The 69,249-nt window shown below is 52.5% G+C and overlaps 4 protein-coding genes across 5 annotated transcripts in view; 3 read left to right on the top strand and 1 right to left on the bottom strand.

Annotated features, from left to right (window-relative positions):
- PGF (placental growth factor) overlaps positions 1-5,102 on the top strand; it is a 13,423-nt gene extending 8,321 nt beyond the window's left edge. Inside the window, exons 6-8 of one of the 2 annotated variants that reach the window (XM_045823111.1) lie at positions 744-773; positions 875-937; positions 4,311-5,102. In XM_045823111.1, the coding sequence (XP_045679067.1) occupies positions 744-773; positions 875-937; positions 4,311-4,338 (121 nt within the window). In that variant the 3' untranslated portion in view covers positions 4,339-5,102. The remainder of the gene's footprint in view (positions 1-743; positions 774-874; positions 938-4,310) is intronic. The other variant, XM_045823112.1, reaches the window with a different exon arrangement.
- Positions 5,103-19,460: 14,358 nt separating this feature from the next.
- RPS6KL1 (ribosomal protein S6 kinase like 1) lies at positions 19,461-35,138 on the top strand. Its single transcript, XM_045823004.1, has 11 exons — positions 19,461-19,579; positions 20,909-21,196; positions 22,443-22,567; positions 23,515-23,607; positions 30,397-30,444; positions 30,823-30,955; positions 31,761-32,369; positions 32,802-32,891; positions 33,026-33,108; positions 34,430-34,525; positions 34,829-35,138. Exons 2-11 carry the CDS (start codon positions 20,932-20,934, stop codon positions 34,937-34,939), a joined length of 1,653 nt encoding a protein of 550 aa, XP_045678960.1. The 5' UTR covers positions 19,461-19,579; positions 20,909-20,931; the 3' UTR covers positions 34,940-35,138.
- Positions 35,139-37,609: 2,471 nt separating this feature from the next.
- On the bottom strand, positions 37,610-56,825 carry DLST (dihydrolipoamide S-succinyltransferase). The gene is made up of 15 exons (XM_045822839.1): positions 56,438-56,825; positions 55,832-55,865; positions 53,456-53,504; positions 51,054-51,109; positions 50,833-50,907; positions 50,539-50,594; positions 49,652-49,763; positions 47,646-47,801; positions 47,188-47,264; positions 46,260-46,357; positions 42,505-42,635; positions 41,066-41,139; positions 40,654-40,737; positions 40,101-40,268; positions 37,610-39,147 (listed from the first exon to the last, which is right to left on the bottom strand). Exons 1-15 carry the CDS (start codon positions 56,498-56,500, stop codon positions 39,013-39,015), a joined length of 1,368 nt encoding a protein of 455 aa, XP_045678795.1. The 5' UTR covers positions 56,501-56,825; the 3' UTR covers positions 37,610-39,012.
- An 11,986-nt stretch (positions 56,826-68,811) lies between these two features.
- Positions 68,812-69,249, top strand: part of PROX2 (prospero homeobox 2) — a 12,916-nt gene continuing 12,478 nt past the window's right edge. Inside the window, exon 1 of the mRNA XM_045821956.1 lies at positions 68,812-69,249. This exon is cut by the window's right edge and continues 810 nt beyond it. Coding sequence (XP_045677912.1) covers positions 68,812-69,249 — 438 coding nt within the window.

Below are 69,249 nucleotides of genomic sequence, written 5' to 3'. Positions count from 1 at the left end.
TGCCCGAGACGGCAAAGACATGACCAGGCAGTCCAAGAGGCCCTGGCTCCCAAGGGAGACAGCCAGCCTAGGGCAACATTCCCTGGCCACACTGCCCCGCACCCCCACCCCTGCTCCCCCCGAGAAGACTGAGCCTCTGCCCCCTTCCAACAGGCTGACCAGCGGGGAGACCTTTCTTCTCACTTCTGGGCCAACAGCCACAGCTTCGGGGACAGAGCCAGGACATGCCTGTGACTCTGGGGCTGTGCTCACCGCCCCTCACTCCACCCCTCACCCATTCCTCCTGCCGTTGCCTGCAGCGTCTCTCGTCCCCAGAGCGGGGGTGGCAGCTGTGTCCTGACAGGCAGCCTTAGCTGGCCTCATTCGCTGTCCTTGAGGAAACCCTGAGTGCACCCTGGAACGAAGGGCAGGAACAAGAGAAGAAGTAAACAGAGAAGGCAGGAAAGAACAGGCTCACAAATCCCCAGATTTGATGCCAAGAGGCTGAGAAGTGCAGAAGGTTATGGAAAGGGGCCTCAAGGGGAAATTTGTGTCTCTCTCGGTGGGGTCAGCAGAGTCTGGAGTGGGAGCTGGAGCCCAGAGGCCCCTGGCCATTTTTCCCTCACTAGCTCCATGCCACCCCCTAGTGGCCTCAGCACCAACTGCAGGACCAGGACTCCCAATGTCTGAGGGGAGGGATGGGAGTGGAGGAGCCCCTGCTTACCACCCTCCTGATTCTCCCCTGCCCCTCTCTGTTTCCCCAGGCCTGTATGGGACGTGATAAAGCCAGAAAGGTAAGTGGCTGGGGCTCCAGGCTATTCTCGGGTCTGCCAGCCCCTCTCCTAGCATGGGAAACGCCCAGCCACTCTGTCCTGATGCTTTTGGCTTATTGCAGGAGGAGAAACAAGGGCAGTGGGAAGAGGAAGAAAGAGAAGCAGAGACCCACAGTCTGCCACCTGTGAGTGTGCTGGGGGGCCCAGGGATGACCAGGAGGCTGGGCCAGAGGGGAGCTCCCGCCAGCAGGAGTTAGTGGCCAGGAAGGGCGAAAGCAAGGCCCAGCGCAGTCTTAGGACAGAAGAGGGCGCAGCATCCCTGGAGACCCTAGGGCCCAGGCAGCCTCAGGGGGCCTTGGTTCTCGTCCTGACTTAGTCCGAGTCTTTGTGTGGCCTTCAGCAAGTCATGTTGCCTCTCTAAGCCCAGTTTTTCTTTTCTGTGTAAAATGAGGCATCGGGGCCCACCAAGCGTTTAGTCAGTCCAGAAATATTTACCAAGCACTTACTGCCTGCCAGATGTACAGGTGAACAAACCAGCAAGATGCTTGCTCTGAAGTGCTTACCCTCCAGTGGTGCCAAGTGCAGCAGGCCTGCGTAGGACGACACGCTGGAGCCCAGGCCTGAGTAGTGTGAGGCCTGGGAGAGAAGGATCAGAGCAGGGAAAACCCAAATCTGGGAGAGTAAATCGTAAAAATAAAATACTTCACATCCGCAGTAACTCAGTCACCCACAGCTCCTTTCAGCTCCAAGACACCAGCAAATCATTTCATGCCATGGGACTGGGGCTGGCCTGCGTCTTGCCCATGGCTCCGCCCCTCCCTGAGCAGAGATGTCCACCCCACCCCGGAAGACGGGAATTCTGGGGAAGCTGGTCTCCTTAAGGCACTTGGCCCTCACTCCTACCTCTGGGCCCAAGCAGCAGCGTGGGGAAGGGGCTGGCAGTGTGGTCGGTGCATGGCCCCCGGTCAGGCTGGCCCAGGTGGAGTGCGTCCCATTGCTCCATCTCCCGGGGCAGCAGTCTTCAAGAATCTCGTTCAGGGGCCTCCTGAAACAGTTTCAAAGACTCACATGCTCCCTTGCTCATTTAAAAAAAAAATTTATTCCTCACTGAGAATATGTTTATTGATGTTAGAGAGAAAGGAGAAAGAAAGAGATAAAGAAAAAGAAAAAAATTGATGTAAGAGAGAAACATTGATCGGTTGCGTCCTGCACATGCCCCAGTTGGGGACCAAACCGAGAACCTCAGTATGAGCCCTGGCGGGGAATCGAACCTGTGACCTTTTTGTATACAGGGCAATGCTCTAACCATCTGAGCCACCCGGCTAGGGTCCTTGCTCATTTTTAAGTTAGCATTGAACTTTTCCATCAAAATTATACACGGCTGCAAAGATATAATTTCTGGCATGTTATAAATAGTAATGTTTTAATATAAAGCCACTAAATTCTTCAGATGTATCCTATGGAATAAGACATGCTAATTTAATACTATCATCCACTTTAAAAAGAAATGAACAACAGACACAAAAAATATAAATATTTGCATTGCTTCTTTTTTCCTTGAATTTATATTTCCATTTGATTTCCCCCACAGAATTTCAGTCTAAGTAATTATTTTTTAAATCTTTGAGTCTTTTATATATCACCTCGTCATATATAAAACACACACATATCACCTTGTGCATCTGCTACGATCATGTATATAAGTTTGAATTATTTTAAGTTTCCAACAAACATAAACTCTAATTAAATTTTCTCCTGGAATGAACTGTCACCGTAATTGTTAGTAGTACTAATTGATCAAAACGGCACAAGCGAATTGTACTTTAATCAATGTTAAACATAAAAGTGCAATCCATCTCATCAGGGATGCATCTCAATGAGGTGGGTGTGGCTACCTCTTTCAAGGAGCGAACCAGTTCCGGGTGTTACCCCTTGCCAGATGGAGACAGGGCTTAGCCCTCGTGGCCTCCCTGTTCACCGTTTCACGTGGCTGAAAAGGGTGAGGAACCAGGCTGACGCCAACCCGTAAACGGGATTAGATGTCAGCCACTTGAACTCTTCGGCCTAAGAGCCATCCAAACCTGCAGAGAACTTTTAAACGTTTATTTGAGCCAAACTGACCCTCACACCAGGAAGCAAAACCTCCATGGATTGAGAAAAGGCTCCAGAGAGTGGCGGTTTGCAGCTTATTTTGTACGTAAGAATCACAGGAGGAGATGTGAGGAGACCTAAGGAGGGTGGAATCCGTCGGTGGAAGATTAGGGAGGCAAGAGAAGGCAGCGCGGGGAAATCTCCGGGAATGGATAAAAGTAAAGCAGAGAGGCACGCGCTTGTTTCACACTGGTGGGCGCAGGATGGTCGTGCTCACGGCGCACCGAGGTGGCGTGCGGGGGCCGAGATGACAGGGCAGGGCGGTGGTCTCTGGCTGGAGGCTGTGCTCTGGCGGGTCTGGAAAAGAACATCACTCTGACATTTCAAAGGTATGTTATCTTAGATGCAGGAAGACAGTGAATAGGCTCAGTTACGGTAAAGGCTGACCTTTGTCCAAAAAGCTATTGGCCTAGGATATGACTACTTGCCATGACCCGCTTTGAGTTAGGAACTTGGGTGTTCAAACCCTCCTGTGTGGTGACTCTCCATCTCTGAGTTTGCAGCGCGGGCCTGCAAGGCTGGCCTCCCCTGACCTTATCAGGTTTAGTACGTGGACCCATTTTCATCCACAAACTCCTTGCAAGTTACCTGCCAAAACCTCAGGGGGATCCGCTAACAAAAGTTCCTTCTCATGACCCATCAGCTGACAGTTCAGTCAAGTTCTTTAATTTTGTTTGAAAGCAAAGGCTTGGAAACCACCTGATCTGTAAAAGGCGTGGTTACCCAGTCATTTACTGTATTTTCTTTCTCAACGCCTGCACCAGCATCTCACGTTCTTCTCTGTTCAGTGTCCCCTGGGTACTTTCCCTTGGGGCCCAGCATCTGAAATGGGCAGGATGCTCCCAGCTGGAAAGGCAGTTGACTGTGAACTCTCAGGGTGGTGGGGAGGCAGACCTCTCAGGCAGGCGGTTCTCAGGTGGAACACCAAAACTGGATCCCTTTAAAACCATCAGTACTCGCACACGTCTCCGACAATTTTGACGTGTATCTGGGGGCGCCAGTACCCTCGTTTGAAGACTGCTGTCCCAGAGTGATCAGAAGTGTTAGTGTGGAGCCAGACTGGGTCCATGTCACTGACTAGCTGTGTGGCCTTGAACAGGTTCCTTAACCTCTCTGAGTCTCAGTTTCCTCATCGGCAAAAGGTGGATAACAGAGCCTTCCTCGTGAGATGTGGCTAAGGGTAAATGAGAGAGTGCTTAGCGCAGGGCTGGGCACCGGGGTGCACGCTTGGTGAAGGGTGGCTCATGGCTTGTTTTCGGCCTTGGTGCAAGCAGGGATCCCGGCATGCTGCAATCTCCCTGTGCGCCCTGTCCCAGCTTCCCTTCTGGGTTTGCCCCCCTCCCATAGGAGGGGACCCCCACCCCCACAGTGTGCTGATACCTGCTTTCTGTGCTTGGTCTCTGGCAGGTGCGGCAATACTGCTCCCCTGAGGTAACCGGCCCTTCGGAGGAGAGAGACCCCGCACTGGCTCCTGTATTTATTATCATCACACTCTGTTACCTCCCTGCTGGCACCTGCCCTCTATTTATTAGCCAACTGCATCCCTGCTGAATGACTCGCTCCCTCCAAGATGAGGGACAGGACCCTCAGGAATTCAGTGCCTTAAACAGAACGTGAGAGAAAGAAGGCAGCCATGGATCGAGTATGTGCCAGCTTGGGAAGAAGCGAGACATGCGGCTTTGTCAGGGGCAAGTCAGGACCCAGGGGCACCCGGGGTCTCCGAGGGCCTGGAGAGAGGAGAGAAGAGGGGGAACCCACCGCCTGTCCCTGGGCCTCGGGCTCGGCATGGACCAGCAGCCCTTGCTTTGGAAGCTCCTGGCGAGGATGGGGTGGAGGGGCTTGCTCCGGCGGCTGTGGCCACGGCCTGGCTGAGTGGGGGGGAGGCTGGCAGGGGTGGAGGCATCCTGTGGCTTCCTCCTCTTCCTGGCCAGGGCTCTGCACCCCAGGGAGCAGACCATGCAGCTCTGGAGAACCGTGGGCCCCTGGGGCCTTTGTCACTCCTAGTCCCCTGCGGTCTCTCCTCACATCTGGCCACTGCTTGTTCTTCATGGCCGAGGAAGGCTTCCCACTCTGCCCCTGTCAGGGACGCAGGCAAAGAGTGGGCCCCAGGCTGGACATGGAGCGAGCTGCCCTGCGTGGCTGCCCGACTGCCCGACTGCCAAGCCAGATTCTCTTGAATAAAGTTATTCTAGTCTGGAACCAGCTTCTCCGGGGGAGTGTGTCTGCTGGAGCAGTGCGCAACAGCAGAAAATGGAAGCGGAACAGAAAGTGGGATTACGGGCCCCAAGCCTGCCCCTGCAGCGGCTCCAGCCTCTCCTGCAGCGTCCTGGGGCGCCTTCCTCCCAGCTGCTTTAGGCAAAAAACCCCAGGTTTACTCTTCCCAGAAGAGGGTTCCCTGTGATGTAACCTTGGCCCCAAAGTTGAGGGACCCTGGCCCCAGTCTCCTCTGGATATCTTCAAATTCAAGAGCACAGTCCCCTTCCCCTCCCCCCAGGGCCACCCCACACCCAGCCCAGGACCTGGTCCTCTGGACTCTGACTGAATGGGGGCGCCCTGCTCCTCAGGTCCTGGCCTCCCAGAGGACTGAACTGCACACCCCCAGGCTGCTGAGTGCAGGGGTGGGCTGATGCTGCCCGATTTCCTCTTGCTCTTCCTCCCAGCCTTCCTCTGCCTTCCTCCTGAAGGCCTCAGTGGCATGAAACAAGAGAAAATGCTTTAACAGGTTTCTCAGTGCGAACCACGCCGTGTCAGACTCCCATCTGCCTCTGACCTGAAAGCACACGGTGGAAGCGGAGCTCCCCGTTCTCTCTCACTGCAGGCTGCACAGGACAGGCCCGTGGGGCCAGGGCAGGCCCACCTCGGGCTTTGGAGGTTGAGCCGCGGGCAGCCCAGCGGGGTGAGGTGGGCCAGGGTGGCCTTGCCGAGGCAGCTGCCAAGGTTCCCTGAGGCCTGGGCACCCCGGAGGACACTCCGGTCAGGGTGTGCTTCTGGCCGGCAGTTACACGGCGGGTATGTGCCAGCCGCAGAGGACATGCTCTGCAGAAGAACCCCACTTTCTCTCCTGCTTCTCCCGTCCTGGGTTGCAGCCATTCTGAGCCATTGCCTGTGATGGACCGAGAGCTGAAAATAGCACCCTTCTCCCCCTTCGCTAGGCCCTGGCTCGGCCCCAGGGACCGCAGCCCCTCAGTTCCTGTAGCATAGCCAAGGCTCTAGGCGTCACAGATCACCCATGTGGAACTTGGCCTCCCCACCCAGGCCGCAGGCCCCTGTGGAGAGCTAGACAGCAGTGCAAGCCTCTGCCCCCTCGGCCAGGAGCAGTGGGAGTGAGCAGGAAAGGAACTGGCTGGCCCAGGGGACCCAATGGAATCAGTTAGGCCCTCAGCGGCCCTTCCTGTTCGCCCTCCCTGGGCGTGTGCGGTGCCACCTGCACACAGGACGCTGCCCTGGGCGCCCAGGGCCCAGGGTGAAATGAGGCACACCAAGCTCTGCCCTCACAGATCCTGTGTTTGAGCGGAGAGCCCATAATCGTGTGTCACAGGACAATGGGTGGACTTTTTGTTGCTCAAACTGGTGACAGGACCCAGAACTAAGGAAAAAGGGGCCTTGAGTCCACCACACTCTAGAGCAAACAAACGGTTCGAGGCTGGGCGCATCTGCCTGCAGGGTTTATTGAGAGACGGCTGGAGTAATTCTGCTAGGCCCAAATGTCACCCAGTGCCCCCTTAAGCGCCCTCCATTAGCCAAAGGTCAGGAAGGGTGAAGGGAGGGAGAGGGAGGTGAGGTCGCCAGAGACCCAGGTTGCTGGTCCCTCTGCCTCCTCAGCCTGGAGCTGGATCTGCCCACTGGGGGCTGGATGAGAATTGCGGGGAGCAGATAACTGAGGAGTGACAGGGGACAGAGAGGGGACACTTTGGAGCATCTGGCAGGAGTCTCCCATGGGTCAGGAGATCATGGTGAAAAGTGGGTGGCCGTGAGTATCCTTGCCCACAGTGCCCCAAAAGGTAGGTGCGCGGGTGGGGAGACCCCACAGGCTGTAGGCCGTGGGTGTAGGGTTGGGGCGATGGCTGAGGGGAGGGCGTCAGATGTAGAGCTGGGAAGGAAGCACGTCAGGGAACAGTGCTGGGGGGTGGCCCTGCGGCTACCAACAAGAAAGTCGGTGCCTGGATGCCTGTCATGCCGGGCACGGTCATAGCCTGAGAAGGAAGGACCACAGCTAAGAGGGACTTCCCCCAGTTTCTCCCTCCCAGCCCCGTGAGAAAGAGAGAGGGAAGTGGGGAGGAGTGTAGGGCCGGACCACGTCCCTCTGCGCTCCCCTGAGCCAAATCCGGGCCCTGTCGTGGGTAGAAGGAGGTATTACACTTAAATTGGATGGACCGGTCTAGATGAGGCTGGACCTTTAATAAATTAAAGTGACAGGGACATTAGAAGATTGGCCCAAAATGCTACCAAGAGACAAGAAAAGGAGAATCAACATAGTTCATCTAGAAGCAATGATGAGAGAAAGAAAAAACAGGTTTGTTTGTACTTTCACTGCTCCATAAGCAAGTTACACATGTAAACAAAGAAATTCATCAGGAAACGTCATTGCCCAAATGTGGCTCTGGCGCGTTAGATATGGCCTCGAATCCTCGGCCATCCTCCCCGTGAGGGCAGGTCTCTAGTCCCTCCTTTTCAGTCCGACTTGACTGGGCTCTGCTTCAGTCCCCAGAGTGTAGCAGAAGGGACCCTGAAATACTTCCAAGTTCTTTCAAGAGAACTGGAAGCTCCTGCCTTGGTCTCTTGGGACCCTGAGCTCCCATATAGGAGGTTCAACCATCATGAGGTCCCCGTGTTGGGAGAAAGCCCAAACTAGCCGTGCAGAGGTGTGTGGGGAGAGAGAGGTGCTGGGCCAGCCTCTGGGTGTTCCAGGCTCCCAGCCTGTGCGCTCAATCCGGCAGAAGCCCCAGCCCCGTGGAGCAGAGACAGCTGTGCCCTGACCAACCTGTGGCACCGTGAGATACAGTGATAACAAACTGGGGGCGGTGTGTCAGGCAGCGATAGGGGCTGAATAGAAAGTAAGGAAAGGCGATGAGATAGCGTTTGGGGAAAGGCACTGTTGGCCGGGCAGGCCTCTCTGTGGAGGTGACATTTGTGGTGAAGTCTGAAGGACAGGAAGGAGTTAACTCCAAAACAGAGGACAAGAGTCCAGAGCACTCCACACAGAAGACAACGCCAATGCGACAGCCTTAGCAGGGACCCCGTGTGGCTGGAAGGGGAGGGACAGGAGGTGTGCCATTGGAGGCAGACGGGGCTGGACCCTGGAGGGGTTTGCAGGGTCTGGAGTCTGAATTTCGTTAGAACGTGGAGGGGAACCGTTGGAGGGTTTCAAGCAGGAGAATGGAGTGATTGTTACATATGTTTCTGAAAGACCGCTCTGCCTTCTGTGTGGAGAATGGACCCCCGGCACAAAACCAGAGGACCAGATGCCACTTACAAGGCTGTAGCACGTCCGAGCAACCAGTCATAATGGCTCGGTCTGGGGGGACAGAAGCAGAGAGTTCGGTCTCAATTCTCCGCATGGTCTGGTTTCCCCAATCGTTCATTCACGAACGTTGTTGAGTCTGCTAGGGGCAGGCATGGCACGTCCACGGGGGCAAAACACACTAGCATGTGAAAGTCTCCCCAGCTTCCCACTTACTGAAGAAAATCGCATTCTGTAAAGAACAAGGAGACTAGGAGAGAGGCCTTGGCTGAAGAGCCTGAGCCGACCTACCTAAGGACTAGGAGAAGGCAAGCTGAAGAACGGAAAGAAAAGCCTTCCAGGCTGCATCTAGAGAAAGAGCTTGGGGTCTGGCTGATGTAGAAGCTCCCGATGACTGAGACAGTCTGGGGGGCGAAGGGAGGGTTCTGAAAAGTGCTGCTGCACGTCCTTCACGTCGAAGTTCCTAATGCTCTTGGAGAGATGCTCCCTCAGAAGGCAGAGACCCAGCCCCGTAGGAAGCCTGGATTAGCTGGGGCTAGACAGAGAGGGGTAAGAAGACGCTGTCCCCAACGTTACAGAGTTAGTCCGAAGGGACCAGATCCACACAGGTGACTGTAACAGAAGGCAAGGAGGCCGCATAGCTTAAGCCCATCCCGGCGAAGTTCTGTTGTAGAAGTCGGAGATATCTGAGATGACCTCCGCAGGGGGAAAGCAGGGCTGGCTTTGCATGTGAGCTGTGACTCAAGGAATAGGCCACACTGAGCGTGGGGAGATGCCTGGGGAAGGTGCCCTAGGTCCACGCCACCCGTCAACGGAGACCCAGAGGTGCAAAACCCAGGGCAGTGCAGGGTTTTCACGCGGTTCCGTGTGGATGCGTAAGGTGTGGGAAGCAGATGAGTGAGGGATAAAGCTGGAAGGTGGGCTGGGCCCCGGATACCACCCTGGGTTGTTAGGGATTTGGTAGGCCGTGGGAGGCACTGACGTTTTTAAGCAGGAAAATCTTTTAAGCGGGAGAGTGACATGATCTTGGAATTCAAGGCTGAAAGTAGAGTTACAAAGAATTCATTTCTACTTCCTTATTTTACAAGTGAAGGAGGCAAGGCCCAGACTTGTCCAAAGCCGTGAAAGTTAAGTAAGCCAGAATTTTATTTTATTTATTTTTTAAAAGATGTTATTTATTTATATTTAGAGAGAGGGGAAGGGAAAGAGAGAAACATCAGTGTGTGGTTGCCTCTCATGCACCCCCAACTGGGGACCTGGCCCTAAACCCAGGCATGTGCCCTGGCTGGGAATCGAACCAGTGACCCTTTGGTTTGCTGGATGGCACTCAATCCACTGAACCACACCAGCCAGGGCTAAGTAAGCCAGAATTTTAAAATTTACCAGTCATGGCCCTGGCTAGATAGCTCAGTTAATTAGGGCATCATCCTGATACACCAGGGTGGCGGGTTCCATCCCTGGACAGAGCACATACAAGAATCAACCAATTATTTTATTTTATGAATGCATAAAATAAATGGAACTGTTACCAGTGGCAAACAAGTTCTTGTGGTATCTTGAGGAAAAGAATTTCCTGAGACCTGCATGAGAGGATGAGGCTCCATAAAGAACTTTATTACCTGGCTGGAGTAGCTCAGTGGATTGAGCGCGGGCTGCGAACCAAAGCATCGCAGGTTCGATTCCTAGTCAGGGCACATGCCTGGGTTGCAGGCCACAGCCCCCAGCAACCACACATTGATGTTTCTCTCTCTCTCTCTATCTCCCTCCCTTCCCTCTCTAAAAATAAATAAATAAAATCTTTAAAAAAAAAAAGAACTTTATTAATGATGTAAAATTGGGAGGGGGGTTCCCCTTCTGACTTCCTAATGTCCCGTCTCCGTCCCTGTCGCCATGGAAAAAGTCCAGTCCTGTCTTCAGTGGGGTCGACACAAAGCCAGTGCCCAGAGTTTCTGCTCCACATCAAAGCCCAGCCCAGCCCAGCATCCTGCTGGCTTAGCGTGTGTTTCAGCTGCAGTCCATTGCTGTGCTGCGGGATTCAGTCTCCCCGCCCCCGCCCCCCCCCACCCCGGCACCTGCATGTGGAGTCGGTGCAGCCACGGGCCACGCAGCTGGTGAGGCCACGTGGCTATGGAGAGAGGATGTGCAAGTACGCAATGCGTGTGTGCGTCAGAAGCCAGAGAGAGAGAGAGAGAGAGAGAGAGAGAGAGAGAGAGAGAGCGAGCTTCTTCGGCCCCCTGAGATTATACAAGCTCGGGCTGGGACGAGCCGGGTGCTTTTTCAAAGGGACCAATCGACTTCCCAAGTTTTCTTAGGCTTTTGATAGGTCTGCCCCACATTAGACGGAGAGGCCTCGGTGGTCCATAACCTCCCCTGTGCACCGCAGCAATCAGACTCCTGAGGTGGGGAAAGGAGCGGCCTTAATGGCCGAGCCAGGCTGAGATTCCCTGGGGTGCCACGCTGTAGCTTCCCGGTGATGCAACAGCCTATGCTCCCCAGTGTGTGAAGCTCAGTGTCTAAGTCCCTTTGCTCTTCTTTTCTAGCTAAAGACTGACGGTAACAGAACAACAAATCGGTTTGTTCTCTCTCTCTCAAATCAATCAACAAATAACAAATTTAAAAAACTGCTTTAGCTGGTTAAAATAATAGTATTACTAATAACAATACTACTAATAAAACTTACCAGTAAGTGACTGAAATGGAACTGAACCCAGATCTGCCACCAGATCTACCCCTCACCACACCATCCGCCCCCTGAGGATGAAGAGCAGAGCAGAGCAGAGCAGGGGCGGGGGGGCCTCGTCTGCTCTGAGCCTGAGAAGCCAGCCAGACATTGGCGAGGTGGGGGGACAGAATAGGCCCCTCCTCAAACTCTGGTGGGAAATCGAGGCCCCAGACAGAGCGGTGACAGAACCCTGGTGTGAAAAGGTGGCTGCCTGTCAGCACCAGAGCCCGGCAGCTATGTCCCTGGATAAGGCAAACCCTTCCCCTTCCCAGCGAGGCCTGGAGTGCTCCCCCTCCCCCGACCCAGCTGCAACTGAGGCCCCTGCGGGCCTGGCCCCTGCTAGCACTGGGTGGGCCCCCCCTCAGAGGGCATGGGGCTCTAAGCCAAGAAGAAGGTATGTTTCTAGTCCCTGGGGTGACTTCACTGCCATGGAAAGCACCAGGCAGGACAACCAGTCAGGGAGGAGGTGGACGGCTTCCTCACCGAGTTGGGCCCACTCCCTGTTTCTCCTGCTGAGAGGGTGTGAACGGAGTGACAGGGACAAGGTCCTGCTGCCAGACGGACCTCTCATCCAGCCGCTGTGGACATCAGCCCCTGTCCTCAGGTGGACTCAGAGGAGGAGAGACCCCGACTCACTTGCTGCAAGTCTTCCCTTTCCCTTCTCGCTGCTCTAAGGCCCCTGCCCCCCACCCACCAGCCCTCCGCCAGGACCACCCAGGAGTTCCCCCATGGGCTGCACCGTAATGGGAGCCTCTGCTCACACCGCTCAGGCCCACAGTGCTGGCTGTTTACAGACATATGACCGCCCACCTGTCGCCCCCCGCAGGGGCTGGGGTTTGGAATGTAATGGTGATATCGTTCTCTCCTTGAGCTCTTGATCCCCCTCAGAGCCCTCTCTGCTACAGTCCTCTTTTGAAGCTCATGAAGCCTTCTTACTTGCCAGACAAGTTGGAAGAAAGTACTAAGAGGGTGAGAAATTTACCCAAGGAATTTCAGCCCCAGAGCTCAGGGCGCTGGCAGCCTGCCAGGCTGCTGCACAGCCAGCCAGATGCTGGGGCCTGCGGGGCTGATTCCATTGCAGGCCCAGGGCCAGCCTGTGGGGTCACAGAGGTTATCATGCGGGAGGGAGGGCCCAGCCAGGACCTGGGGCCTTCCTGGATCTGTCCTCCCAAATCAACTGGAATCACTTCTCCCCAGACACAGGTTGCCGGACAGGGACCTGGCCCTGAGCGGGTCTGCCAAGGGTCAGCCAGTAGTGTGTGGATTCCTGGTTTCGTGCAGGAAAGATTTCACAACACGAGTCCAGGTGACGATGAGGGTGTGTTTGCCGGCGCTGTGGCCTAGAGCAGAAGCAGCAGGAGAGAGCCTCGCCTGGGCTGCCTTAACTCACTGGGAAGTCAGAGAAAAGGGGACCATGGGGACAGATTCAGGGGGTTAGCTGGGGACAAGCTGCCACTGCCCATTGCTGCCCTGGTTGCAAGTCTTGCGGGGGCCCTTACAGTTTAGGAGATGCCCGCCTGTGGGGAAAGGGGAGAGGAAGTGGGCTGCTCCCCAGCGGGAGAGGCCATGGGCTAAGTCCTTTGTCTTGAGGCTTTGCTGTCTCTCGGGGCAGGAATCTTAGGGGAGGTGTCAGGGAGAGTCCCAGTAGAACATTCATCAGTTCTCCAGGTGTGCTCCTTCAGGGTCGTGGTCTCTACCGATTGGCCAGTGACAGGGCAGGGGGTCCTTAGTCACTGCCACTGGTCCTGGTGCCGCCCACCTGGCTTCGCTGCTTTCTTGGGCCTGGAGCTGAACTACAGCTGAGGCCTAGATGTCAGTCATCTCTAGGGAGGTGACCTTCTGCATCTGGCTGTAAATTGCCTGGCCAGTTTGTTCAGCCATTTGTCTCAACCTCCCTGTGTCACTAGTCCTGGCTCACTGACCTCTCTCAGAGGGAGTGAGTGAGACTCTTCTCTCACCACCAAGTCCTGAGTCCGGATCCAGGAGACTCTGGGCGTCCTTGGGATCCTTTAGAAGTCAGCCCTGGCCACGCAGGATGAGCTGCGAGGACCTTCGTCTTGTTGTATATATAGACTTCCCTGCCACCCCCCGCCCCGGCCTGAGAAGAAACGCCCCCATCCTCTCAGGAAAAGACTCATTAGCGACCAGTAACTCTTAGAACCAACGAGAAACCGGGTTTACAGCGCCACTTGTCGCAGTAACCCTGCTCCTGAAACCGTGCGCTCCACCGGTAATCACTTACCTTCCGAGACTTACCATCAGCCACAGCCTCACTTGCTTGTCCATGCTTCTAGGTCAACCGACTTCTGAGTGCCCTGAAAGCTGACTCATCTCCGAACTCCATGCTTCCGCACAACCTCTATGAGAATCTCTCCCTCTGGCTCCAAGACGGGGCCTTGCAAGTACAGCCCTCCTGTTGGAGACTGCCCTGCCTGGTCTCAGGAAGCTGTAACCCCCCGTGACTTAGGCTGGGTGAAAGACCTCCGGACCAAGAGCCGCTAAGGAGACAAAACTTATTTCCCTGGCATGAACGCTGACTGTTCTGTGCCTGACCTCCTAAGCTTGATCAGTTAGCCAATGACGGGTAAGATTTCCCAGGGAAAGAATTTCCTAAGACAGGCATGATCACGTGGAGGCCTCTGGGAAGAGACTCGGGGTTGTGGAAAGGAAGGGGTGATCGACATCAACCCCTGCCCCCTCGGCCTTGTCAAAGCCTGAGTCCTTGTCTTAGAAGTGAGAAATCCAAGTCTCCTGGCTGCCTTTGTCTCCTCTGTTGACTCAGGTCTGTGGAAATAACAGGGGCGGTGCAGCCCAGACCAGAAACGGCAGACCCCCGGGGTAATCAGGCCTGGGACATAGAATATGCAAGATCCTGTGAGATCTGTTTGCTGGAGGATGTTATTAGATTAGAATTTGAAGGCACAGACAGGAAACCAAAACTAGCCCTTTGAGCCCTGTTAGATAAAACCCAGAATCACAGCGGGGGTTCTGTCTGCACCTTTGAAAGTCACCTACTTCTTTTGATCTTTTCTGCCAGACTGTGAATCCACAAACTAAGTCTGTATTCTTAGTAAAAATCTGCTTGGGAATGGAGACGGGGCGCTCTCCACTAGAGAGAGTGGCCCTTCTGTCCCTATTTCCCCACAGGACCTGGTTGTCTCTGTGTATGTTTTTCTCGTATTTCAATGAGTATCCGCAGCCGAGATGGATACTGCTGACCGGTATCTGCCACACCCTCCCTTGCTTAAGCAAGCAGTACACTCAGCCTCCTGTTTCGGATATTGAATGGTTAGATCTTTTTTTAATACTTCCTCCCCCAAATCTTCCTTTTGGTCTATAACAAAAATCCAGAGAATGAGCAATACACTTTTTTCTTTCAGCTTTGGTATAAATTTGACCTGTGCTGGGGCCAGAAGCCGCTTCCTTCTTATCCCTCTCCCCTCCCCTAACATCCCAGCCCCATCCTGGGCCCACGTAAAGCATCCACAAGACAAACAAACCTCTCTTTTGGTAAAGTGAATCACTTCTCTTGGCATAACTTTTATGACGCTGTGTTATGTCAAAAGACTGCTTCCTCCCACCGTTGGGCACAAAGGCAGGAAGAACGGAGGAGCTGAAGGAGACAGGCATACTCTTCCCTTCTGACACCACAGTGAGATTATAATATGCTTGTTATTTTACAACTTGCCTTTGAAACCTAATACATTGTACACATTTCCTCCATGACATTAGATATCCTCCTACAATATGACTTTTAAAGTACTGAAATGCATTGCATCATTCGGCTATCCCATAATTTGATATTAGATATGTTGTTGGATATTTAGGTTCTCTTTTTTGGTTATCATTATAATAAACAATGCTACAAGGAACATCCTTGTGGATACGTCTTTGTGTGTAGAAGTCTCTCCCATCATAAAAATAACAACAGAGGAAAAAAATCAAACAATCCCTCAATGGAGCATGTTCCCTCCCGGTGCCCCCCTGTCTTGCTCTTGGGCATTTGAGAGGTGTCTACGCTTGCGGTTTCTTCCTTGGCATTTCTGCTCACTGCCACAACACAGCCCTGCAAAAGTGATCCCAGAGATTTCCATGGTGCCCCTCAGAATTTTTGGTGTTCTTGGAATCAGACTCCCAGTCCTTTCCTCAGCCTGGAAGCTTCCATGAGATCTGCCCACTGCCCACTTCTCCAGTCTTATCTCATGCTCATGTCTCTAAAATCTAACATTTATCTTTTCCTAGTTTCTGAAATTGGTGCTGCCCCTTCGGGACCTTTGCTCATGCTATTTCCTCTGCCAGGAAACCCCTCCCCACCTCCCACGCCCAACCTCTCAACCTTGCTGACTAACAGACTTGCATCATCGGTAACTCAGCTCAAAGGCACTTCCTCAGGAAAGAATCCCAAACATCCCTCTTTATCACACTGGGTCTAGTGCACCTCAGAAGCTCATGAAGCACTGTCTGCTTCCTCATTGCACTGAGCGATATATTCTGAAAAAAATAATCATCTAATTACATGTATATAATTTAACATATAATTTTTAAAAGCAATTTTAACATCACAAATATATATACCAATTCACTCTGTTCTTTAAAAACATAGAAGATTAAGGGGAATTGTGGAGCTTTGTTCAACCACTGCCTGCTCCCTCCCCCAAGTCCAGGCCCCTGCCTCCACTCCCTGGGTAATGCCCGCTGTTGGGAGCACAGTGCCATCAGCCTAGAGGTTCAGAGCTTGGGTTTCAGAGCCACACTGTCAAGGTGTGATTCCTAGTGCTTTTACTTCGCTTAAGCAAATCACTTAACCTTTCTCTGTCTTAGTGTTGTCAAGGATTAATAATAGTAACTAACCCTGGCCCATGTGGCTCAGTGGGTTGGGCATTGTCCTACAAACCAAAAGGTCATGGGTTCGATTCCTGGTCAGGGCACATACCTGGGTTTCGGGCCAGATCCGCCCCCAGTTGGAGGTGTTCAAGAGGCAACTGACCGATGTTTCCCTCATACGTCAATTATCCTCTCCCTCTTTCGTCCTCCTTTCCCTTTCTCTAAAAATAAACTTAAAAAAATTATAATAGTAACTAATAGTGTAGTTTTAAGATTAAAAAAAATTATGTAAGATGTTCCATGGTAAGTGATTAGGCTTTCCTAGGCAGCCGAAAAGCGTTTTTTTGTTGTTGTTGTTTTTCCCAGCTTGTAAAAGGGCAGGTCTTGAGTCTTTTCAGCCTCCATAATTTCACAAGTCTATCTCTTTATTTTTTCTTTAAAGATTTTATTTATTTATTTTTAGAGAGAGGGGAAGGGAGGGAGAAAGAGAGGGAGAGAAACATCAATTGGTTGCCTCTCGCACACACCCTGACCAGGGATTGGCCCACAGCCCAGTCGTGTGCCCCGATGGGAACTGAACCGGCGACCTCTCGCTTCATGGGACAACGCTCAACCTGCTGAGCCACACTGGTCAGGGAGAGCCTTATTTCTTATATAAGAAATCTGTCTGTCTGTCTGTCTGTCTGTCTGGAGAATCCAAATACACTGTAATACATAGATTATATAGAGTATTGTTTTGTGTTTTTAAAAAATATAAATGGCATCATATTGCAGGTAGCATTTGGGAACTGACTGTTTTTACTCAGTGATATGTTTTTGAGATCCTGCATGTTCATACACTTAGGTTTAGTTCTGGCTCATTCTTTCAAAATGCTGCAGATGAATAATTCGCTGTATGAATATATCACATTTTATTAATTAATTTCAATATTCATATTCCATAGATACTACATTTGGAATCCCTTCCAATTTTGATATTATAAGCAATATTGCAATGAATATTTTTATACACCCAAGGTTTGCTGCAATAATTAAAAAAGTGGCTTTATAGATCAAATATCAAGAAGTAAAATTGATAGATCATGCTCCAAAATGCACTGATTTACATATCCCTCCCCATCAGGAATATTAAAAAAGCACTTTCTACCTGAAGATTATGGTGATATTCTTTACTTAAAGTATGCTTCCAAATGCTACCTATAATATGATGCCATTTATATTTTTTAAATGGTGATAGTCTTCTAAAAGTTGTGGTTGTACTCTTTTTTTTAAATTTAGAATTGTAAACCTGAATTTATTTTTACATATGGTATGAAGTAGGGATTAATTTTTCCACAAAAGTTAGGTCAGTTTTCTAATTCTATTCTATCCTTGTCATCTATGTGTGTGCACCAGTGCCGCCTGTTTTAAAGTTGCAGTTTCATAACACGTCTTTTGAACTGGTAAGGCAAGCTTCTGACCTCACTGCTTGTTCTTTCTCAAAGGGCTATTGTTGCACATTCACATACACTATGAAAATCACGAGATAGCACGTATCTATATGTCTGTGTGTTTATTATTGTTTTTTTCTATGAGGATGAAAGCTCCACGAAAGCTTTTTTTCTTTGTGTTACTCACCAGCATAACCTCAATACCTAGCAAAGGGTCAGACCCATAACAGGCCCTCCAAAAGTTTTGTTAAGTGAATAAATAAACATGAACTTTAGAAGCATCCTGTTCTGAGTCCCATGAAGAGTCCCTTGGGTAGTATTTTGATTGGCGTCGCACTGAAGTTTTAAATTACTTCGGGGAGAACTGACATCTTTACAGTGGTAGTCACACCATTGTCGAACACAATACAGCTCTCCATTTATTTGGGTCTTTTTCTGTCTTTCAATACAATTTTTTTGTTTTCTTCACAAAGAAAGATTTTCATGTATTTCTAATTACTGCATTCCTAAATATGTCATAGTTTTTGTGACTATGGTGGGTGGGATTTTAAAAATTGTTATCACATTTTCAAATTGTTATTGCTGATATATAGGAAAGTTCTTTTTAGGATGTTATTTACTTATTTTTAGAGAGAGGGGAAGGGAGGGAGAAAGAGAGGAAGAGAAACATCCATGTGTGAGAGAGACGTCACTTGGTTGCCTCTTGCACTCCCCCAACCTGGCCTGCAACTCAGGCATGTGCCCGGACAGGGAATCAAACCAGCAAATTTCTGGTTTGTGGACAAGCCACTGAGCCACACCAGTCAGGGCTATAGGAAAGTTCTTGATGTGTGAATATTGGTCTAACATCCTGACACTTTGCTGAACTCACCAGTTGTTGCTCTGGGTTTCCCAGGTAGAGAATCACATCATCCCAAATAATGGCAATCTGGCCTCTTCCTTTCCAATTTTTAAACCTTTAGTTTGCTTTTAATGTCTTATTGCACTAAGTGTAACTGCCAGCGTATCGTTGAAGCGTTTATTGATTCATTTCTGGGATGTATCATTCGAGACAGGTCAAGGTGTGCTGCAGTAACAAACAACCCCAAAATCTAGTGGCTTCACCCAATGAAAGTTCGTTACTCACTCACGCCTCCTGCCCAACACAAGCCGTGGAGCAGGGAGGAGTTCTTTACTGTTGTTTCTCAGAGACTCGGCTGACGGAAGCTCTGTGTCTCCATGGACACGTGCTCCCATGAAAACTGTGACAGAAGGAAGGGGCAGGGGAATTACGGACTGGTTTTCAGAGAGTCTGCCCTGAAGTCACTCATGTTTTGCCCACCAGCATTTCAACGCAACTTGCATGGCCAAGCCTAACTTCCACGGGGGCGAGAGCAGGGTGACCCCGCCGCCCAGCAGAAGGACGACAGGACCGGGGATGCTTCCAGCGCTCCACCACCGCACACGCTGTAGGCTTCGCTATGCATGCTCTTTCCAGTGGACCGCCCTTTGTCAAGCTAAGGAGTAAATTCATGAATTCGTTTAGATTTTTTTAAATCCTCACTCAAGGATATGTTCATTGGAGAGAGAGAGAGAGACAGAGAGAGAGAGAGGCAGGCATCGGTCTGTTCCCTCCCTTACACACCCCAACTGGAGACGGAACCTGCAACATTTCGGTGTGTGGGACGACGCCCCAGCCCCAAGCCACTGGGCCAGGGCTGAGTTTGTTTAGATTTTGTTAAGTGAAGAGTTTGTCGGTATCATTCATGAGTGTTAAACTTTATCAAATGATTTTATGTCCTCTGATGCACAGATGTTATTTTTCTCCCTTAGTTTGTTGAGGCACTTATACGTGTTTTTCTGCCCAGAACATTCTCCTCGGGCTGCCCTCTCCAAGTACTTTTCTTAGTCAATTCCTCCTCATTTTTCAGAGCTCATTCATTCATTCAGCAAATACTTATTGCGCAATAGTATGCGCCAGACGCTCTTCTCCCAACCCTGGCCCCTTCCATCACGCCCCGGCTCTGAGCCGCAGACGCTGCGACTTTAAGGGCCGGCAGAAGCCGATCTGGGCACCGATTGGTGGTTTATTCTAACGGAGGATGAGCTCATCTGCAGCCAATGGCTGGCTGCACCGGGCCAGAAGCCTGCACCTGGCTGGAGGGCGCAAAGCCCGGGCCCCGCGGTGCACGGTGCCCCGCGGAGGTGAAGGGTGAGCGGCGGCACCTTGGCCACGCGGTCTGAGTTCTGGCTCCGGCAGGTACTGTGTTTGCCGGGCTCCTCACCTTCCCCGCCCCAGGAGAGGGTGCCCCTCCCCTCATTCCCGTAGCCCACCTCCTTGGCCAGACCCCTGCGGGCGGTGCCCCTGGCGCCCTGGGACTCACGGGCTGGACGTACCACTTTCCGAGTGTGGGGGGGGGGGGGGGGGAGCAGCCATGCGGCTCTCTTCTTGCAGCCCCCGGCCGGGGGGTTGGGGCTGGCCCCTGAAGGCGGGGCCTGACTCTAGCAGCCCAGCCCATCGGCCTTGGCACCCCCAACACCGGGCTCGGGGCGGCATGTCCGGACCAAGTCCCTTCACCTCCTGGCCACATCCTGGCCAGGGTACAGCTCCCCGCTGGCCCTGGGATGTTGGTTTCCCTCCCGCCCCACTCCCCATCCCCTTCTCTCCTCCCGTTCTCTGTAGAGGCAGATGTGGTCTGCGGCTGGAAGTTCGCCCCGCCCCTTCCCAGTGGGGCTTGAGGAGGCAGAGGTGCCCCTGCCTTGAGGGGCCGAGCAGCTCTGCCCGCCTCTCGCTGAGCCCTTTCCTTTGCAGCAGCCACTTCTCAGTCCCTTTGGCCACTTGTGTCACACACGGCTGAGGAAGGAGCTGCTGTCAGGTCTTTGGAGGCCACGTGGCCTCCTGGCCTCAGAGACAAAGCCAGGAGGACAGAACCATCCTCCCCCAAAGGCTGGGGCGGCCCTGCCCTCCTTCTGAGTCTACCCAGAATCTGCCACTCAGTCGTTTCATTTGTCCACAGGCTTTAAGGGCCTGGCCTTGTGCCCAGCTCTCTGCTGGGCTCTGTGGGAGTCCCCCCTCCTGACCACACTGCCCTGGGCACTGGGGGAAACAAAGGGGCCATCCGTCCTGGTTGGAACTGAACCATGAAGGACTGAGGTTCCTGTTGGAGGAGCAGGTTGGGGGGACAGGCAGGGTGGAGGGGACGGTGTGAGGAGTGGCCCCTGAGCCCGGGGCTCCTGCCTCGGACTGCGTGGCTCTGTGTGTTTATATGTTTACCGTGTGCTAGACGCCAATTTGCTCTGTGCCTCGTGAAGGTAACTCTGGGTCTCCCACATCAACACGTAGTAAGTGCCTGAGAAACACTTGCTGAACTGAATTTGAGTCAAAGGAAGGAGCTCCAAGCACGCTGTTATTCTATTACCACCCCTTAGGAAAGACCTGGCTCCGTGAAAGGACTTGACCCATACTAGCTCTGACCCTCCAGTCCTTGGAGGTGAGGGTTAGTCTCTGAATATTTACTGGAGGAAACCAGGCTGCAAGTGGGGTATCGTTCCCAACTGGACCCTCCCTAATGTATTCGTTCACTCCCAGGTCTCACCTGCGGGGCCGCAGCCATGAGCCTGGTGGCCTGCGAGTGCCCGCCCGGCCCTGGGCAGGAGCCCAAGCCCTGCTCACGAGCGCAGTCCCAGGCCCGGGTGTACCTGGAGCAGATTCGCACCCGGGTGGCCCCGGGAGCACCTGACGTGACCAAGCGTGACTACCTGGTGGATGCAGCCACGCAGATCCGGCTGGCCCTGGAACGTGACGTCAGTGAGGACTACGAGGCAGCCTTCAACCACTACCAGAACGGCGTGGACATTCTGCTGCGAGGCATGCCCTGTGAGCGCCGGGCTGGGCGGGGACAGGGGCTGGTGGGAGGGGCCAACCGGGAGCTCCTCCCTTCGTCTGTCCATCCGTGCTGGGTGAACGGCCGACGGAGCCTCTGTGAGAGACGATAATAATAGCCAGTGTTTACTGAGCAGTTCCTGCACGCCAGGCCCTGGTTTACCTGTGTTTACTCATTCACCTGTGTTAGCCCATTTGGGCCTCATGGTAAAAGAAGACAGTAGTACATGTGTTGTTGCATGTCGTTCCAAGTGTGTAGGCACAATTTTTATTCCTATTTTCCAGATGAGGAAACTGAGGCACTGGGCAGTTACATAGCTCGCTTAAGTTTCCCTGGCTACCAAGTGGCAAAGCTGGGCCCCAGAGGCAGTGTGCTTAACCCACGCTGCGGGCCCGGCCCTGGAGCTGGGCTGCACCCTGCCCTCTGCAGGTTTGCACCCACGGGGAGGAGCCCGATGAACTGATGATGGACAGTCATAGTCCCCGGTACGAAGAGCAATGAGGAGGAAGTGAAGGGAGGGAAACTGAGTCCAGGGCAAGCTGGCACAGGGGGTTTTCTAGAAGTCCAACTCTAACCTGAGCACTGAGGAACAGTAGGCACACCGTCCAGCTGAAAGGTTGGGCCATGCTCCAGGGAGACCGGCGAGGGCCTGGAGGTGAGGGGAGAGGCCTGTTCAGGGCAAAGGAAGGCGTTTCCAACCTGGGGGAGAGGCTGGCCCCGAAGCGGCCGCCAGGCTGGGGTGGGAGTGGAGCTCTGAGCCATGCTCCCCGCCCTCCCACTGATGAGACCCCTCAGTGCCTGGGCGTCGGTCGGCCTGTCTTGCGACTTCCTTTGTCTTTTGATTCTGATCCCCACTCCGGCCTTTTCCACACTGGGCTTCAGAGATGAGCTTCCGTCTCCTCCTGTGAAACTGGACGTGGAAATCCCCACACTGTCCCTCCCCAGGGTGTGATGGCTGCCAGCAAGGTGGCGGGTCCCAACTGTAAAGTGCTGTAGGCGCGAGTGACCGTAGCTCCCAGCCTCTCCTGTCAGCCTCCTTCCTCCTTCCCCACTGGTCTCCACCCAGAGGAGGGGCTCAAGAACAGACATGGGGTCAGAATCGCTGACCAGCCTCGGAAATGGGCTCTCTGTCCTATGGAGGGTGGAGGGCGAAGGGCAGGCGACGGCAGCCGCAACCCCAGCCCTACACAGCCAGAGTGGGGGCAGGGGTGGGTCCTGGTAAACCCCTTCCCTCCGCAGTCGACCCCAACAAGGAGCGATGCGAGGCCGTAAAGCTGAAAATCACCAAGTACCTGCGGCGGGCAGAGGAGATCTTCAACTGCCACCTGCAGAGGACACTGGGCTGCGGGGCCAGCCCCGGCACGGTGAGTAGACCCCCCCACCCACCGCAAGGATCTGAGGGCTCTGAGGGGAGAGAGCTGAGTCCCCCACCCCAACGGGCCGGTGGGCTGTGTCATCACATTCTGGGCTGCAGGGCAGGGCTGCAAGGGTGTGTACCGGGGCTGCCTCTCCCCCCTCCTTCTGGCTTCCTCTCCCTCCCACACCCTCCAGAGTTCATTCATTTTCAAACACTTAGTGAATCATCTCCAGTCCAGTCTCACCCACCCACAGAGTCCACACACATCCCCCCGCCCCCACACATGGCTCGTACACAAGCTCTCATGAGTACGTCCTCCAGGGCTCCCAGATCTGTTTGTGTCTGAACGGGCCTCAGCGAGTATGTGGGGCAGACGCAAATACCCCCATGTGCACATGCACACACACGCCTACATAGGCGTGCACATATGCTCTCCCCATATGGCTTTTCCTGACCGGGTGGGCACTCACAGGGGTTGGAAAATGCATGCACGCTTCTCACGCCCACAGGTGTGCACACGCACGCACGCACGCCCCTCCTGGGCTCACCGCATATTGCAAGGCAAGGTCCTTGGTCTCCAAGGCAGGTTCCCTGGAATCCACATGTTCCCCGATTATTTCCCCACCCCTGAGATCATCTGCCTCTTGTAGATGGGGCCTCCACAAGGTAGTTGCTGAAACCTTAAGAACTCCCTGAGCCTTGGTGAGGGGCTGGGTGGGGGCTAAGCAAAAGAGGGCAGTGTGGCCAGCCCGGACCAGTGTGCCCCACCCCCGCCTCGGTCAGGACCAGCTTCTTTGCTCAGCCTGCCCCTGTGAGGTGAGGTTGGACCGTACCCCGTTCTTGCCCACTCCCTGTGCTCTCTGGCTGCTGGAGATCCGCCCACTGCCTGGTGAGAAGCAGGAGCTGAGGAAGGCTGGGCCCTGAGGCTGTGTGGCCTGTCTTCCACCTCCGCAGGGTTTCAGCAGCCTGAGGCTCCGGCCCATCCGCACTCTGAGCTCTGCCCTGGAGCAGCTGAGGGGCTGCAGGGTGATCGGGGTCATCGAGAAGGTGAGTATCAGAGCCTGCCGTGTGGGAGGAAATGGTGTGTGCCACTGGAGGTGACGTGCGGGCAGGGAGAGCAGCTGCCCCCAGTCCTTCAGAGGGGGACGGGAAGGGGTCAGAGAGCCGCTGTGCCCGGTGACTCCCCATCCCTCCCTACCCCAGCATGCGCCAGTCAGGTCCCGGAAAGGAAACCAGAAACGCAGGTGGCAGACAGCCCCTGTCCACAGCTGCCGGGGTCCAGCCTCGGCGGGGTCTCAGGGTCCCCGAAGGATGCATGGCACAGGCGAAGCGACTGAAGCGAGACGCCCGGTGGGGTGCTGGAGGACAGCCAGGCTCTTTGAGCCTGACTGACTCACCGAGAAAAATCAATCTTTATTTTTATAGGGGAGGTTATACAACATTCAATGCATAGTGTGATTATTAAAACAGAAACGGTTACCATAGAAATAATTTCGAAAAACACAGAAGGTTTTACAGATCAATCATGTTAAACAAAGAAATAACCGAAAAGTACAGGAGGTCCCACAGATCAACCATATTAAACAAAGGTTATTTTGACCAAGAGGGTTGTCAATCAGATAGCCAACGAAGCTATATGGGCACAAACTTTCAGGTGCCAATTAGTAACTAGGTATCTATTAAGATTCTAAGGATTGGTCTAAATTAAAAGGGTGCAAGGGGTGATTTATAGGTATATAGAAATCAACTATTGTCTTTTGAGGTTAAATTTGTCTCAGTTAGGTAACTGTTTTTTTGCCTAGGTTTTTTGATTTATACATCTTCGGGGGGGCATGTTTTGTGTTCGTTTCCATGTATTGAGATTATTATTTTCAACTAGAACTCCTTGCTTCTTTACACTCCTGTCCATCGTATGGGAAGGGTAGTGGTTCTAATAAATCTTAAGTTCTCAGGTGGTGACTCCTCAAGAAACATTCCTAGCAACAGCTTCCTTCAGCGCTCTGGCAGTTGGTCTGCTCATAGTTTAATTTTGTCCTTAACTTCCCAGGTGGGGGAAGCAGGCAGTATTAGGGTTGCTAGGGGTCTCTATTCTGTGGTCAGCAAGTCATTTCGCACAGAATCAGAGGCATCGTATAGTTTTTTGTTATAACACACAGGTATCTAAAAATCCCACCACCTATTGTATTGCTAGCAGGGACAGGCATGCAGGAGGAGATAGGCAGGAGATCCGGCCACAGTCACCTCTGCTGTGCAGACGGGTCTCACCCGACCCGACTGTGTCAAAGGTCAGCTGTTGGTCAGCTCCCGACACACAGCCCTCCAGCTCGGGCACAGGAAACTGCTCCCTTGGAGATTCAAGGCAGGAGCCACAGGAGATGCTGCGCCCAGGGCATCCTGCGCAGCATGCTCTGCCTGGTTCACTCCCACTTCCCGCGGGTCCCTCCCCTGCACCCACTCTGCACCCCAGAGCTGCAGCCCAGAGTCCCCCCATTGAGCATTGAGAAGTTCTTATGGCGGGAAGGTGCTCATCTCCAGAAACCTGCCCTGCAGAGTACCCACACTGGCCCGCGCACCATCCCGGGCCTTAGCAGCCGTGCCCCTTCTCTACTGGCCCCACCCTCCTCCCAACCCCATCTGGGGCCCTTTCCCTTCATTTCCCTGCCTTCCCGTCTGACCCCTTCCCAGGGCAGACAGGAAGACAGGAACTGACATCCCAGCCTGCACCCGGGACACTCGTTACAGAGGAGGAATCAGGAGGACAGGCAGTTGGGCCAGATGAGGTTGGAGCCGTCGATGTAAGAATCGTCTGAACCTGTGCGAATTTCTGTGACTTTTATTTGATAATCGCACTGACAATCGCCGGGAAGCAAAGTCTCAACGGACTGAGAAAATGTTCCCCAAAATGACAGTTTTACCACTTATTTTATGCGCCAGATTCAAAAGGGAAAACAAAAAGGTGTCACGTGAAATTCCCTGGTGACGGATGAGGGAGGCGGGAGAGAGCAAAGCGGGGGCGTCTCTGGGAGTGGATAAAAGTAAACCAGAGAGACACCTCCTTGCTTCACACCAGCGGCTGCAGGGCAGTGAAGCAACAGGCGCAGCACACGGAGATGGTGTGCAGGGGCTGAGACAACAACGAGGGCTTCTGTGGTCTCACGCTCTGGTTCGAGGCTGTGCTCTGAGGGGTCTGGACAGGAGGTCGCGCTGACATTTCAAAGGTATGTTATCTTAGAGGCACGAAGACCTGCGGCTCACTTAGGCAGAGACTGACCTTTGCCAAGGAGGCCGTAGGCCCAGGACATGCCCGCCCGCCACGACCCGCTTTCAGTTAGGAGTGTCAGTGGTCAGGCCATCCTCTGTGGTCACTTTGGGCCTCTGAGCTTGTAGGACCCACAAGACTGGCCTCCCCTGAGCTTGTCCAGTTTACCGTGTGGCCCCCTTTTCGTCTACAGAGCCAATATTCAACCGTCCCCTGCCCCAGCCGAGGGCTACCGGAGTACTCACTGAAGCGGTTCTTTCCCAAACTGGCTGTTGATCAGAACCACCTGGGGAGCTTCCCAAAAATACAGATGCCTGGGCCCCACTCCAGGCCCTCGGAGCCAGGAATCTGTAACTGAAACACTCTTGTGGGGATTTCAATGGGCCTGCAGGCCCCAGAGAGAAGGAGGCCAGTGTGCGCGTCCGCACACGCCGGAGGACGAAGTGCCGTCCGAGCAGAGCACATGAGGCCGAGGGCACGTCCTTTCGCCTCTCTGGGTGCTCGTTTCCTCGCCTTTCAGGGGGGTGAGGGCCCTCCCCCCGCGGGTGCTGTGGGAACGAAAATGAAATAATTTTGGGGAAACACTTGGCACACGCTAAGATGTTTGACGGCTCTAAATGCTAGTAACCAATGCTAGTAACCAGGCAGGCCGGCTTCCCATCCCCCGGCTGGCTCCAGCTGCTGCTCCCAGCTCCCTGGAACGGGCCCCATCTGCCAGCAAGGCCCAGCCAGCTTATGTCCATGCCGCCAGCCCTGCCTTCCCACTGCCAGGTCCACGTGGCATGGACAGGCTGGCGAGGTGACCGCCACCACCATTTCCCCACCTGGGGTCCCGCTGAACCAGGGGTGCTGTGGAGAGAGGCCTTCCAGGTGAAACAAGTTTGGGAAATAGTGACTTAAATTAACATTACTTTGTTTTTCTAAATTATAGGAATTTGGGGAGCTTTTAGGATGCAGATGTACACGTTGCATCTTGGAGCGGGAGGTCTGGGACGGAAGGGCCTGCATTGTTTAGTCCCAGGACACGCATGTGCGAAGCGTTTTCAGAACCCAGCACTCTGAGCCCTGTGCAGATGGAAAGCAGCCATCTGTCTTGAGACGGCCTTCCTTTCCTCTCGTACCCTTTCTTGGGCATCCAGTTTACCTGCTCCACCGCCCTCCTGAGACCCTGCTTCCTTCTCCTGCGTCATTCCCAAGCAAGGAGCACCACTTTCCCCAAATTAGGAGAGGTGTTAGGGACACTGGGCCCCGGTCCCAGCAGCCCGGCCTAGGTGTGCAGTCAGCGTCCCATTCCACAGCTCTGCCCAGGCAGATCCAGGTGGGAGGGCAGTGCCAGCCCACGGTGGCGGAGAGCTGGGGAGGGGCGAAGGGAGGGCTGGCTCAGGAAGTCTTGAGTGGCCACCTGAGATGCCCAGTGGTCAGGGGCGACTGGGCTGGGAGAGGGTCTCTAGGGGCCGCAGAGGTACTAGCAAGCAGAGGGGGTGGGTCAGGGACTAGGTAGGCAGCTGGCCAGGGTCAGCCCTCGGGGAACCCAGGGGCCTGGGAGCCTCCTCCGGGAGCCAGACTCTGAGTCAAGGGTGGGGAAGAAAAAGGTCCTCCAAATCGCTTCTCATTTTTTTTTGGCTCAAACACAGGGATGTTGTTGTTTTGTCATTTTTAATTACCAACATTTGAAAGGTGGCAGTTTTCACATATAAGTCCAGATACCCTGCTTCTGCTGAAAAATCAAGAGATCTGGAAATGTTGGCTCAGGCTACCTTGAAGTGGCGGGGAGCGGAGGAGGGCTGCCTGCTGCAGGCGGCTGGCCCTCCCTCGGGTTTGCTCCCGTCCCGCCCTGCCCGCCTGGCTTACGGAGCCGGCCGCCGTGGACCTGGGATTTTGCAAACCTGAACCTTTGGGGCTTGTTTGCTCTGTGACGATACCTCCTGGGATTTCGATACTTTGGGCATTTTTAAAGAAAGGGTTAATGTGTTTCACCAAAGCTTTAATTGTCCTCACCTCCCAGGAACTCAGTGGGCCCTTTAAAAATTTTTTTTTCCCTTTTTTGAGAAGGCGAGAGGCGACACCCAGAACTGCCTTCCACCGGCCCAGTCGCATCATCCGTCAGGCGCCCGCCCGCCTGCACAGGTGCCGCACGGAGCCTCCTCGGGCGCCCTAGGGAGAGGAGCGCTACACTGCGCAGCAGTCCAGTGTGGGAGTCACTAGCCACATGAGACTGCTCTAATGAAAATGAAGTAGAACTAAGCATTATGTTTCTCAGCTGCGCCAGCCACGTTGCAAGGGCCTGACAGCCACCCAGAGCTGACGGCTTCCACACTGGACGGCGCAGCTGCGTGTCCCCTTCAGGTTCCAGAAAGTCCTGCTGGATGGTGCGGGATTTTAATCGTTGTCTTACGGGGAACGAGCGTGAGGTTCACAGAGGTCATGTGGCCAGTTGGTGGTCTGTCCCCCATGGCAATGAGCAAAAGAGGAAGGGGATTTTTGGTTTGCTTGGGTTAGTGGGAAAATGTCCACCCTTTTGAGATGTCATCAAAGAGAAATTTAAAACAGAAAAAAAAGAAATTCCCCACCATCCTCCAAACTCTGAGATAATTACCGTTCATGTTTTGGCTTAATTCTTTCTAGCTAGGTGGGCTTTAATACACACACATAGTTTAACCCGCTCGCTTCAGTGTGCTGGTCAGTGTTCTTTTCTCACTTCCCCTCTCTCCCCTGCCGGCGTTTGGACTCCGAATGGTAGGTCCTTGCCCAGGACGAAGTGATAGGGAATCCCACTTGGCAAGGGGCAGTGGGGAATTATCCATGTATCAGGACTTGTGGGAAACGCTGTTCTCCCAAATGACCCCGGAGGTTCTTTCCCAAGCACTGTGCAGATGTGGGGAAGGAGTGAGGCCGGGCTGGGCTGGCTCTGGCTGCTGGAGGAGAGACATCTGGTGGTCAGAAGGCGCCCCTCACTCCCGCTGCAGGAAGGGCCCTAGGGCCTCGTCTGGTCTTCCGTGTACGGATGATGGGGACACCGAGGCCCAGAGGGGAAGGCACGTGCCAAAGTCAGTGGGCTGTGCCCCCCGTTGCCCCCCATCGCCCCCTGTCAGTTTGCAGGTCTCCCGGATCAGCCCACTGGGACTCAGATCCCGGCCGTGTCACTTTTTAGGAGTAGGGACCGTAGCAACATAACTTCTCTGAAGCTCATCAAGGAAATGAGTCAGCAGTAACACTCACCTAGGAGGTGGGACCAAACTTAAAGAATCTGTGCAGAGCACTTAGCATATAGGAAGTGCTCTCTGGCCAGGGCGAGGTGTCATCGTCACCGTCACCGAAGGTCATCGAGGGTGTACTCCGTTTGCTTTGTCGGCTTTAACCGAGGCCTCCCGGTGACCTCCGCTGGGGGTACCTCTATACCAGACCCCAGCTTGCAGTTCAGAAAATGAGGTTCAGAGAGGTAGTGTGTCTTGGCAGATGTGGTAACGGGCATTCTCACAGCCTTCACACTGACAATGGGCCTTCCCTCTTCAGGCCTCAACAAACCAGTGATGAGGGAAGCGGGGCATTTGTAGCTGCTCTTTGGTAGATGAGGAAATCACTTGCCCGAGATCTCACCCCTGTGCCGACCCAGGGCTGCAGGCTCCACCGCAGCCCAGCGGCCCGACCTCGGCCTGGGCTCCCACCCACCGCCATGGGAAGTGTCTGCAGGGCAGGCCAGCCGCCAGGGGGTCCTCCCCCACACGCCCCACATCTGGGCCGAGTTTTCCGCTTTCCTGCCTTGACGTGCTCAGCATGCCCTCTCCCGTGGCTGCGGTCCGCCCCTGCCCACCACAGGATGAGTCAGTCCAGGGCCCAGCTTCATACGAGGCCCCACCCCATCGATTGGCAGACCGCTGCCTCTAACCAGAACCAACAGCAGCAGGAGCAGGCTGCTCTCCAAAGACGGCCTCCGGAGAAGGACTGTCTAAAAGGAGTGGGTGGCCGGGCAGGCAACGTGAAATGGCACGCCAGGCCCAGGCTCTCTGGGCATGGCTGGGCCCGTGGGTGGCCTGGGGCCACGCTCTCCGAGCCTCAGCGTCTTCACCTGTAAAATAAAAGATCAGAGGAGGCAACTGGCTCGGAGGTCATTCCCATGTGTGACACCCTCAGACCCTGCAGGGTGGACCACTCGCTCTGTGTGTGAAGCGCCTACAACATCCTGTGGTGTGCAGGCTTTGGAAACAGAGCTGGGCCGTGGTTGCTGCCCTCCTGGAGCTCGCAGTGCAGTGGGGAGACGGGGCGTCAGACACAGTGGGATACGGTTCCCCTAGGGGGAGCTGAGATAGCCCTGGAGACAAAGGAGGGACCCCAGCCCAACGTGAGGGTTGGGAAGGCTTCCTGGAGGAGGTGGCATATGAGCTAAACCTGCAGGTTCAAGAAGGGTGAATGAACAGGACAGGATTGATGTCAGTTTGGGGGTCTGGAGTAAGACCCCCAGACCCCCTGCCCTGCCCCTGGAGTAAGTCGGCCTCAGTGGAGGAGCCTGGGGGCGGCTAGGACCACAGAGCCCCGGGAACTGGCATGTGCCTTAACCGATACCTCCTGGACCTTGGCAGGTGCAGCTGGTTCAGGACCCAGCGACTGGAGGGACCTTCGTGGTGAAGGCAGGTGCCGCCCAGCCCCCTGCCATTTTGCATTCCCCTTGGGACTGTCTCAGCTCTTGGAAACTCCTACCCTTTGGGGAACCCCCTGTCCAGAACCTGTATCTAAAGCCCATGGTCCCTCCAAATCCAAGCCACTTGCTTTGCCCCTGAGCATGTGCCCGGCCTCCCAGACACCCCACACTTACTGTCCTCCTCGGCCCGGAACGTGGAGACCTGGGTGCCACGGCAGAGACAGAGGTGAGGGCCAGGGCAGGGCCAGAGGGAGGGCCAGAGCGGAGGCAGCAGCTCCTCACGGGGCTCCCGCCCCTCAACCGGCTGCCCCTGCAGCTGGAGCTCTGACCTCCCCTAACAGCCACCTCTGTCCTGCCCCCTCCTCAGAGCCTGTCCAGGTGTCACCTGGCGAGCCGGGAGCGGCTGACCATCATCCCGCACGGCGTCCCCTACATGACCAAGCTGCTGCGGTACTTCGTGAGTGAGGACTCCATCTTCCTGCACCTGGAGCACATCCAAGGTGGGGCGCCTGTGGGGTGCTGTTCTTTCACCTCCTTTAACGGCCAAGACCTAGGGAGGGGGTGACTGCGCCAGGTGTGCGGCACAGAGCAGGGGCGCAGCCTTGCAGGGGGAGGGGGGGTCGGGGGGGGCGGGCTGCCTGGGGGGCCGGGCGGGCTGCCGGGGGCCTCCGAGGTGCTGAGCGGGCAGGGTGTCCCGGGGAGGAGGCTCACAGCCTGGGCTGGCAGCGCGCATTTATGCGGATGTCCCCTTTGTCACCATGTCCTCCAGGCTGGGCTCTTTTCAGCTTTCTAGTCTGTGCCCGTCCCTCAGAGTGGCCACGTGGGATGGTGGCTCTGAAGCTGTAAGGACAGGAACTGGGTCGCGTAGCGGATATTTATTGACCGCCTCTTACGGTGATGAGTTTTTTTAATGAAGTGTACATCCTTGGTCATGACGTACAGTCATGGCAGGTCCTTGCCTGGCCGCCTTTTCTTTTACTTAAACTTCATTATACGATTCTCTCTTAAAATGTTTTAAAACATATGTGTGGAATCTGTTGAACACTGGTAAAACTACACCCGAACCAAGGACGTAAGCAATACTTCCCTTCTCCCCAGGGGCTAAGCACCTGCCCTGTGCCAGCGGGCAGGCTGGTGCTCTCTGAGTGAGAGGAGAGGAGCGGTCGCTCCTGGTTAAGGCTCAGGGAGGGCAGAGCAGGGCAAGGACCTGGAAGGCAGAGGGTCGCCACAGAGGGAGGGGGACCTGGTGTCCACGCTCTTCTTCTCCCCTGTCCCCACGCTCGCTGCTCCCTCTGCGTGGCCCAGGAGGCACGCTCTGGTCCCACCTGCTCTCCCAGGCACGCCCCCAGCAATCTGGGCTCAGGCCTGACTCCAGCCTGGAGAGGATGAAGGCTCAGCTCAACGCCCACCTCAGCCTCCGGACCCCAGCGTTGCCGCCCCCGGGCCACACCCGCCTGCAGGACAGAGTTCCCCTGGGGCCTCCTTGGACTCGTCAGAGCCTTCCCCCAGCCAGGGAGGCCCCATCCAGCAGACCCCAGAGAGAGGAGAAAGGTGAACCCTCAGCCAGAACCAGCACTTCCTGCTCCTCGGACCTTCCGAAGGCCCCAAGTGGCCGCCTACACCTCCAGTCCCGGCGAGGACCTGGCCAGAACTCAGACACGGGGTCCCCTTGGGGCCTCCCTTGGGTCCGTGAGGGGGCTGGCCGGGTGCTGGGGGGCTGTGGCCGAGGTAGAGGTCAGAGTTGCCCCTCAGTGCACAGGGCCAGCCTGGGGCCTGGCGGGGGCGCCTGGAGTGTGAGGGAAGAGCAGGTCACACAGTGGGCGGCCGAGATGCTGGTGGCACTGGAGGCGCTGCACGAGCAGGGGGTGCTGTGCCGGGACCTCAATCCCCGGAACCTGCTCCTGGACCAGGCAGGTAGGTGTCCAGGCCTGGCGGGAGGGGAGTGGGCTGCCTTCTCCTATCCCACCCCTCAGCTGGGGGCCCCAAAGCCGCAAGACAGAGAAGGAGAGTTCCCCGAAGTCAAGGGCATGGCAGAGGCTACCTGCCTCTTCCCCGCCTCCTGCCAGCCTCTTCCCGCAGGACTCTGCCCAGTCACCAAGGCTGAGTCCGGGAGACAAGCCCCTTCGCCCCCATGAGTCCGGGGCAGCAGCTCCTCTGAGCACCCAGTTGTCCTTGGGCCTCAGGGCTCCGTGCCCCCAGGGGCGCCCTGCTTAGGGAAGCCAATGGCTCCTGCCTTGTGCCTACTGGGGGAAGTCCTGGAGTCCCCTCCCCAGTGCCAGCTGCTCAACGACTGAATGAAGTTTTTGTCCCCACTCCATCCCCCCCGGGCACACACTGGACGAGAAGGTCACATCCGGCTCACATATTTTGGCCAGTGGTCCGAGGTGGAGCCCCAGTGCTGCAGGGAGGCTGTGGACGGCCTCTACAGCGCTCCAGGCAAGTGGGGGCCGGGGGCGGGGTGAGGGGGCAGGACCCTAGAGGCGTTGGCCCGAGGCCGAGTAGAACGAGTGAAGGGAAGACCCTCTTCTCAGGCAAGATTGGGACGTTCGTGCGTGTGCTTGCTCCCGCAGAGGTGGGTGGGATTGCCGAGCTCACCGAAGCCTGTGACTGGTGGAGCTTTGGGTCTCTGCTGTATGAACTGCTGACTGGAACGGTGAGTAGCTGGGCCAGGTGTGGGGCCCTGGTGGGTGTCACTGAGCACAGGGTGGCCTGCGCTTATTAGTGCCACCAGCTGGTGTCCGGGCTGAGGCTGACTGGTTCTCTAAATCCTGGCTATGGGGCTACATGTCCTGCCAGCACAGCTGCCCCCTCCCCAGCTGACCCCCACAGGCCACGAGAGATACAGGGAGCCATTGCCACCCAGGCCGTGACGGCACTTGGTCGCCCCACACCATACTAGTGGCTGTAGCGGGTGGGACAGTCAATGTAAGTGGATGACAGCTGAGTTGAGAGGGTCAGGGGCAGTTTCTAGGGGTAGAATTAGACACAGCCCCTCTCCCCTGAAAGGTGCCTGCATCATCCCCTCAGCTGCTCCCTGCACTGCCCGCTTCCCATTCCCCACAACCTTCTGACTCTGGCAGAGGAACAGGAGAGAGGGCGTCCCTGATCCCGGCCGGCAGCTGTCCTGTCCAGCCTGGGTCAGCCAAGAGCTGAGAGTTTCCCCTGCAGACACTCTTGCTCCAGATGGCGGCCTCTGTGCGCCGTCGGGCCCCACGAGCTCAGCGTGGCCCCTGGGGTTGGTTAGGTCAAGAAGGTCAGGCGGCAAGAAGGCCAAACTGCATTTCAGCAGGAAATGGCCAGAGGGGATGCAGTGTGACCTGAAGTCCAGGTCTCACCAGGCCACCACGGCTCCCTCCTGCTTCGGTCCCCCACCACCTCGCTGGCCCGGAGCTTCTGGCCTTCCTCCTGGAGGGTGGCTCCCTGCAGCTCACCCGGACCTCCAGACAGACGTCCCTGCTTCCAAAGCCGCACGCTTCTGGAGGGCAGAGGCCCTGCCGCCCTCCCTCACCGCGGCCCTGCCTTGGCCCCGGCGGCAGCAGGCCATGCCTGCTGCCAAATGAGGGGCCCCTGATGATGCTTTTTTCTCTAAGGAGACAAGTTCCAACACTCTCCCTGAAGTGCCTGCCCCTGAATGCAACCCAAGAGCAATGCTTCCAGCGAGCTCGGAGCCAGAGGGACCTGGGTTCCAACCCTGATCTCGGCATCGGTCCCTTTGTCTCTCTCAGCGGCTTCCCGTCTTCCAAATGCAGATGCTTGTGTTTGCTCAGAGGGTTGTGGGCAAGTCTGGAGGATGGCTGTCAGGCCCCTAGAGTGGTCTGGCGCACAGGAGAGCCAAAGTGCAGGGCAGCGATGAGGCTCAGTATCACCGCCCCCTCGGGATGCGACACAGGGACAAATAAAGTCCCGGCTGGCGCTGGGGTGTGCAGACTTTCTGGGGGTTGCCTCCTGAGAGGCCCCTCCCTGTGTCTTCCCAGGCCCTGTCCCAGAGCCACCCCTCAGGGATCCAGCCCCACACCCAGCTCCAGCTGCCCGAGGGGCTCAGTGGCCCCGCAGCCTCCCTGCTGACTGAGGTGAGGTTGGCAGCTAGAGGCACGCTCGGCTGGGTGGCCTTAGGGTGGGCACCGGGAGGGCAGAGCCCGTGTGTGCTCGAACGCACTGCGACTAGGTGGCTAATGAGGGTGCGGGAGGTTCCCAGTGTCTCCATGTTGGTGGCCAAACACCAATGGTCCCCAGGGTAACACGGGGATGCTGTGGCAGGGCTGGCCGGGGGGTGAGTCCCCAGGGCCACGGTGACAAGTCCCCCGAGGGCAGCCCGTGCCTCGGCAGTGGGGCTGGGCAGGCCTGCCGGGCGCCGACTGGGCCTTTCTCCGCAGCTCCTGCGGTTCGACCCCAGCCAGCGCCTGGGCACTGGCAAAGGCGGTGTCAGCAGACTCAAGGCCCACCCCTTTTTCAGTCCTGTCCAGTGGAGCACACTGGTGGGGTAAGAGGGAGCGGAGTGGGCGATGGAAGTGGCTGCACTGGTCTGGATCTCCTCTCTTGGCCCCCAGAGCCGGCCCCTCCCATCAGTGGCCCTCTGCGGAGAATGCAGGGCAGCTGCGCCTCCTGCTCCGACCCCTCCCTTGGGCCGCTTAAGTGATCATCGCCCTGGCCCAGGAGGGGCGAAGGGGTCTCCCCACCAGCTTTTGGAGAAACCCTTTCTAGTCACTGCTGAGGGGAGGGACAGGACCCGTCTCTCACCCTACGGGGCAGCTCGGACCCCTCCACCAGTCCATCCTCCAGCCACCGGCCAGCGGCGACCTGTCGAGTACACACTCAAACTCGAATGCAGACCCCGCCCCAGGTGGGTTCAAGGGCGCCTGCTGTCACAGTAGCCCTGGACTGCTGGCCACCTGCTGAGCCGACCTTGAAGTTTTGCGACTCATGACCTGCCATGCTGTGCCCCACTTGGGGCATCTCTGGAGACAAACCTCAGGATACTGGTCCGCTGGCTTAGTGGACTCCAACCAGGGTTGCCTGGCTGGCATCTTAGCCGTGTAACTGGTGGGCCTCTTGTACCAGAGGCCGCTCCTGCGGGGGCTGTGGAGAGGGGCAGGGCGGCAGTCTGCAGTGGGCCTGAGGCCGGGGACCCGGTGACCCACTCCCCCTCTGGACCATGCCCGCTACCTTGTGATTTCAGACTTTGAAGAGCAGAGAAGGGGGTGGGGAGAGGGTGGAATGCACACCCTTGCCAATTAGGGCAATTTGGAAACAGCATGGAGAACCCCCCTCCCCAGCTAGCCCGGGAGGGCGCAGAGACCGGGGAGCCTGCCCCATGGGTCAGAGAGGAGACCCCAATTCCGCCTTCAGGCGGAGCTGCTAACTTGAACCCATTAGAATTCCCTCCTGGGGCATTCTTCCACTTACTATTTGGCATTTTAGTCTTGAGGGTCCACTTGGTTCACTGCCTACTGTGACTTCATTCCCTTTTAAAATGAACCACCACACACACAGAATGATCGCCCAAGCTTTTAGCCAGAAACAAGGTGTTTCTGGCCTCTGAAAAGCTGGGGGTAAGTAGCTGCCCCCAAAGACAATCCCCTCTTCAGGTTTGGCGGGGGGGCGCGGGGGCTCTATCTTCTCAGAACTCACCCTGTCACTGGGTGCGGCACCTAAGAAACTTCCACCAGACCTCTGCCCCCAACTCCTTGCCTCCAGTGTGTCTGCACCACCACCAGGTGGCGCCCCTGACACTAATCTCCATCTGACTGTGAAGGTCCAACTCTAACCCAGGTGGTAGGGACCCATGTTTCCTGGGAGGGCAGCGTGGCTCTGGGGCAGAGGACACTGAGAAGCGTGGCCTGGCATGGTCCTGGTTTCCCTGGGGCTTGCCCATGCCCCCAATAAAGCCTGATGTCATCACCCGTGGTGTCCTTGCCTCATTAGTGCAATGAGAGCCACCTCATTGGGAGGGGGAGCAGGGGAACCATTCCTGGCTCCCCCAGAGAAGCTCCATGAGTCGACAGTGAGCTTGGAGTCCACTAGGAAGGAGGCAAGGCTGGTGGCGGACCCGCGTGCTAGCCTGGGCCCCACAGAGCAGCTTTGAGCCCCAGGGGAAGTACTGGCACACAGGGGTCGCTGGGCTTCGTGGGCAGTCAGTCTTGGAAGAGGATGGTGACGCCTGGGAAGAACAGTGTTAATCCTCGGTGACCCCTGAGAGAGATGGTGGTTCCTCTTCAGAGGTTAATGCCAGGGCCTGGGCAGGGCATCCTGGAGCCTGTTCCAAAGTTTCTGCTCCTTCTGCCACACTCCCTAAGTGAGGCCAGACCGCCCGCTGCATAAAGTAGGAGCTGCTTCTGGAACTTCTGGGCCTCATCTCCACAACAGAGCACATGGCCCTTGGCGAGGCCAAGTTCTGGACACCATGGACCCAGCCCTCATGCAACGTCCAATCCGCCTCCTGACAACACAGGGACACCGTGGGTTTACTAAGGAAACGGAAGCTCCTTGCACCAGGTCCTGGACTGAGAGAAAATCCCAACTTCCTTTCATCGAACCCTGCCTACTGGCTAGTCCTACCCCTGGGGGCCACTGCGGTCCCATGACAGGCCTCCTCCCAGAGACGGCAGCACTGGCAGCGGGGCCAGCAGGGGGGCTGTGTGGAAAGAGCAGGCTGTATGCAGCCTGGAGACCATCATACCTGTCCGCTGGAGGTGGTCCAGGTCAGCTCCCACCTGTCTGTTCTCCCTCCCAGCCGCTCATTCCCGGAGGCAGCCCACCTTCTGGTGCTTACTGACCTGGAGCATCTCGGTACACCTGTGACAATCTAGTCCCAATGTGAAATTTTAAGAGTCGTCCCACCTCTCCCCAGTCCATCCCAGAAACAATGCAAGCCCCACAAAGACGTAAGTGTCAAAGGGGCTTTACAGAGGTGGAAACCAGTCTGGCCTCCAAGCTGGCTTGCCAGGCTCGAGGGGTTCACTGGGAGGAAGCCAGGACGCCCGCCTGCCTGGCCGACAGCCACAGTTCCATCTGCTGTCAGATCAGCACCGTGCTACCGTATTCCCAAAGTCAGGGACGTGGCAGAGTAACCAGAGGCACATTATGCGGCTTTGAACGCAGTCAGTGCTGGAGACTCACACAGCCCCGGTAGGAACACAGAAGCGGCAAGAACACCGTTTGCGAACATTTGCCCTTTAATTTGCATTTAAAATCGGTTTCTTTAAATATTTCAGTTACAAGTTCTCAATAGTGAAGACATAGTAGATGCTGCAGGCACTCAGTACTGGCTCCCATCCCTTCCCTCCACCCCATCCCCCAGGCTCGCTCCTTCCTCAAGGTACAAACGGGCACTCGGCATTAAAACGGCTCCTGGTGTCAAGTGTCAGCAGCCTCAGGCCTGAATGCAGCTGGACTGAAAGCAATGAAGCCTGGTAGCTTTCCACAAGACGGGTGCATTTAACCACGTTCCAAGAATCCCAGTGACTGTCCAGACTCATCGGGCAGCACCTCGGAGGTGCCCCAGCTGGTTTCCACCACGGTCCGTCCTCCCCCAGACCTGCGTTCTGCAGGAAGAGCGAAGGCCCCTTCCTAAGGGCCAGGATACAGGAAGAAGCAGAAGGGCCCCTTCGGTCCACGTGCTTACACCGACGGGAGTGGAAGGCTCAAGTCGATCTGAGCCAGTGCGCGGGCAGCCTCCTTCACCGTCTCTCCCAGGCTCCGGCCCACCCTCCGCTGCCGTGATGTGCTGGAGTCAGCTCTAAATGAGAACAATGCGCTAGAATGGTTCCTAGCAACCTGGAGAGGTTGACAAAGCCACAGCCGTGCGTGACTGTACCAGAACGGGTCTTCCTGGTGTGAGGCTATGACAGAGTCTGTGAGGGCAGGCCTGGGGTCTGTTCCCTCGTTTACAACTTCTGACCTCAGGGGGAATCTGCCCTCTGCCTCTCAACACTGCCAACACCCCAGACCCCTGGCCTGTGCTTCCTGGAAGAGGTAGAAGAGGCATCTTGAAGTCAATGACAGCTGAGAATGAAGGTGCATTTAAGAAGCAAAGCAGCACCTCTTGGCCGGTGGTCAGTAACCTCCACACAGGTGGAATCAGGTGAGAATGTGCCAGCCAGGGCAGAGGCTGCTCTGAGCTTGGGAGGCACGGCACTCTCCTAGGCAGCTCCGGGAGAATACTCTTTCAAATGACTGAAACTTAATCACGTGGTCCCCAGTGGTTTCCCTATAGTATATATACTGGCACAGGGGAGAAGCAAAAGTACCTCTGCAGAGGGCTAATGAAGAGACGCAGGCATATTAACGAGCATCCGCTAAGGCTCTCTCCCTCCCTCAAGCCTAAGGAAATAAGATATTCGAGTGTTGAGAGGGGGAGCAGGGAGGGAGAGAGCCCGGTAGGAACACCAAGAAAGGACCTGTGGCTGCTGGTTACAGAGTGCCCCGGCTCTCCGGCTGGAGGCCCGCAGCATGTGCCTGTCTGTCACCAGGCTCCCCGGGACCCACGCGGGGGCAGGGAGCAGACCGGTTTCGGTTTTCAGTTCCTGCGTGGTCTATGCATCGGGTGTGGGACTTCCTCCTAAAGGTCCAGTAGGAGGACTCTGGGGTCCTCCACCGCTGCCTTGATCTTCCGAAGGAAAGTCACGGCCTCTCTGCCGTCGATTAGCCGGTGATCGTAGGTCAATGCCACGAACATCATGGGCCGCACCTCCACCTGCAGAGATGAGAGGTTCACGGATGTGTCTTCAGTACAGCAGGAGAGCCCCGCTGAAGCGGGGAGCCGAAAAAAGCACAGCCCGCAAGGAAGCTCCCAGATCCTTCTCTAGAGACGCTGCTTCTGCATACTCACGGTATTTTTCAAGACCGAGCCCCTCCACCTCCTCCACTCAGAAACAAGCACAGCCCAGCACACAGCAGTCTCCTCACAACTGCCTGTTTACACTCCCTCTGCCCTTTACTCATCTGTTTTCTACAGGAAAAGGTTCCCCTTCAGCTCTGGCTGCCATAGTTACTTCTTTAAGGTTATAACTTAAAGATTATCTTTAAACCTAGGGTCTGCAAATTCTCTGCAATTGCACGCCAAGTTGTGTGTGAGCATTTTCAGTGGACATCGATGATTTTCAGATCCACAAAGGAGTCAGTGACCCAGAAAATTCCGGACACAGTCCCAGAAAATGTTTTCCTCCTGCCACATCTGCAGGGCTGGCTCCACACCCGAGGGCGTCGTCATTCTCTGGACTCCCCAAGGACCTCTGAGCCTCACCCCACACTCGGAAGCTCACGGCCGGGTCTGCACGGTTGTCTTCTGTCTCCCGGGGGCAAGGACCAGGCCGCCAGCTGCTCCCTGAAGCACCTGGAGAACGAAGCCTGAGGACTGTCCTGGACGAAGGGGCAAGCCTTCTTAGCTCAGCCGTCCTCACACTTTAACGTGCCCCAGAATCACCTGCAGTTCCTGCTTCAACAGGTCCGTACGAATTTGCATTTCTAGTAAGTTCCCAGATGATGCTGACCCACACACCACAATCTGAGACTCAGCACCTTCGCTACTAATTAGAAACTAAGAGATGAAACTTACGCCTGAAACGACACTGACTCTCTCACACTTAGCGTTGAGTCGGGTTCCTGCTCATCGCTGAGCTGCTACGACACCGACAGGGATGTGCTCACCTTGCCTCCCACGGCCACGGGCCTGTCGAAGATCGCGTGCATGCCCAGGATGGCAGACTGCGGGGGGTTGATGATGGGCGTGCCAAAGAGGGAGCCAAAGACGCCTCCATTGCTAATGGTGAAAGTACCGCCGTCCATATCTTCAATGGCGAGTTCATTCTTTCGGGCCTAAAAACAGATTTCATGATTGGAACGTAAGGTCATCTGTGCTTTCTTCACCCAAAGAAAGTCCAGAAGGCTCATGTCTGACAACAGTCCAAGTCCAGCTCCCGCGGAGAGTCCCTCAGCCTCGATGCCTGGACCCGGCGCCCCACCAGAGGCCCGGCACGCCGCCCTCAGGCCCTGTGCTTTCCCAGCAGGCCTCCCTGGCAAGGTCTTCAGCCCCACGAGCACGCTAAGCTCTGCCAGACACGTGCGCTTGGGGTGAGAGGCTCTGCACTCCTCACAGAGCGCCCCGGCTCCCCGAGCACCGCTCGCCGGTGAGCTCTGCCCCGCCCTGGCTCCCGCCCCTGACCGCCCCGGCAGCTGGAGCACAGGCCGCGCCCTACTTCACCTTCTCTCCCAATTCGCTGATGGTCCGCTCAATGTCTGCGTAATTCATAGTTTCCACATTCCTGATGACAGGGACCACCAGACCCTGATGAAAGGAAAAAACTGTTTTCAGTAGCAAATCAAGAGTACCCTTCACAGTTATAACTCCTTTGATTAAGTCAACGGTCCCCCCTCCCCAGAATATCTTAATTACTCAATGTAATACTTAATGTACTTACTCAAGAGTCAAATATACTTAGGGCTGACACTAAAAGTGTGTGATATGGTCAAAAGTAGATTACTCTTTTACTAACTCTTCTAAAATGACGTAATTACAGACATAATCTGTGCCCAGGTGTCTGCCTCTTCACACAAAGAGGGTGAGAATCTAAGACCAGAGCGCCCCCCCACCCCGTCCTCCTGCCCCAACACACCCGAGGCGTGGCCACCGCAACGCTGATGTCAATGTAGTCTCTATACACCACCTCTTTGGTTGCATCGTCAATCACTGCGAGAGAAAAGACACGTGTCACATACAACGCCCGAGGCCTCGGCTGACGAGGTAATATTTGCACTGGCAGAGTAAAACCCACAGTGCCCGGCACACTGTGGGCCGACCAGTCAGCACGAAATGCACCGCTTTCCAAGCGCCAAACCCCTCTCACCTGCGAGCCAACCAACCGTAACACATCTCCCAGGTGCCCTGAACCATGGGCCCGAGTGGAGGAGCCCCGCTGTCAGTGCAGCCCTCAGAAGGGCGCCGTGCCCTGGCTCACACACGCCAGGCTCACTCTGAGTTCTTGTTAACAAGCCCTCCCTTAGCTGAGAACAGCTAGGTTTAAAAAGTGCTCTCCAAAGGGCAAGTCAGAAGTGGGGGTGGGGAGGCGCTGCCCATGTAGCTGCCCACTCTCAACAGAGGGGACGAGGCATGGGGGAAAGCTCTTTTTAGGAGGTTCAGGAGAGTGCAGGGTGGTCTGGTTTTAAAACTGCAGCTGGAGAGAGCAAACGGCACCTGAAACTTTAGGTCTGGTGCTCATGAAAAATAGACTTGGGAATCTTTTCCACAGAAAGTGTGTGTTGTACCATTGGATCAAGACACCCAGGAGAAGCAGGTAAAGCGACAAAGAGGCCAAAAGAACTCAGAAATGGCCACGTGTACGGTCAGGCAGAAAGAATGGAGCCAATCAGGAAGTAGGGGAGGAACAAAGAGGTACAAATACGGGCCAAACAAAGACAGCCTTTCTATCTCCCTAGAGCACACCAGTTGATGGAAGGGACTAGTGCTTCTGGTTCTAGATCTTTAGGGACCCTGGCACTGCTGAGGGTTGCAAAAGTGTCAGTGTCCCTTCTTCAATCTTCCAGGGAACAGAGAAGTGTCTCAGTAGGAAAGGGAACTGCTTGTTAGGTCAACATTTCAATGACGTGGGTGAGTACAACAGAAGGAAAATGAACACTAAGTCCATGAAAGAAGAGCCAAGGCCAAGGCCCCCCGGGGAGGCCCATTGACCAGAAATCAAAGGTCACCCTGGAGTCTATGCCAAGTTTGGAAGTCAAGCCCCAGGACAGCAGAGCCCTTGGGAAGGTGAATGCCACACAGAACGTGAGCTCAAACCCTGCCAGGAGAGGCCTGGAGAACTTCCAAACTATGCAGTGGGAAGAGAAATCCTTCTGTCCATGAAGCAGAGACGAAGTTATTACGGTGCTATTTCAGGAAGGCGGAATGAGGAACCCCTGGGAAGACACTCGTGTTTTCACAGGCATGAAATCAAAGGCCTTGGTCTGCTGACCCCCGTCCTCGTGTCTGTGTGGGAGCAGGTCTGGGCTCACGCGCGTACCACCCAGGGCCCCGCGGCTCGGGCTGCCATGGACTCACCTGCATTTACAATGGGCTGCTCCTGCAAGGCGAAGGCTGAGGCCTTCACGAATGCCGACATGAAGCCCAGTTTGAGGTTATGTTTCTTCAGAAAAGCGTCTTTGTGCCTGGCCCTCATTTCCTGGATGTTACTGCAAAAACACATTACAAAACAAACTGACTGCAAACGAAGCCTTGACTTTGACTTTCATACTGGTTTCTAACTCCATGTACACAACTGGGTCAGCTTTTTCCCTTACTCTGTGCCGTCAAGTTCAGGTTTTGAAATAGTCCACTAGAGGTCAACACAATAACCTTCCTTGCTCCTTTACGAAATAAACCTGGATACAGAGGAATCAGGTCCCATCTATCTTTAAGGTGGGCTGAGCCCCATACAGGCTCCCCATATTCCAGAAGTCACGGATTCAGGGGCAGATAATATGAGTAAGAGACCACAACAGCACACAACATCCTCGCCCTGGAAGAGAAAGTGATTTTCAGCTACACTAAAATCATGAGCTGTCTACCCTGAAAAAAAAAATATTTTTAAGTATAAAGTCCACAAAAATAGGCAATATTCTTTTTATTCCTCATTAGAATTTTCAAAAAACCACCGAACTTGATTACGATGTCCTTGTGACACGCTTCCTATCCCCCATCCCCTAATTATGAAAACAAACCCCGCCCCCAAACACTGCACAGGTGCACGGGCTCCAGGAGAGCAGGGCAGCCGCGCGCCGAAGGGGCGGCCCAGCGTTCCCTTAGACTGCCCCAGGGGAGCCGGAAGAGGCATTCTTCACCTCCCCGGGGTTAGCAGTTCTGTCTGCCTGGGGCCCTGCTGCCTGTGAGGGTCAGTGCTGGGCACCAGGATTCACATGTGCACAATCCAGACACAGCTCTCGCGCCTAAGATCAGCGGAATGGCGGTGCTCCCCGGGGGGTTCAGACGGGCGGCCGTGGGTGGGCCGAAGCTGCCCAGCACGAGTGGCAGTGCCTCCCGAGGGGCCCCTGCAGCGGGAAGCGCCTCGTTCAGGACCGGTTTCCCCACAGACCCCCACGCATGTGCGGCTGCAGAGTTAGTGGGAAATGGCTTTCCCACCGTTTTCGGAAGAAACCTCAGTATTTATCGGAATACAGTTCCGTGATGGAAATCGAATTTAACTTTATCTCAGGCCCAAATGCTCAGTTCTCCCTTTCTCCCCATAATGACTTAATTTGACATTAGCATCAAAGATAAGATACAACTTTACCCCCGCTTCAAACCTTTTGTTTCTTAAAAAGGAAGTTGTCCTAGGGGGGCTGATTGAGTTTAAATGTTTGTTTTCCTGAGTCTAACCTTATTTAGGGCTAGGGTTACCACCCTAAAGACATTACTGGTTCCCAAGACACAAGATCTGCAGAAGAGGGAAAGAGAAGTGATAAACATCTCTGCTCTCGAACCTGCCCCGATGCTGTTGTCTGGTCATTAAGCAGTTTCTATTTCAGAGCCCTGTCCTTGGAGGCAGAGGCCGGGACAACAGGGAGAGGAGAAGGATTCTCAGAGAGGCCCCTGTGGGTTAGCTGATCAGCACAAGACGCACAGGGCGTCGATCCAAACCAGATTACTGACTGCAGCGGGCCCCCAGGCCGCCATCAGGCGACACCTCGATTAGCTGCTAAAAGGAGACCCAACTATTACTCCTACCTTCCAATCAAAGCTGTTAAGCCAAATGCATCTTTTTCAAGGCCACAAATATTTACATGTTTTGTCTTAAGATATTGGGTAGAATTTCAAAGTCCAATTCAATTTGTGCACAATTTGGCCCTAATGCATTGAAACCTAAGCTGCTGCAGACTTCGTGATTCATCAGTCAGGGTTCTTCCCCACATCCTACGGGCAGGAGAGAAACCTCCGGCTTGAATACCCCGTCTTTTCAGGAAGCTTCACAACAGAACGGACGACATCCAGTGAAACAGGCCAGGAAGCCCTCTGCCGTCGCACCCCGTCAAAAGCTGGTCCCTTCTTACCCTTTTCAGACCCCTTCCAAAGGAAAACTGACTTCCCTAGTGAAAAGTAGATTGGCAGACTAAACTCTTTAGGACCGAAGAAACCAAGAAATGACCTAAAAACTTGACGACTGACCCCTGAATCAAATACACACTCTTACCCCTGTTATCCCATCCCTTCTAACCCATAATCCTCACAGCTGCCTCTCGGATGGCCCTGTACTTGCCTGTCTGTGTCCTGCCCACGTGCTAACATCGCCCCACAGAGCCACCGTGTCACAACGCGTGGTTCTCTTTCCTCCAGGAAGCCTCTCCTGACCCTCCCTCCCTCCCTCCCTCACCCCCAGCCTCAAAAACAAACGACGTCATTCTCTGTTCCACTTCACACTCCCTATGCTCTTCTGATATCATTTTTCTAGATTTTACTTGTGCTAATCCACACTAGACAGTAAGCTCTAGAAGGGTGGGGGCTCTTTTCACTCATCTCTGTATCCTCCTCAAATACATTTAATATCTTGTACATAGTAAATGCTCCAAAAACTTTAAATTTAACTATCTTCTCTTCCCTAGAGTGCTAGTGACTGTAAACATCAAAATCCTGAAGAAAACAGACAAGTCCACAGTGAGCTTACTGCAGAAATGAGCGTACAGGAAGTCCTCAATGTTGTTCGTAAGTTTTGCAACTTTAAGTGAAACAACATATAATGAAACCAATTTTACCATAAATAAGAGTTAAGTTCCTCTGGCATCTCGCTAATGTTGTAACAAAACCATGTTGAATGAAACTTGATTTGAGGACCCACTGTACTGAATTAGTCCCATTAGTTCATTTCCTGAGGTTTCCTTTAAAAATGTAACTCATGTCCTGGCTGGTGTGGCTCAGTGGACTGAGCACTGGCCTGCAAACCAAAGGGTCGCTGGTTCGATTCCCTGTCAGGGCACATGCCTGGGTTGCGGGCCAGGTCCCCAGTAGTGGGTGCACAAGAGGCAACCACACATTGATATTTCTCTCCTCTTCTTTCTCCCTCCCTCTAAAAATAAATAAATAAAATCTTTAAAAAACAACTTGTTCTCCATTTCATTACCAAAGCTGGGGAAGATGAAAGGTAACACAAGCCTACTCTGAGTCTCGCGGGAACATGCTGGGGCGCAGTCACCGCGAGGAAGAAGCAGGGTGGGGCGCCCTGGCTCTGGGCACTGTCCAGCAGGTCTCCATCCCAATGGGTAAACATGAGCCTTGCTGGTGTGGTGGCCCTATCTCTATTTGGCAACTTAGCACTAGTCATCAGGGTTGAAAACTATTACCACTCACTTATCAGAAATCACAAGACTCAGGTGTGAAAGTCTAAAAAGCTGAGCTTCTTAAGTCACAGAGGAGACAGGTATATAGTATTAACAGTCTGTGAGAGAATAAACCAGCGGGTCACTCTGTTTAAGTCACCAAGCAATACAAAGCAGTAAGTGCCTCTTCCCTGTTAAGTCAGTTTTGGAATTAGCACTAGGCAGGGAATGGGCAAGTTCAAAAGTATTCTCCAGAAAATGGGTATGGCCCTGGCCGGTGTGGCTCAACTGGTTGGAATGTTGTCCTGTAAACTGAAAGGTCCCGGGTTCGATTCCCAGCCAGGGCACACATCTAGGTTGTGGGTTTGGCCCCCAGCTAGGGCACATACACGAGACAACCAATCAATGTTTCTCTCTGTCGATGTTTCTTTCCCTCCCTCAACCCTCTAAAATTATAAGCATGCCCTCGGGTGACAAGGAGGGAGGGGATAAGAGGACTAGAGCCCTCACCTCATGTCAATCTCGTTGAAAGTCGTCAGCATCGCACACGTATTCTGGGCTTCCTTCAGACGCTGGGCAATGCGTTGCCGCATCCTGTTCATTTTCTCCTAAAAGTCAGAGGAGGACAAGTATGGACAACCTGGGTCTCTTTGGCTCAGGCACTCCCCACTGAGCCCGAGGGAGCACCCGCCTGGCAGGAGTGGATGGTCAGGGTCATTACCATCCTGGCACAACAGGAGCCCCAGGCTTCCTCTGTCCTGTGCCCTTGCTCCAGATGTGCCTAAAGTCTGACCGAGAATGGAAGCCCAGGAAATGGTCTGATTTAAAGCCAAACCAATTTACGAAAAGGAAGAGTGTGGTGTAGAGCTAGTCAACCCAGGGACCACTACAGAAAGTGCAATGTCTAGTGTTAAAAGACTTGCATGAGAATAGCTACTTGTGGAATGGAAAATCACAAGCAATAAACCTTTGAGGCCATAGTCTTCTCTGGCAGAGAAACCCACACTCTTGACCATACTTCCTTGAGGTTTTGTCTGCCCCTGACAGCCACTGCTGCCGTGTAGCCCTCAGCGAGGTGTCCCGGAAGTAGAGGAATGGAGCCCACTAAGCCACCGCTCTGAAGTGTGTTAGCGCGTCCCCTCCCTGCCACGATCCTAGGCCACCATCCCTGCAAGGATTTGGCTGCCCCAGGACATCTCGGTGGTAGCACGACATACTGGGAAAAACCACTGGACGAGTGTTCACTGAGGTCCTTGTCCTGTCATCTGACAGTTCACGGCTGTGAAAAAGTCACTCCCCAGACCCAGTTTCCTTGTCAAGGTCAAGAGAACAAGCAGCCAGCCAGCCATTCAAAGGTAGGCACTGCCACACCCACACTCCACTAATCTCAGCACTGTGCCCCCCGCCTCTTTCCTGGAAGTGGTCCGCACAGGCTTACCCGGTGCTCTGAACGCAGACCTTTACCGGCTCCTGGCTCAGCTGCTGGACGAGCAGCAGCGGGTTTTACTGCAGACACTGAAAATGAAATGAAGAGGGGGGTGGGTATGGCTGCATCAGGAAAAGAGAGCCATGTACTGAGTGCGTGCCAGTGCTTTCACACCGTACTGCCGCTTAATCCTTAAGACATTCTGAGGTCTACCAGTACCGTTCCCACTTAACACATGCACAATCCGCTCACAGCAGTTGAGTAACTAGACCAAAGTCACAGAGCTGTAGACAGACAGCTGGGACGCAACCCAGGTGTTCTGACACCGAGTCTGCAGTTCTGTCTACAGAGCAGCCAACAGAGCCTGCTCAGAGCCGTGATTAGTCCCAGGCTTTGCCCTGTGAGGAAACACGACATTCGCTGAGACTGTTCTTCTCCCACACATAGTCATGCCGGAGGTGGAGGCTCACCCGGTTTGCTGGCAGGAGGCTGTGAGGGCGAGGGCACCGGTGGCATCTGAGTGGGGATGGGTGCTGCAGAGGGAGGAGGAACTGCTGCTGCTACAGGTTCTGCTTTGGGGGCTGCAGCAGGAGGGGCTTCGGCTGGCGCGGCCTTAGCAGGAGCAGCTGAAAAACAACGAAAGGCAGTTGCCGTTGGCACTGTCTGGAGTGGAAAAATCAGGTACTAAGCAGAATTTAGCAGCAGCAGCAGCAGCTAGCTCTACCTCCAACCAATTAAAGCTCCCTGGGTATCTGCCGTACAGGCAAGGCACTAGGACATGCAGCGATCTAAGGCACCATCCTTCTGTTTCCCAGGGCTCTTGGGTGTCCTGCGTCAGGGTAACTAAATTCAGCTGCCTTCCTAACGTCACAAATACCTAACCGATCACCAAATTCAGCAAGTATTTTCAAAGCAAACCCAGGCAATCTAAGATGTTCCAAATTCTTACATAGAAATAACATTTCTAGTTAAGGTAACACTGATAGTCTCTATTTTAATATCACATGTGCAAGAATATTAACTATTAAAAAACAAAGGTTTAGGGGTGTCCAACCTTTTGGAGTCTCTGGGCCACACTGGAAGCAGAGGCGTTATCTTGGGCCACACATTAAATACACTGTGATACATAATCACAAAAAAATCTCATGTTTTAGGCAAATTCAAAATTTTGTGTTGCGCTGAGGTCACAGCCATCCTGAGCCACATGCGGACACCCCTGGGACATAATCAAGGGCTCCTTTAGACCTAGAGAGTCCCGAGCATGTCATCCAGGAAGGGTGACTCTCCTAAACCAACAAGGTGGTCAAGTAATAAACTCACAAGGTCAAATTAGTTTACTTTGACTTTTTCCATCTGGACATTATGCCTGGTCTTATATTTAAGTTAGAACTTTTTTAAAGGAATAAACAATCAGAAAATGAAATTCTTCAACTGAAGAATCAACCTTCTTCCCTAGCCTTCTAGTCCTTCTATTGCAGATTCTTTCCACTCCGGGTTTCTGCGTGGCCCGGACCAATCTCAATGATGCAGTCTACCATCTCTCTGCTATATATTTTAATGAAGAAAAAGAAACAAACTTTAGTTGTAACAGCCTTTAACTGAGAATCAAAGTTTATTTTCTTTTCTATTCTCTAATGCTGACTGTAAGGTCCAGTACAAATGCATTTCCCTCTCATTCCTTCTGCAGAGAAACAACAACCTTCCCTAGAAATGTAATGAGAACGGGTATAAAAACACTACACTAAATTCTCCATGGCAGACACCATGAAACACTGCTTCTTCCCACTTTAGAACAGTGGCCCTCAGCACTGGCTATGGACCAGAACCCCCCTGGGGAGCACCCAAACACATGCCCACGCGTGCGTGCACAGAGCTGTGGCAGGTAACATCTTGTAACCCCAGATTTAATGTCTCAGAATCCCAGGATCATGGAGTCTAGGCATTTGTATTATTTTTAAAGTCCCCATGTGATTCTGATGCCAAGGTTGAGGAGGAAAAAAATTAATCACTGTCTCTAGAATCTTCATTTTTTGTTGCTGTTTTGATTATATTCCTCTCATTTATTTTTACTTTTCCCTGTCAATCTGTTTTTTAACTTTTGAATTTTATTGCTGTTCAAGCAATTTTCTGCCTTCCCCCCACCCCTCCCCCCCCCGTTTCCACCCCTCTTTGTTTTCATCCACGTGTCCTTTACAGTGGTTCAGAATCTTGATTTCTATCATACCTTCAAGAAAAGGTCTAGCGTAAGAAATACACATGGAAAGAACAGTGTTATGAGGTTTAATACCTTTTTCTTCTATAACTTGACATTTAAAGTTCACATTATGTAAGTATTGCCCCTCTTATTCCCTCAACTAAGAGCAGCTGGGATGCCAAACTGTCTTCGAGGTATCGAGGAATTAATTCGTACATTATGCTCAGCCCCAATCCCAAAGGGCAACACCGAAGCCCCCGCCGACCCAGAGAAGTTCTTTACCGCCGGTTTTCCTGAGCGTAAAAAGGGGAGTGCCTCCTTCTACCTTCCCCCCGTCGGGCACCAACAGGGCTTCAATAACGCCGTTTGCTGGTGATGGAACCTGCACGGACGTCTGGAAGAGAAAGACAGAGGGAGAGAGAGTCCACATTTTTACTCAGCATTACAAAATTAATTGTACATAATCTCAAATGAGAGTCACGAGAGCAGCAACACAGACGCACGAGACCGTGCACACAGAAGTGCGAAGGCCACGCTTTCAGAATCAGAGTGTGACAAGTCAATGCTATTGTGAAGCTTCACCCTCCCTGTCCTCTCTCAGAAGCGTTAGAGCAGCGGTCCATCCAGGAGTTTCCAGGTGGTACCTGAAAAACAGCTGCAGCAAGCTGCGCGCGGACATGCGCACACAGAGCTACAGAACTACCGCTGACGCATCTGGTGCTCACCCAGAAAGGCGCTTTTCGATGGGTGTGCTGCAGGGGTTTTTAAAGCACCACAGTCAGGGGCACTGACCTCTTTTCCCTCAGACTGCCAAATAAAACACTGCCAACAGCCAACACAGCAATAGCCATCCAGTGCAAATGAATCAAAATTACACCTATTTTGTCAGATCAGCCAAAAATATACTTTTTGTTGTGTTGCAGAATTTCAGTAATTAGTTTATGTATGCTATGAGATGAAAAGTTTGAAAATCACTGACCTAGAACAATCTAAAATTAAACTTTTAAAGCTTTTTAAAATTTTAATGAGCTATTATTCCAACATTATTACAACTGTGTTTGAAGCCAGTCAAAAATTATCTTTAAACAGTTAGGTCCCTGTGTGTTTCATTCGGTTGAGAAACCAACGGGAGACCACAGAACATTGGTACTGATACAGGACAAGCCTACCTTGTCAGTCTCAATCTCACAAACCACTTCATCTTCTGCAACTGTGTCTCCAACAGCTGAAAAGATAGTCAAAGGCTACCTGTCAGGGGGCTCCAGCAGCCACGGCATCCCCTGTGGGAGGTGTGAGACCCCTTTCCTGCAGGGCCGGGGGGAGCCCGCTGTGTGTAAGGAAGAGGGTGGAGCCACAGGTCCCACTAATCATCGTGGGGGTGAGGAGCATAGGGGTGGGGAGCGGTGGTAAGAGGGGACTTTTCGAAAGCACTTAAACTGAAGAAGTGAGAGGGCCCGACTCACCTTTCTCCCACCTGACATCCCCTTCTGTGACAGATTCTGCAAACGCTGGGGTTTTGACTGTAATCACATCATCCTCTAGGAAAAGAGCAAAAAAGAAGAATCACATGTAATCCATATTCTTTTTCCTTAAGATTTTTTTTCTTTAATTAAACTCAGACAATTGTGGCTCTTCCCATTAAAACTCCACTCCCAAGAAGGCAGAGCTGAAGGCAGGTACTTACTGCACACAGCTGTAGTTCTGAAGAAGCGAATGCTGAAGACATTACTATTGTTAATGCTATAAAAGAAACATAAAAGTAAACTCCTTTAGCAAGTGAACCACTCACATTTGAGGCACCATGGATCGATTTCCCTTTAAATCAGTAATTCTTGACCAGGGCTCCCCGTCAGCGTCCCCCAGGGGAACTTCACCAGGCCCCATCCCCAGAGAGGCCACCCTGGCAGGTCCGAGGAAGAGCTGGGTGACCTGAGTGTTCTCAGTAGGGGGCTCACTGTCTGAGTCCAGGACCCCACTGGGCAGTGAAATGCCAGCTCTCACAAAAAAGACTCACATTTTAAAGAAAAAGATAAGCATCTTGGTCCTTTGCACACTCACCAAAAGGACTTAACTTTCTGATTAGGTTTTTCTTAACTAAATCCAAGTAAGAGAAATTGCATGCCTTTGTGCCATATAGAATGGAATTTCTATCCATAGGATTGCTGATGTAGCTTAAATAAAGCAGTTAGATGAGGCAATTAGCTTGAAAAACAGGTACTGTTATGCAAAAAACCCTCATGTGGCACATCCTAGTGCATTGTGGACTCATTGAAGAGGAACCTCAAAAGACCAAGGTATTTTTTGATGTGGCACTAACTTTACATGATGTAAACCAGAGAATGAGAACACTGTGTATGCAGGAAAGTGTTAACAGTGGCTTCCTCTGGGGGGACTGAGGGGGCTCTCACGATCTACATTTCAGGGCTACGTGAATACTCTATACCAAGCACCTTTACAGTAGGAGAGTAAAACGAGATTTAAGTTTCCTTTGGGTATTTTTACCTTTATAACGTCAAAATAACTGAAAGCTCTATGTGGAATCAAGGAAAAATGTATGTTATAAAGCAACACAGAACACAAAGTGTCCCGTGTAGCGTCTGTGACCACAGGCAGCCCACGGGCGCGGAGCGTGCACTCCCGCAGACCGCTCTGCAAGGGCTGCGGGGCCGGGGCGCTGGCGGTCTCTGGGAAGGGGAACATGGTGGTGGTGGCGGGGCACACGGGCTTCTCAGGGACACTTTGTGCTTTCGGGGTCACACAAATGTATAACCTACTAAACAAAAACAAAGCTAAAACCAGTTTTACAATAAAAGATATTTAAAATAAAGTGGGTATCTTATTCAAAGAAAAAATACGCAACTCAAAAAGTTATTAGATTAGGGTGATAGTCTAATGTAATGTGTAATCTTACTCAAAGTTAGGATTTTAAAAAGTAATTTACTTTCAAATAGTTCTTTGTTGTATTTATTGCATGGAGATTTGTTGTTGTTCCAATTTTCATTCAAACTGCAGATGAGTAGCGCATTTTGAATTTCTCTAAATAATTTTTTCAATTATAAAAGTATTAGATGTTCACTGCAGAATATTTGGAAATAGCAAAAAGAACGTTTATCATGGGATTGTACCAAACGGTAGGAAATGGAACCATTTTAGAACCCGCTTCCCCTCACTTAATCCTAGTGTGAACACGCTAACACGGCATGATCTAACCAGCCCTGCTGTCCGGCCACTCGGAGAGGAATCTGGGTAGACCAGGACTTCAGTGCAGATTCCTAAAAATGGAATTGCTAGATCAAAAAGTATACACAGTTCAAAGACTTATGAATGCCAAACTGCCCTATAAAAATAACAGGAATTCATACTTCTAGTACTGGGTGCATCATCATCTCAAAAACAAATAACCCCACTGTGAAGCACAGTGAAGGAGCTAACCTGCTGACCCTTCATTTCGAAGATTTCCCTGCAGAGAAAATAGTTTGGTAGCTGTTTACTAGATAACTAGAGAGCATCCTCTTGCTGCCACACTGAAAATACTTGGAAGGCAAAGTAGCATTAAGCAACATTCACAAGCAGAAGTTAATCTGAAACACACATGGGTGATTTTTCTCCAACCTTTGTATTATGCAATAATAGTACTCCCTCCCAACTAGTCAAAGTCCCAGGACTCAATTGACTAGCCTGTTGCTTTTACTGTTTCAAAAATGAGTAGCCGTGCTGTTAAGAGGATGCTCTCAATCTCTACACTAAATGTATCCTCCAGCCCTTCAGTGCTCTTGTATCCAACCAGAATGCTGTTTAGGAGCACCCTTCAATACTTGTTAACCATAAAAAGAGGGTTCCAACTTCACTTTCGTTATGACCTAAACACCTCAGGACAGGCACACTCCTGACCCAGCACTTGACATGGGGCTTAAGTTCAAGGTACATCCCATGTCATAAATTAACATCAAGGTTAGGCCTAAGGACTCAACGTGACCACCGAGGTTTCTAGCCCTGGAAGCCAGTGAAGAAAGCAAATGGTCAAACGTAGAACTGGTATCAGAAACACCCCCTGGCCACACAACTGTACTCCCCAGTGATACTTACACAATCTTCCTGCTGTCAGGGTACCCTGGTCCCTGACATAAGGAGACCCCTGCAAGAAACAAAACAACTCTTAACCAACAACTCTTATACAGGATACCAGCTGGGGAGGGAAAGGAGTCTGTTCACCCCCTACCTCTGAGACAGAGCAGGATCAACTACAGGCAACAATACAATCTTTATCACAGAGTCCTGCTTCTTCAACTTCTCCACCAAAGTAGCCATAATGGCAGACAGCAACATGTATGTGGGGGTGAAACTGGGTAGGTGGTTGAGGAGAATTCTAAGGGCATAGTCTGAAACAGTTTTATCTTATTTACCTTAACATTTATACATTTTCATTATCCCAGCAGGTTTTCCTAATAATACAGCTCTACCCCCAAAGTCTTCGTATACACTGAAGCTTGAGAAGGATACATATTAGTCAATCCTGTAACTACACACAGCCTAATCGGAGAAGCAGTGGGAATGATTGGCCTGGGTTTGTTTCCCTGGTTACTTAAAATGCACTGGGCTGGAAGCCTCACTGCCTAAACCCTAGTAGCAAAGACTGGACTATTTTAGGCCTACACTCTCCAGCTTGACCTAAGGCCGAGCAAAATCATCCCTCTGTTTAGTTTACGTCTCCCTGAAGTCTTCTCGTCTGCTAACACTCAACAGGTAGGAGTCCCTTTCTGCTGTACCACCCTTATCACAGATGATTGCACTTCCCCAACTAATAACTAATTACAACAGCGGCCTCACTTGAGTATATTCTTTCATTTTTTCCCCCAATCTATTAACAACCTGTCCTGAACCAGTGGTTCAGGAGACACCGAGTGGGAGACAGCTCTCTCTTGTGCCCACCTCCCCACAAACATCCCCAGGGTTTCAGAGTCGAGTCACCTCTATGTCCAGCAGCCAACGACTCTCGACAGCACAAATCCCAAGTGTAACAGCATGTCTCTGACCTAGAACAGCCAGCGGCCCATGCTGATTCTTAGAGCCCTGAGTCCAACTTGGGGTTCGTCCTACAACAAGTTGCATTTGCACTGTGTTTTAGGGTTGATAAAAACTGTTCACATAATGACCGGATTTTGATTTTCATGTCTCACCACCCTCTGGAGTGGAACAACCATCTGCCTTTACTCCCGGTTTTATGTGCACGTGTGGCTTCCGCAGGCTAAGGTGCTAGCTCGAGGTGAAGCCCTGGGCCACAATGCAAACCCCAGCACAAGGCTGTTTCCAGCCAGACAGCTTCCTTCCCATTTCCCTGACCAGTCAGGTCACTTCCAGCCTGAAAACCTGCGCACAAGAAATTCATTTGCCTGAAATATCGTTCTCTTGGATAACTCCTATGTATTCTTCAAGGCTTGGCTTAAATGTTACTTCTTCACAGATGCCTTAGCTGACATTCCCACTGCATGCTCCACCTTCCCCAGCTGGGCTACATCATCCCACCCTCTCATTACACCCCGCACTTCTCCTTCATAATAATCACAATGTAAGTACATCCCTATGTGTGGGTAAAAATACACCTGCTTTCTCTGCGGCTAGCATATAAGACCCTTGAGGGCAGAGAGAGACCATCTGTATTTCTGTCACTGAGCACAGTGCCTGGCATGTAGTAAGAACTCAATAAATCATCTGCTGAGTACATGAGTCAGGCTGAGGAGTCAGGGAGACCTGGCTGGGTGACCTTGGTCAAGGCACTTAACCTCTCTGAGCCTTGGGTTCTGAATTTGTAAAACAGAATACTTCTAGTAGTGTTTCTTAATGATTAACTAAAAAACACACAGAAAGCCCACAATAAGATCAACTCACTCAACAGGTATTCCAGGCATATAAGAAATTATTGGGATAAAATCTAATATCCCATGGTCTCTATACCATCTTCTATTTCATGCCACTCTCTCCCTTAACCAAAATGCTCCAACCAAATCACCTTTATTTTTTTTTCCAGTTCCAAAGTACTGCTAAGTTCCTTCCTCAGGGACTTTGTACATGCCATTCCCTTTCCTCTTCCTGCTCTTCACCGCACAGCTTTACAGTCATCTATTATAGAGGAGTCTGCTGCCACCTTCGTCTGCTTTCTTCTCAGCATTTAACCAAAATCTGTGATGGTTCATTTGCTTAGCAATTTACACTCTGTCTTTTCCACTAGACTGTTAACTCCAAGAGGACAAGAATCTTCGATTGCTGTAGGAAGCCCTGACATGGATACAGCAGAAACTTTGTAACTATGTACTAAACGAGTAAATGACTGCTGTTATTACTAAATAACATCTTGTTTCATGTCTATGTGTCTGAGCACTGCGCGGAGAAACACCGGCAGCCCGATTCCTCACACACTCTGCCCAGGAGGAGAGCATTTTAGATGTCGGCGAAGGCAGAACTTACCAGGCAGGGAACGTCTCCCTAGAGGGCAGTTCCCCTGTTGAGAAAGAAGACATTATGGACGTCACCCAAGACGAAAGAAGGGAAGAAACAGCTTTTTTCTCTTAAATACTCAAAGCTGTCCAAGTGCTGGTAGCAGGTGAAGCCCCTGAGTCCAAAAAGTAAAAGCAACGACCACAGCTCTCGGACTGAGCACACTAGGCCTGCCAAGCATCTCAACTTCCTGGCGGGAGTGAATACCCACTGATTCTAACACAAGAGAAGAGACGGGCCTCAGGATCCCGTCGGGGCACTCACGGCGCCTCCTCCCAAACTCTGAGGCTCGCGCCGGGGCGGGCACGGCTCTCGGCGTCTCCTCAGCCCCGGCACGCAGGGTGGGGTACAGCAGGGACTGTGCGCTGGTGGCCCCGGGAAGGCGAGGGGCCGCTGGGCTCCGCAACCAGGCGCCGAGGGCAACAGCTGCCCTAGGCCACCCAGCCCCGCGGCCTCTGCGTCCCGGTGCCCTTGGTGCCCGGCCTGACCGGCGAACCGCACCTCTGCGCCCCAGCAGCCCGTATGCCCACCGGCGGGTTTCTCGCCCGCCGCGGCCCCGGCCCGGCCGGACCTTACCTTCTGGAAGGCGGAGAGCGAGCGGCTGAATGCCCGGGACACGCAGCGAGACCGGGACAGCATCGCGGCAGCGGCGGCGGCGGGAGCGGAGGGCGGGCGGACACCGGATGTCGGGCCCCAGCAGTAACCGGAAGTGGGGCGGGCCGCGGCACCGCCGCGCGGGGAGGGGCGTCCGGGACGAACCACTGCCGGGCTGGGGGAGCTCACCGGCCGCGAGGGACTCCCCCAGCCTCGGCCCGGCTGTCCGTGCGAGTGAACCCACAGCTGTGGGGTGAATCGGAAACCGGCTTCGCTGCCTGCCGGCCTGGACCGGCCTTCCCAAGGGTGCCTACGACTGTCCGGCGACCAGGTTGTCTCCGGGGTCCCGCACCCCACCCCCCGACATTTCCACGGAGCTTGGCTCCTTTCTCTCCTGGGAGCCGGGGGCACCACGCCATTCCTCTTCTGCACAACCGGGAAAGAGCAGCAGGCGGGCACGGACTTTGAACCTGGACCGTGCCGACTCGCCTGCCTGATTTTACGCTTGCTTGGCCTTGGGCAGGTGACACTTCGGCGACGATATCTGATCATCCCTTCCAACTCTCTCCAGCCAGGCTGATTGTTTCTCATTCATCCTGTGCATTTCGGGGGCTTGTTCACTTGTCACTCTACTCCTAGAATATATAAACTCCATGAGATGAGGGACCTTGGCTTGTTCAGTGCTGTGGCACCAGCACTGAGAACAGAGACTGGCATAGGTTAGGTGTGCAATAAATGTTCGTGGGCCTCCCAGCTTTGAGCAGACCATTCTGCCCCTACCTTCATCGTGATAGCACGTAGCACCCCCTTCTTTAGATTCCTAGCTCACCTTTCTAATAAAAAAGGTTTTCTATAAGCTTCTGGCTGAATTAAGAATGAATGAATGAGTGAGCCACTTGGTTCCTGCTCATACGGGTTTCTTCAGGCAGTCAGCGGACCTGGTCTCTGAAAGCACTTGCACTGGAATTCTGAAGGGCTGGGTGGAAGCCCTAACTGGAAGTAGAACATCTTTGCCCTGCTGCTGTCCCTGATCAAGTCCTCAGCTTCCTTCTGCTGGATTATTTTTGAAGCTTCCAAATCTGTCCTGGGCCTCCATTCACTTTCTCTATCCTCCACACCTGTGTCAAAGTTCCTTCTGAAATGCACATCTAATCCTGTCATGCCCCACTCAAGTTCTTTCTATTGCTTCTCCCTGTTAGTAGAATAAAGTCCAAACTCCACAGCTTGAGCAGGCACCCGGCCTCTGGCTACTTTGTGATCCTTCCCAGAGGTGCTGAGCTTTAGCCCTACCACACTACCCAGCATGGCCCCAAAGTGCTTCTCACTCCTTCAGAAGTCGGTGTGGGTTGTTCCCAGCTCTTACTTACCTAGGAATGCCTAATCATCCTCTAAAGTGTGTTTGAATCCCTTTGGGTAGAGTTAACATAATTTTTCTGTGCTTCCAAAGCATTGTGTCCTTACGTTGCTTTGTAATGTCCTAATTACCTGTCTGTCTCCTCTACTGGGCAGAGTAGCAGGAGGAAAGAGGTGACACTACAGGCATACCTCATTTTATTGCATTTCATTTTATTGTCATTTACAAATTTTTGTTTGTTTGTTTGTTTGTTTGTTTTTACAAATTGAAGGCAAGACCATCCACCAGCAAAAAGATTACAGCCCACTTTACTGCAGTGGTCTGGAACCGAACCCAAAGCATCTCTGAGCTATGCCTGTATTTTCCTGGATCCTCAGTACAGAATGTGGTGCCTGGTACTCTCTGGGTACTCAATAAATACAAGTAGAATGACTAAATAGTGCTATGCTTACAATACTGCTGGATGCAGCTAAAGAATTCAGGGACAGTAATTAGGACTTACGGCAATCCTTTGCAGGTGTTGCTATTAACATTTTTCAGATGGCTACTTAATTTTTCCAGTTTTAAATAATTAACTTTTGAGATTCTTATCTCAGGTTTATAAGTACCAGCCTAAATGATGTGGCTAAGCATTTATCCTGGAATTTCAGTGATCACCCAGGTTAATCTTAGATGTTACAGCCATAGACACCACATACACGCACACGCACGCACAGTCACATGCAAAGTCCCTCTCAAAGGATGAAGGTTACATCCATTTCCTTGAGATTCGAGTATGAGCTTCTGTGGAGTCCAAGGTGCAACCCGATAGACGTCCACCCTCTTCTGTATTTCGAACCCCCAGGACACAGCATCACCTGCTGGGACAGGAGATCACGAATATACGTTGTGGCAGGGTTCAAAAGAGAATTTTTTAAATTTTAACATATATTCAAAGGGGTATATAAATACAGGCATATGGTTTAAAGACAACTAACAAAAGGAATACCCTGGCAAAAGGAGTGGACGAGTCCTGTGTGGCTCTCCTTGTTGTTCCTCCAGAGTTAACCGCCGCTGCGCCGAGATATGTACTGGGTCGGCCAAAAAGTCCGCTTAGTTTTTCCCATAAAATAAAAGACGAATTTTGCATTTACACCAATAACTTTATTGATTTGGTTATTTTGAGTACATCAGCTATCTCCTGCAATTGGATTCTAGTGGGTAGAGGCCAGGGGTGCCACCAAACATCTTCCAATGCATAAGACAGCCCCACAGCAAAGAATTATTTGGCCAAAATGTCAATAGTACCAAGAAGCTTTGCAAACCATCTTTGACATGTTTGATCAGTCACAGCACCTTCTCTGTACACTGCACAAATCTTGTTTTGCATTTCAGTTGTGTTTCTACCTTTTTTGAAATAATAAAGCATAATATGCCTAAAATATTGCTTTTCTTCTGTCTTCAATATTAAAATGGCTACCCTAAAATTCACCAACTTTGATTTTTTTAAATGCACACTGATATAACAGTTGTCACAATACAATATAACAGAATTGTTTTGAATGAAGTTAAAGACAACTAAGTGCTACTAGAGCCATTGTACGGAAAAAATGAAATGAACTTCTTGGCCAACCCAGTATTAACCATCCGCTCACTTTCACTGTAGCTTCAATATGCATGCATCCTAAACTATACTCAGTTTTGCCTAGTTTTTAAAATTGAGGGAAAGATTTATGTACTTTCAAGTTATGTAAGAAAAAAATTTTTTGAGGAAGGATAAATACCTCAGTTAATGAAAAAAAACACCACACCGTGACAGCTCACCTTAAACAATAGACACAGCATTCTTTTCCCTTACCTGAAATCCCCCGATGTTCGTATAAGCAGTCTGAGCTCACGTCCTTGCTTATATGTTTTTGAACATTATAGATCAGGTAGTAGATGGGGCTATAGCCCAACCTCCCATCGGTGGGCTCCTTATAATAGGGACTATACACTTTGTATTATTACTAATGGTAGCTAGATTCTATCTATCTCTCCATTCAGTTGTAATGAAAAATAATGGATAGGTGAAAACTCACTGAAAATCTACACATTGTTTGGCCTGTTTCTAAACGTAACATAAACGGAATTACAGGGCCTGTGTCATTTTTGTGACCTTCTTTCATTCAACGTTTTATTTTGAGGATTTATCCATGTTCAGTTGAGCTGTAGTTCGTTGGTTTTCATTGCTGAATTTCACTGCTCACTCCACTTCCCAAACTGAAGTAGATGGCAGAATTCAAGGGATGTTCAGGTGTTGGTGATTTGACTGGTGAGTTCTCCCCAGCTCTGCCAGAAATGACGGCTGTGGGCCCAGCAAACAGCCTCTCCACCAGTGTTTGGACCTCTGTGGGAGGGACAAGCCACCCAGCCTCCCCTCACTGTAGCAACGACGAGATGCCATATTTTGGTGCTGGGCTGACTTCAGTATCCTCAGGAGGGTACAGGAAGAAAGATGTTCACTTTGAAGCTGCTTGGCTGGGGAATTTGGAAGCAGCGGTCAGGAGCTCCCTGCTGGAGGCCAGTGCAATTGAAGACTCTGGGTAAAGTAGTCCCCACGTTTTCAAGGGGCTCTAGGGGGTCTTTGGACAAGGACTGTAGAGATGGCCATTTCAGGAAGGACCTCACTTAGCTGGCTTTTCTGGGCAGGAGTTGGAGTGGGGGTGGGACATGGCAGGGGGCAGCCAACCAGCTCTGGCCTCTATCTGCATATTCATAAGCCCCCCACACTGGTTGGCTGTGCTAGGCGGCCCCCACTGTCCCCAGTGCCCATGGCTGCAGCAGGGCTGGGCCTGCCAGACTTGCACTGAGAAGGGGCAGAAGGCTCCCTCACCTAGCCACAGGCACCAGGGCTGTCTGGGGAGGAAGCCAGGAAACCAAAATCACTTCCTGACCAGGGCCCTGTGTGTCCAGGCCCGGTGAAGAGTGGGCTGCTCCCTCTCCTGGGTGCTGGGCCCCACCTGCCCCCAGAGCCCAGGACTTGGACCTCCCTGAGGGCGTCTTCTCTGTGAGTAACACCATCCCTTCCATTTACCTTGCCAGAGCACTTTGTAAAAAATGACAAAACGTTTATTATTACAATGTTTCAATTGCAGGAAAGTGGAGAGACTAGCAGAGACCTAGATTTCACAATTGTTAATGTTGCCGTATTTGCTCCACCTGTTTTTGTTGGCTGAGATGCTTTCAAGTCAGTTTAGCCGCGGAGACATCTCACTCTTAAATGCGCTGGTATGCTTCTCCGGAGCGCTTTTTTAAAAAACTGCATTTATTGGGATGCCATTGGTTAATAAAATGACATAGGTTTCAGGTGTACGATTCTATAATACATCATCTGTATGTTGTAGTTCGTGTTCACCACCCCATCCAGAGCACTTTCGAATCTCTTTCTTCGTCAGGTTCTCACACCTGTCTTGAGAGAGGAGTGAGGGGCCAATTATCATTCCCGTTTTAGAGAAGTAGAAAATGCAGAAAGTGTGGCTTGAGAGCAAATGGGTGGGAGCAGTGCTCGGCCCTCTTCACACACCGCCCAGGGCACCTGCCTTAACTCACAGCCCCCTGGACGGACCTCTCGCGTCCAGGGGTGCCGTCCTAGAGAGTGATGAGTCGTCTCGGCTGCCGCATGAGCTTTGGCGCGTCACTGCATCTCTCTGGGCTTTGTTTGCCTCATCCATACAGCAAGGTCGTGGCGTGAACACCCGAGGTTCCCCACCACTGGCCTGTGATGTTTTCATTGGTTTTACGAATAGACAATGTAAGGAGTTTTTCTAAAAAAGAGATAAATTTATTTGCATATTATGCTCTTCTTCCTTTTTCATTTTTAAAAACAGGGTAGTTAAGATTCTTTTCTTTTATGAAATAGAAATGATAGTAGATGTAATCTTCTGTAGGGTTATTTTTCGTGCCCTTACCTGCAAATAAAATGTAGCAGTTCTCAAGCTGGCCAAATAATTTTATCTTATCTTATTTTATCTTATTAACAGTGGAAATCTAAAAGTCTGGAAAGCGCCCACTATACCAGGTTAGCCCTAAGCCCCTTCCAGTGCTAATGCTCTGTGGCCGAGGGGCCTCCCAATCCGGCCCTGGGGGAAAGGAAACTGCAGCCCAAGGAGTCGCAATTATCAGGCTGCAGAGCGCAGGCCCTGGGCATGTGCTGTTACATGTGATCCTCACTACAGCCCTAGGAGATGTCCCTGTCCTCAACCCCGTTTGACAGAGGAAGAAACGGAGGGGGAAGGAGGCAAAGTTAACTTGCATAAGGTCTGGTAGAGCCAGCGCCTCCTACCCAGCCAGGCCCAACAGCCAGCGGGGAGCTGGATCATTCAGTAGAGCTGCGTGGGCCCGGGGGACGCGACCGGAAGGGCTCCGACTGGGTTGTGTGTTTGTCTGCTGATGAACAGGGCTGTGGGGCCTGAGTCGTGAGCCTGACCTCCTCTTCCCATCTCCACCATCGGTCAGTGCAGGGACCCGAGATAGATGGTGCACGCAGGGTCATGAAGGGGTCCCCCCCACCACCCAGTTGCCTCATCTTAGAGAATGAAACAGCATTGAGGCTGTATGTGAAAACGCCTGAGAAAAGCATGGCCATGCTATCTGACCTGGAGATGTGCCGTCCCGAACAAGCCTTAGATTGGCAGCTGGAGTTTGCTGAGCCTGGTGAGCACCTGGTGGAGGTACTCGATGGTTCAGGAGTACTGTGTGCGGGTCAGACAAAAGTGTACCTTGACAGGACTGTGTGATTCAGTGACCACTAGTATGAATTGCCCATGGCGGACCCTTAGATCCTGTGATAACTGCATAGGAGAGGCTATTTCAGGAGAAGGCATTTTCCTCCCTGTTTCTCCAGCCATATTGTGGATGATTTATCTGCTGGATACAAGGCTGGTTCAGTTGGAATCCACCTGAGTCTAGGAAATGAAGGAACAAACTTCTGCAAACAAATGCTCAATTTTCCCAATAAAAACCTGGCAGGAGCTTTACCAAGGAAGTAACTCTAGATCTTGTATAAATCTGGACTGAGGATCCATCACAGTGGTGAGGAAGAGTCAGCACCTCCTGGGCTTTGCTTGGTGCCTTTCATCTGAAGACTCCCCACAGCCCACCCTGCTTTCTCGACTGGTTCCCTGGCGGCCCCCATGTCAGAGGTGTTCGCTGCTCTCTAAACGGGGACACCCCATGGAAGGGGAGCTGGGTCTCACCTCAGTGGGGCCTGTGAAAAGCGCCCCCACCCCACCCCTCAGAGCAGAGCTTCGGGTGAGCTCCAGGGCCGGAGGGCACCGGCGCCCGGGGATAAGGGCTCCCGCATTAGGCGGTGATTTGCACAGTAGATAGCGGCTGCCTGTCTTTTCTCAGCTCTCACTCGCGGCTTCTAACGCTTCAGCTGAAAGGAGACGCGTGCAGCTTCTTTCCTGTGCCTACCTACCGCGTAACATTCAGCCTCGCCTTCACGTTACGTCTTCTAGCTATAAAATCCTGTATGACTGTGCAGATACCTCAGGAGCCCTGTGTTCTGACCTCGTGTTTGTAGCAAAATGTACTTTTCTAGTGGGACTTTTTAATGCCTGGTGCCCAGCAATTTACACCTGGGAAAGACTCAACGAGAGAAAATGCAAGCTTTGTTTGTTTGTTTAATAGAGCTCATGTTTTGGAGCAGTTTTAGGTTCCCGGCGACACTGAGCAGCATGTGCAGAAACTCTCCTGCAGCCCTTGCATAGCCTCCCCACAGTGGACGCTTCTAATCGCCAAAGGCAGAGGCTGCCCTTTTACATCAGAAAAGTAAAAGTATGCTCATCAGAAATATGCTGAATACAGGAAAAAGTAGAGGAAAAAAGTTATCCACGGTTCCATCATTCAGAACTGTCGCTTATGTTTTAACGTATTTCTCTTTTTTCTTTGTATTTTTAATATGTAATTTCTCTCCGCCACTTATTATAAAGTAACATTCTATGAGCTCTTCTTAAACATGATTTTAAAATGATAGCTGCATAATAAATACAGTCTCTCATAGATGATACCATGCTTTATAATTCATTTCACCAATCTCCTCTCTTATAAATTATACTAGGATGGTCATTTTTTACATAAATCTGTGGGGATAACATGTTTTCTTGATTTTACTTCTTAGATGTAGGGTTATTTACTCAAATGGAATACACATGTTTAAGTTTTATAATATATACTACATAAATATTCCCCAAAAATATATGTGAATGAGCAAGATTACTGAGAATCAAAGAAATACAAACAATAACATGGTCACCCATCGTACTGGCAAAGATTTCAAAGACCGACGACACCCGGCACAGATGCAGGTGAGGGGACAGTGTTCTTCGACAGGTGTGCTGGTGAGCAAGCACAGGGGCCACTTAAAAAACACATATACACACACAAATAATGCACGAACACATTCTTATACAAACTCAGTTACTACAGAATGAAAATGGAAAGTTCTCCATCGGTCCATCGTCCTCACTCCCAACCAGTCGGCACATTTCTGGAGGGCATTTGGGCAAGAAGTGAAAAAGTTTACCACAGGCCTGTCCTTGGCCCAGAATCCCCCCTTCTAGAAGTGCACCCGAAGGAAATAATGGGACAAGTTCCCCCAGATGCAGACGGAGGGGTCCCCGTCTCCGTGTCCCTCACTGCAACAGCCAACGCTCATCGGCAGTTTACTGGGTGCCAGGAACTGTTGTAGAAACACACGCTAACACACTGGACCCTCACCAAAACGCTGTGATGCCACCGAGTGTGATGGTCATTCCGATTTTATTGATGAGAAAGCTGAGGCACAGAGAGGTCACGAAGCTAGTAAGTGGCTCTAAGGATCCAGAGGTAGGCAGTCGGACTCAGAGGCCCGCACTCCCAATCTTCCTACTGTGTTGTTTCTACGGCTGAGTTAATGAAAACCTCGGGAAAATCCGTCTGTCAAGGGGAACTTGTTACATGGATCATGGTGCGTCCGCACCATGGAATAGCACCAGCTTCCACACTGCTGCCGTGGAATGGTTTTCATCGGCACAAAAGAGAAGAAAGTGAAGCTTTACAGTTATATATCTGCAGTTCCATTTTTGGTCTTTAACATTTATGGAATTATGAAAAATTCTATAAATTTATCTGTGCACAGAGAAAAAGATCTGGAAAAAAATGAATACTGGCCCTTTAACTGTAACTTTGTTGCTTTCTAGAAAGCAGCATTACAGGTGTCTTTCTTTTCTTCTTCCTACATTTCTATATTTGGGAAGTAAAATGATCCTGTATTACTTTCATTATCTAAGAAAAGCAGTCAGGCTACTCTGAAAGCTGTGGGAGTGCTGCTAGTTAGTTTCCAAAGAGAAAGCGTTGCCACTTCACGCCACGCCCAGACAGAGGGCTCGGGCAGCACAGTGGCTTCCTGCTTCTCCACCCTGATACAGAGTTTCCACGACCCTCCTGTAGAGATGCGCATAGACATCTCTGGGCGCCCAGCCCCCGTGGAGTCTGGCTGGAGTTCCAGATTCTGGCCTCAAGACATTCCTGCTGGTTGTTACTTCATGAAACACACTGAGTCTCCTCTCGTCCCCTCGCTGTTCTGCCTCCCGGAGCACGCAAACCACAGGCAACCTCAGAAACCACGCCTTAAATACCCGCGAGGGAGAGGGGGCGTCGTTTGCGGGTCTGTGCTCTCTCTTGCCAGTGGGCGCACTCCCTGTCTTCCTCCCTCTTTCTCTGTACTGGCTCTGTTGCATGTATGTGCTAGAGGAATCGGAAATAGCCAGCCTCCAATGAGGAAACAACAACAACAAAATCAGTCTAAACGAAGTGCACGCAGAACAATGTACTCAGCGTCTGAGCCAGCATCCGGTTGGTGACAGCTGGCAGTCAGGCAGGCTCTGCCTGGACACGCAGGGGGGGCTCACAGCCTGAGGGGAAAGACACACTGATCGCTTCCCAGACATTTCACTTGGATTTTAGAAGAGGAGTTGGGGTTTGTCAGGTGGGAAAGTGGGGGAAAGGTCTTCCAGGCAGAGGGAAAGGTGAGCGCAAAGACACGAGGCACAAAGGAGTTGGCAGGCTCACGGGACACAAAGCCCAGGACAGCCCAGCACAGGTCACCAGAGGGGAGGAGTGTGTGTGTGGCAGGGGGGATGAATGAAAAAGGTGAAAAGGGTTAAGTAAAATTTTTTTTAAAAATTAAGGAAATTTAAAACATTTTTAAAAGAAGTAAAAATTGCCAGTAATAAAAACAGTCACAGGGATGTCGAGTACGGCATAGGGAATATAGTCAATAATATCGTAATAACTGCGTGTGGTGTGAGGTGGGCACTAGATCTGTCAGGATGACCATAAGACAGGTGAATGTCTGATCACTTACCTATTAGTTGTACACCTGAAGCTAATGTAATATGATACGTCCACTGTAACTGAAAAAAAGAAATTTTAAAAAAACATAGATGAGCCCTGGCTGGTGTAGCCCAGTGGACTGAGCGTGGGCTATGAACCAAAGGGTCTCTAGTTCGATTTCCAGTCAAGGCTCATGACTGGGTTGCAGGCCAGGTCCCCAGAGGGGGCCACGTGAGTGGCAACCACACACTGATGTTTTCTCCCTCTCTTTCTCCCTCCCCTCCTCTCTTTCTAAAAATAAATAAAATCCTTAAAAAAAACCCCACATAGATGAGTGTCAAGGGTAGTGACTCTAAAGGCATTAGCTTCAACTTGGCGAAAACAAATTCTTTCAATTATATTAATTTGGGAAGTCGTCTGCTTTTATTTTGATAATTTATAAATGCCTTACTCAAAGCAAGAGCTTTCTAATTATCTGACCCAAGAACCCAGCCTTCTTTCAGTGGCACGTTCCCCATAATGGCGCTGCAGCTGCTGCCGCCGCCCACCCTCTGCCCTGGCACTCGGTGCAAGGTGCACACGGGGAGCTCCTGGTGGGCGTCTCTGCCAGTCGCCAGGAGGCTCCAGGCAGCGGCTGCGGCCACATCTGCAGCGAGGACCCACCAGCCACAGAAGAGCTGAGCTTGGCCTGAGCTAGAGAATTCCACATAAGCTTTAGGATGGGAGTGGAAGGAAGAAAGCAGGCTCTCTCCTGGCAGCATTTGTGCAAGAGAAGCAAAGGGAATGGACATGTGTAGAGGGAAAAAAGCACTTACCTCGTCTAGTAAAGGAAGAGTCTGCTTAACGGGTAGGAAAGCCAGTCTCTGGTCAGGTCCCTTCGTCTTCAGGGAGGCAGGTGAAGGACGGTTGCACGAAATATTTGGAGTCAGAAGATTTGGAACTGAGAGCCATGCTCAGCTTTGTTGAGCCTCAGTTTCCTCGTCTGTAAAATGGGAGAATTACCTTCTCAAGTTTGGTGCGAGGTGCAATGAGGTAACACGTACAAATGTTCTGGAAACTCTGAGTGCCTTATACCTGCTATCAGAAGCCTCCAGGTTAAAGCACAGAGAATCTTGATTTACTTTGTGGGAATCAAACAACCTGAGGCAGCCTTTCCTAAAATAGCTCCCTCCTTTTCCTCTTGCCTTCATTTCTAATCCCTATTGTGCTTTTTCTTCCCAGCTGGCATCACCGCCTGAAAATAAACTGTTTATTCTCTCTTCCCCTGCTAGACGGTCAGCTTCCGGAGAGCACAGCTCCACTGGTCTTGCTCACTGCTGTCTCTCCAAGTGTCCGGAAAAGGCCTGATGCACAGGTGGTGCTTCATAAATAGCTGCTAAATGTTGATGAAATGCAGAGGAATGCACACTTCGATAGCCCCAGGAGCAGGGCAGCAAATTTTGCTGGACCTCAAATTTTGATTTGTCTGTTTCAAGTGCAGCTTCCCTGCCCCAGCACTGAGGGATTCTGTTTAACAGAAACGCCAGGTCTACTGCTGAATTCACTATTTTTTCTTTATTTTTATCGTTGATGCTATTACAGGTGCCCCCATTTTCACCCCTCCTCTGCCCCCCCCACCCTGTTTTGCCCGCCTCCACTCGGCACCCCCTTCCTTCTGGCCATCACCACACTGTTGTCTGTGTCCATGGGTCTGAACTCACTATTCGTAACAAGTGCCAGATGGTTCTGTTACAGGTAATCACTAAGAAAGTTACTTTGAATTGGACGGATCTCATTTTGACTCCAGCCTGCCACTTACTAGCTGGGCAACTTCAGGAGGCACCATATTTATATGACATACCAGACCATAAGACACACCTAGGTTTTAGAGGAGGAAAATAGGGGAAAAAATTTTGAAGCAAAACATGTGGTAAAATATTTAATAACTTGTGACCCCACTCCACCGCCACCTCCCCCCCCCCCCCGCCCACAGCGAGCCAGGTAAGCTACATACAGACTATAAGATGCACCACCCCTTTCCCCCCCAAACTTGGGGGGGCATGTCTTATAGTCTGAAAATACGGTAGCTTCTTAACTTCTTGAGCCTGTTTCTTTCCCTGTAAAGCAACAATGACAACATCCCCATGGAGTCGTTATGATAATTAAATTAGGAAATGGATGTAAAGTTCTTGGCATGATGCCAGTTGTGCCTGTTCACTGCTGTTATTTTATCATCATTCTGATGTTATTGCTGTGCCCTGGCAGGAGACCGTCTCCCTGGAGGATCACTCAGGGATCTCCTCGGAGTGTGGCCCCAAACCAGCAGCAGCAAAGCCCCCGGAGCTGGTTAGCAATGCAGCATCTCTGCCCCAGCCCAGACCTGCTGAATCGGCATCTGCATTTGACAAGGTTTCCAGGTGATCTGTTTGCACGTTCAAGTTTGAAAAACTGAAAGTCACAGGTACTGTGTTCTTCCTGATTTTCATTTCCGAGTCAGCCCAGGAGTTTCCTAAGCCTGCGCATCCCAGAGGCTGAATCCTTGACCTGAGGACATTCGGAGGAGGGATTCCCTCATGGGTCCCAAGTAATCCCACAGCCTCTGAGCAAGGGACTGCAGAGCCAGGGGATGGATGCTGAATCTGGCTTGCTTTCTTCCCCGCCCCGCTCCCAGCCAGCAAACCCCAGCATGGAAGGTAGAAGTCCACTGCCCTGTGAGAAGGGCAGAGACTCCTCCTTTCCCCGCATCCAGGCCCCCAATTCCAGCCTCGCCGACACTGACTGGTTTTGGGATGAGCACATCCAGGCGAAGAGGGCCAGAGTGGAGACCATCGTCCGAGGCATGGGCCTCTCCCCTCACCCTCCGGTGCCCAGCAGTGCCCGAGCCAGGGACAGCCCACGCTGCCCAGAGAAGGCCCGGGAGCAGAAGAGGAAGCAGAGCCTTCCCGTGCAGCAGAACCCCCCGAAACCAGGCCCTGCTGGGAACCAGGGCAGCAGGACGGGGGGCCCTCGCGTGAGAGAACAGCTTCATCTGCTGCAGCAACAGCTGAGACAACTGCAAGAGCATGTCCTGCAGGCTGCTGAGCCCAGGCTCGGGGCCCGGGGCCCCAGTGGGGCTGACAAGCGG

The sequence above is a fragment of the Phyllostomus hastatus genome, unplaced genomic scaffold, assembly GCF_019186645.2.
Source record: "Phyllostomus hastatus isolate PE091 unplaced genomic scaffold, TTU_PhHast_1.1 phas_scaffold_501, whole genome shotgun sequence".
In the NCBI taxonomy this organism is placed as follows: Eukaryota; Metazoa; Chordata; class Mammalia; order Chiroptera; family Phyllostomidae; genus Phyllostomus; species Phyllostomus hastatus.
This window is presented reverse-complemented; position numbering and strand designations above follow the sequence as displayed.

Coding starts and splice junctions, on each gene's coding strand:
- DLST (XM_045822839.1), bottom strand. CDS start 56,500: ATGCTGTCCCGGTCTCGCTGCGTGTCCCGGGCATTCAGCCGCTCGCTC. Junction 49,764..50,538: donor GTGAGATTGAGACTGACAAG/GTAGGCTTGTCC, acceptor TTTCTCTTCCAG/ACGTCCGTGCAGGTTCCATC. Junction 41,140..42,504: donor GCAGCCCATTGTAAATGCAG/GTGAGTCCATGG, acceptor TTTCTCTCGCAG/TGATTGACGATGCAACCAAA.
- RPS6KL1 (XM_045823004.1), top strand. CDS start 20,932: ATGAGCCTGGTGGCCTGCGAGTGCCCGCCCGGCCCTGGGCAGGAGCCC. Junction 22,568..23,514: donor GCGGGGCCAGCCCCGGCACG/GTGAGTAGACCC, acceptor CCACCTCCGCAG/GGTTTCAGCAGCCTGAGGCT. Junction 23,608..30,396: donor TGATCGGGGTCATCGAGAAG/GTGAGTATCAGA, acceptor GGACCTTGGCAG/GTGCAGCTGGTTCAGGACCC.